The sequence below is a fragment of the Solanum pennellii genome, chromosome 4 (assembly GCF_001406875.1).
Source record: "Solanum pennellii chromosome 4, SPENNV200".
Taxonomy (NCBI): domain Eukaryota; kingdom Viridiplantae; phylum Streptophyta; class Magnoliopsida; order Solanales; family Solanaceae; genus Solanum; species Solanum pennellii.
The window spans coordinates 9,294,227-9,366,315 of record NC_028640.1 but is presented as its reverse complement, the minus strand read 5'-3'; the positions used below and the strand labels follow the sequence as shown (position 1 = coordinate 9,366,315).

The 72,089-nt window shown below is 36.1% G+C and overlaps 1 protein-coding gene across 2 annotated transcripts; it reads right to left on the bottom strand.

Moving 5' to 3' along the window:
- Positions 1-52,750: 52,750 nt before the first annotated feature.
- LOC114076796 lies at positions 52,751-56,152 on the bottom strand. 2 transcript variants are annotated; one of them, XM_027916307.1, is made up of 3 exons: positions 55,975-56,152; positions 54,998-55,108; positions 52,751-53,388 (listed from the first exon to the last, which is right to left on the bottom strand). In XM_027916307.1, the coding sequence occupies exons 1-3, from the start codon at positions 56,095-56,097 to the stop codon at positions 53,320-53,322; spliced, it is 303 nt and encodes a 100-aa protein (XP_027772108.1). In that variant the 5' UTR covers positions 56,098-56,152; the 3' UTR covers positions 52,751-53,319. The 2 variants fall into 2 exon arrangements, with proteins under 2 accessions (XP_027772108.1, XP_027772107.1); XM_027916306.1 differs by lacking the exon at positions 52,751-53,388 and having other exon boundaries at positions 53,395-55,108.
- Positions 56,153-72,089: the final 15,937 nt, after the last annotated feature.

Sequence of the window (72,089 nt, the reverse complement as noted above, 5' to 3'; positions counted from 1 at the left end):
TTACATATTTATCAACAAAAGAAGATCACTATGATTGAAATAATATATGAATATAAATAAATGAATTATTAAGGATTCTTACAATTACAGATTGGTAATTGAAACTTTACAAAGGATGCATACCAGCAATCTCCTCGAGAGTGCATTCCCCGTAAGATCCTCCAGCAATTGTATATAGCACAACCTTTCCATTGTCATCCTGTCCATTGAAGAAGTAATATTTCAATGAATCATCATCTATGTGGTGGTTGGGCACTGATATACCGTGGTTTCACGGTATTTTTAATGCTTTTCCTTAAGTTTAGTGTGTGTCCAAAAGCATTTTTGTATTGATTTTTATGTAAGTTTCTCCTTATTTGCAGGAAATTTGTCCAAAGATGAAAGCGGAAGTTTTTGAGCGAAGAAATGCAGAAGAGACCACCTACAGAGCTTATGACGATCCGTCGAGCCTGTGACGGACAGTAGGTGGCATCGTAGTGAAGCTGCTGAAGGAAGATGAGAAAGTTTGACTTAGTATGGAATTACGGAAGTCCAAGATGGACCGTCATAGCCACGACGGTTCGTCCTGCTGGTTTGTCTCAATGATTAGAGAGTAGTTCCAGTACCCAAATTCCAAGAAGTTTAAGTATTATGGAACGGAGACCCTCGATGGACCATCGTGCTTGGAATGGTCCGTCATACCTGCCGTTGAGGGTAATGAAGAAAGCAGCAGGAGAAATTGTGAAGTATGAGACGACGGAGGCCATGACGGCCCATCCTGACTCGCGAGGCTTGTCGACTCAGACGCGTTTTGACAAATTTTCATTAATTAGAAACCTTCTTTTATTAGGTTTTTGTTTTTATTATAAATAGTTCAAAAAATCTCGTTTTGGGGTTAGACTCTTTGATAATAGACTCTTTGATATTAGACATTTTGATAGTTAGACTTTTGGATAATCTTTAGTTCTCTCGTTCAAGTATTGAAGGATTAATTTCAGCAATTGTTACACTTTTTCTGAAATTGATTGTTGGTGCTTTTGTTGATTAATCAAGTAAATTTCTGGATTTTATTCTTTCTCATCAAATTAAGTGCATGAATTCTTATATTAAATATATAAATAGCGTGATTATGACCATGGGTAACTAAACTCCATAACTGGGGTTGTGGGAACCATGGGTGAATAATGAGGTAAAAACTAACTAAAATAGCAATTCTAGAATAGTGTCTTGCATGTATTGATAATTCATTCGTTTAGAAGTTTTTTTTACGGATGACCAACGTTAGAACTCGCCTTAATGCTACTTGCCGGACCAAGGAGGTAGATAATAGGAAAAGATTATCAACATAGATTTAGTGTATACTATCTAATAGGATAGTGTCGATTGGTAAGAGGCAATAACTTAGTCAAATATCGAATACAATGCTTAATATGAGGTAAAGGTAAGGGTTAGTATAGCAACACACGTAGCCGAACCAAGGTGCGGAGTGAAATTCTCTAGATGCCAGACCAAGGATTTAGAGTTACATAACTTATCACTTTATATGCAAGATACTAGGAAAGAATTGTTATAGTTAGAATTATCAAGTTAGGAACCTGTGGGAACACTTAAAGCCTAGTTACTTTTATTAAATTAATTAAGCTCTAAGATTTGAATCTGCTAGTTATTTACTTTAATCTAGTTAATTACTTTCATTAATTTAGAAATAAAACCCCCCCTTTACTGTCTTTTGTTTTCTAGGAAAATAATTGACTAAATAATAGTAATAATAGAATAAAGTTAAGTCTGAACTATTTTCCTCGTAGGAACGATCCCAACCTCATTAGTTGGGTTCTTTACTTGATACGACCGCTTTACTTCTTATTTGAGAAGTAAGTTTGAGTGTATCAAATTTCGGTGCCGTTGCCGGGGAAAGTAGCTTTTAGAATAACTCAAAATTATTACTAAAGTTTAGTTAATATTTTCTTAATTTCACTTTTGTTTTGTATTTGATTCTTGCAGAACTATCTTCGTTGCATGCCAAATACACGGAAAGGAAGAGAACCCTTGTTTCCCTACGATCACGAATTAGAGCGTACACTACGCAACATGAATCGAAACTTGGGGTATTAACGATGTGATCCAAACCAGAACATTCCAGCTCCAGTTGGTGTTAATGGTCAGTTATTACCCGATGATCCTGGTGAAAATCAACAAAGGGGACAAAATCCCGCTCCACGTCCTCAAGAATACTATAGAGGCTATGATGATATTGCAAACTCTGATAGGCCACTTGTCTTGCCCCCTCTACCACAAGGCCATACCTTTGTGGTAACTAGTAGTCTGATGCAAATTCTCAGTGCTAGCTAGAGGTTTGTTTTCAGGGCTACCTTCTGAGGACCCACATGCCCATATAGCTATGGTAAGGGTAGTGTGTAAAAGTTGTGTAGGGAGGCCTGATTTGGATTGGGATGTAATAGGGCTAAGAGTATTTTCTCTCTTAGTGACGAGAGAGGCTGCTATTTGGTTCACTAAGCTCCCTTATAACTCAATTTTCACTTGGAACCAACTAAGGGACGTTTTCTTAGCACGTTACTACCCGTTCTCCAAAAAACTAAATCACAAAGACAGAGTGAACAACTTTGTGGAACTACCAGAAGAGTCAGTTAGCATTTCTTGGGATAGATTCACTTCATTTTTGAAAAGTGTCCCCAATCACTACATAGATGATGAGTCACTGAAAGAATACTTCTATCGGGGACAGGATGATAATAATAAAGCGGTATTGGATACTATAGCGGGTGGTTCTTATGGGGAGTGTCCTTATGTTAAGATTGCCAAAAAGTTAGAGAAAATCTCCCAAAATAATAAAGCTTGGAGTAGTAGGAAGTCATATACTGGAGGAAATACCTTCGCAGTGCAATCCACACACAACCAAGCCACAGATGAGATTCGTGAAGAGATGACTCAGATGAGATTTGAGCTTGGGTTGGTATTAAAACATGTCACTGGGGTGCAGAAAAGATAAATGCAGTTAACTACTTGCCTAAAACACCACCACCAAATGATGAATGTTATTATGAGGAGGATTCCTATGCGGTAAATGAGCAGACGGGGGGTTTTCGACCGAGTGCCCAAGGCTCAAATCAGGAGAATTGGCGCCAAGGTCAAGGAAACCAAGGTCGGATCTATGGTAACTACAACCGTAAGGGTCATTATGTCCGAGATGGAAATTACAACCGCGACAACAACTTCAACAGGGGTAACTATTGTAACAGAAATGATAGGAATATGCCCTATGTTTCTCCTCAAAATCGTGAAGTTACTTTAAGGATGGTGGAGGTAGTATGACGCGAGTTGAGGATATGTTGCACAAAATGATGAGGAGGTTTGATGCTAGTGATGAGCACATTAAAGAGTTAAGGAGTGATTTAGCGGGTATTGGGCAGAAATTCGATACACATGCAATATCTATTATGCAGCTTGAGTTGCAAATGGCCCAATTATCTACGACCGCGAACACACGGCAACCGGGCACTCTTCCTAGAAACAGTGTCAAAAATCTGAAAAATGTTGGACACTGTATGGAAATCACTACTCGGGGTGGTAAGTAAACCATTGACTCACCTATGCCGTCTAATGAGGAAAAGGTGATAAAAGATAATGATAAAGTCGTAGAGGTTAGTGATGAAGTAGAAGATAACACTGGAAAAGATGCTGAAGTGCCCACAAAGGTAACTCCCATGCCTAGACCACCACCCCCTTTCCTCAAAGATTAGTGAAAAAGATCGAGGATGGTAAATATTGGCGTTTTATAACAATGTTGAAGCAGCTTTCTATCAATGTCCCTTTGGTAGAAGCTCTAGAACAAATGCCTGGTTATGCCAAGTTTATGAAAGATCTGGTTATAAAGAAAAGATCGGTCACTTTTGAGGATGATGATAGAATGAAACATTGTAGTGCTATTGCTACAAGATCTCTAGTACAAAAGATAGAAGATCCGGGTGTGTTCACTATTCCTTGTTACATTTTGCGAAAGCATTATGTGATCTGGGGGCAAGCATAAATCTCATGCCCCTCTCGATTTACAAGAAGTTGGGTTTGGGTGATCCAAAGCCCACTGCGATGCGGCTACTGATGGCCGATCGAACAGTAAAAAGGCATATAGGGATACTCCACGATGTGCTAGTAAAAGTGGAGTCGTTTATATTTTCGACAGATTTTGTTAGTCTTGATTGTGAAGTCGATTTTGAAGTGCCTATTATTCTTTGGAGGCCATTCCTCGCTACGGGTAGAGCCTTAGTTGATATGGAAAAGGGGCAGATGAAATTTTGGTTGAACAATGAAGAAGTGACCTTCAACATTTATAGGTCCATGAGGCAGAGTGGTGAGCTCCAATCGGTATCTGTTATATCCTACAAAGAAAAAATGAAGAATTACCATGACCTAAAATTGAAACAGGAGAGTTTATGGTTGGGAATTTGGTTCTTTTATACAGTTCTAGGTTGCGTTTGTTTCCGATCAAGATCAAGTCCAAATGGACTGGCCCTTACTTGATTACCCAACTATTCCCTCATGGAGCAGTTGAGTTAGATACCAAGGAGGGTGTGCGGTTTAAGATGAATGGACAATGAATTAAAATCTATTGGGCATGCTGAATCGGGGAATGAAGTGATCTCGGCATACCATCTTGATGTAGTTTGAGTAATCAAGTGTCTTCAGTCGTGCCGCGACGTTAAATCAGGCACTGGTTAGGAGGCAACACAATACTTATAGTTTTCTTTCTAGTAATGGTAGCATTTTCTATTTATGGATTTTAAATTTGCAGGTAGCACATCACCAGGAAATTCTGCAGAAAATCACTCTGCAACAGTCACTAACGGATACATCGACGGACCGTCATGCATGCGACGGACCGTCGCATGAATCCGTCGTTCCAGGTACGTCTTTCATTTATTTTCAAAATTAGGGCACACGCGACGGAACACATGACGGACCATCGCATCCGCAACGGACCGTCGTCAAGGACTCGTTACGTTATTCACCAAACATACCTGACCCGACCTGGCTGGGGAATTTTAAAATTTGTCAACATTTATAACCCCTCACCCTTCATTTCAACCATTTTCTTCCCTTTTTCTCCCATTTCCCCCCCTTTCAAACTTCCAACTTCCTACCTCTCTTCTCTATCAATTGATCACTTTCCCAAAATCCTCAATTTCGAAAATCTCCTTTCTACTGGTCAGAGTCTGCTGTGGTTCTGCTCTTGATAACCAAGTTCCTCATTTTCTTGTTTTTCTCCTCTTTTCAGGTATGTGTCTATGATCTTTACCCATTTACATTGCATTTTTGTTTTCTAATTACTATTAGCCTATTTATTTTTGGTGGGTCTTCATTCTTTGATCCAATTTTGTCTGACCTAGGTTGAGAATCCTCGAGTTGACTTGTTAAAACTTGAGAAATTGGTGCTTTAGCATTGCTAGTTTTCTAGGTATTTGGGTTAGAAACATGTAGGTTAACACTAAGTATTCCGTTTGAGTCATAAGGGGATGATTGTGGCATCCTCAGTTCTATCACTGAATGACAGAATGAGACCCTGATGACAGACCGTCGTATCCATGACGGAACGTCATAGGGTCTATTCCAACACCCCACTATTCGTTTTCTCTAAGTGTCCACCAACGGACACATGCGAAGGACCGTTGTTCCCACGATGGTCCGTCCTGCCCAACCGTCATGGTTGTCAGAGACCCTTGTCCTAAGGGTCTCCAACTTTTTCTAAGTGTCTTCTCACGGACATCTACGATGGACCATCATACCCTCGACGGTCCATCCTGCACAACCAATCTGTTTGTCAGAGACCCTATTCCTAAGGGTTTCCATTATTTAAGTGTCCTCTGACGGACATCTACGACGGACCGTCATACCCTCAACGGTCCGTCCTGCACAACTGTTATGGTTGTTAGAGACCCTATTCCTAAAGGTCTCCACCTTTTTCTAAGTGTTCACCAACGGACACATGCGACGGACCGTCGTTCCCTCGACGGTCCGTGCTGCACAACCGTCATGACGGTCAGAGACCCCTCTCGTAAGGGTCTCCATACTTTTTCTAAGTGCACCACGACGGACCATCATTATAACGGTCTGTCCTTCTTATTCGTCATAACTGTCAGAGACTTTCCTTCAGGCGTCTCCACATACACATAGTTGAAGTAAGACATGACGGACCCCATGACGGTCGGTTATACTCACAACGAGCCGTCACCTGGTCCGTCGTGTTTCACTGTTACTACAGAGATGTCATTACAACTTTGCTCTTATGCTTATTTTGTGTCGTTTTTGCTTGTCTTGTTTACTCCTTCTAGTACTAATAATGATTCTTTACATGTACTATCTCTAATGGCACCGAAACAAGATCTAGTTTACGCACGTGGGCGTTCAAAGTATGTCGCCCCATCTGGCCGACTGGTTATAGGATTTGATGATGAACATGATCCCGAGTACGTGCCCCTAGGAACTTCCACTCCAGCACGAGCTGCACGTGCAACCAGAGCTACGCCCAAAAAGGTGGCATCCGGCGTAGTCACTCCTTTCAGTCTGATGAGGAGCGCACACTGACCGACACAACTTCTGCGTCAGCTACATATGAAGAAGAAGCGTCTGGTTCCTTAGTAGTTTCGTGGTCGGAGGAAGCCTCCGGGTCCGCAGAAGTCCCTGCTCCCGCTACAATTGCACAGTCTTCCTCTTTTGATGAGGTTGATAGTCCCGATTCCACTCCAGGCTCACCGACTGGTGCTCTCACCCTGGTTGCCAACCAGCCCAACTGGTGGTGTGTAGACGGGCAATACCAAGTGTATTTAGATGCCAAGCTTCTAAATGATAAAGGCGTCAAGACACGAACCGTTACACTGGAGAGGCGGGTCCTTACGAGAAGTCTCCCACCATGCCAGATATCCACAATCTCTTCACCAGACATCGACTAGAGTGGAAAGTTCGTTCTTTAGGTCGCTACAGTGAGGAGTTGGTCCGAGAGTTTTACGCCTCTCATGTGGATACTCACTGATCACAGATAGATAGGCGGGCTGCCCCTGCCAAACAAGCCCCACTCGAGCACATCAGAGTACGCGGCATACAGGTCGACATTTCCCTGCCAGCCATCCAGCGGTATCTGTATGGCGAGGATGTTGATGCCAACAGGACCCCTCTCACCGTCGAGTTCGACTACCGATGGCAAATTGTAAAAGATGGCCAATTTTTGCGTGAGCCATCGTTGAGAGAGACCACCAAGAGGTGGATGGACCTGCACTTGTCTATAGATGGAGAGGGTGCCTACTGGGTAACGGAGCCGAAGGGAGCCATCAGGAAGGCTAACTTGACCTTCACGGCTAAGTTTTTATGTTTGATTGTCCGCCACTGCCTTTCCCCCACGGCTGTTGATAATATAGTTACATGGGATCGCGCAGTTCTGATGGCGGCGATGATAGCGGAGTTTGAGGTGGACTTCGCTTGGCTTCTACAGGCGGTCATGTACGAGAGGGATTTCAAAGTCATCACTACTTACCCTTTTTCGTGCATGATATTTTCCTTATGCAGGTCCGCAGGTGTGCCCATCTGTCACATTGATCAGCTCAAGAATCCGCTGGGCACTGTTGATATCGGCCTCATCAGCGATGAGGCCAATGAGTTGGCTCCTAGCAGAGGGCCCCGTCTAGAGTTGCCTCCACTTGGCGAAAATCTGGCTGATACGGTAGCACATGCTCGAACGGCTATGCAGGCTGCTTCCAAAACCACTGACACTACCCTAGTCGAGTCTATCTCGGGTAGTAGCACTGCCCCTACCTCCTCTCGCTCAGCCCCTTTCCCCGCTCTGGTCCCGCTTGCTAGGGTCCAGAAACTAGAGGCTCAGATGACCTCAATTCTTCATCACATCCAACCCTGGATGCAGAGGTCTATTTCTGAGGCGGAGGAGCGCTTGAGTTGCGGGTGCTAGCCCGGCCAGCCCCTCCGGTGGACATGTCGACCCTTCAGGCTACGGCTGATAGTTTGCGCGCCAATCTTGATATGATCCTAGAGGCTAGGGTGCCTGAGTCTGAGGCCCTTTTTGGAGCCTACTCAGGACATGATCTTGGCTGCTTTATTTGCCACTTCTGAGATTCCTCCACCTCCCCCTCGAGATCATGCCAAGAAGCGCAGGGGTCGAGAGGGATGTGGCTAGGGCGAGGAAGAAGGACCGCCATGAGATGGAGGCTGCGAGGAGAGCCTCAATTGCTGATGAGGAGGCGCGTCAGATCAGGGCTGTAGAGTGAGATGCTGGAGCATCTAGCTCCAAAGATGTGGAGACAGCGTGAGGCACTCCAGATAGTGCTTTTGCTGATGAGGACACTACTGAGGTTATCCAGACTACATAGGTAGTGGGTTTTGGGGAACCAGACCCACCAGTTTGCTGATCTCCGGCGCTTTGCGCCCCAGGTTTGCTTCACCTACCACTCTCGCATTTCAGTTTTTTATGTATTAGGGACAATTTCATATCTTTTTGTTGGGGGTGGGGTAAATGGAAAGTGAGTGCTAGGGTGAAGTCTGAGTATCCCAATTCACGATCCTCTTTTGGGGTTTTCTTGCATGTGTTCTTTTTCCCCAAGAGACTGATTATTTTTATTATTGAACTGACATGTCTATATCCTTTGTACATAGTATAACTCTGAAGCATGATGGATAAAACAAAAATTATATCCCAATGTAATGAAAATGATGCATGGCTAGGCACAGTAATTGATAAATGTGTGGCTCTAAGCATGACATAGAGATACACCACTGCATGACCCTAAGTCTAAGACTCGAACTAGGTGTCTGATAATCTGGTAGAGTAATGAGATGTCAAGTGAGTGTGAGGAAAATTTGAATAGTCCACTATATGTATTGAGCTAGAACATGCCTTGTTAGTCTGCTAAATGTAAGCTGTAATAGACAATTAGGAAAGGATCATAGGCCCTTGTTCAATATAGCCAATTTTTAGCCTAAATAAAAAAAACCGAATGAAATTAATCCCTCTTTGATCCAAATGATTTGATCTTAAAATAGACCCTTCTTTTTCACCCCAACAGATCTTTTCTGGGAATAATGTGTTGGCCCTGGTCCCTCCTTGGACATCTGCACCTCAGCTTATGCGAAAAGCATAAGTTGAGGGTGGCTAATGCAGTAAACAACCTTTTTGTGGCCATGACCCAACTTTGGGTATTATGTACTTTGACTCATGACAAAGCCATGAGTTGAGGGTTGCTATTATGAGAAATGCTCTGGCAAGTGGGGTTGAAAGAACAAAGAGAGAGAAAGAACAAAAGTAAAGTGACTCAAGAACCAGTTGAAAGAAAAGTGAAATAAAAAAAATATAATAAATACAAGCAAGAAAAGAAAAGAGTCACTTACACAAATGAAGAAAGAAGGTAAAGTAGCAAGGTGAAAGAATATGAGAAATTGGGCTAAACAAAACGATAAAAAGTGGTACGCTTAGCCGATAAGTCAAGGAGGGCAAAAAGTCACTAAAGTATACCTAAATATACCCCACATGACCCTGAGCCTATGATACAAGCTAAGAANGAAAGTCCTATCGTGATCCTAAGGGTTGTATAGCGAACTTAAAGCAGTGAAAATAAGGGCAACTTATGACAATATGTATGAATGAGTGTGAATTCGNATGAGTTGTGAATTTGTTCTGAGAGTGAGTGTTGAAAAGTAATCCTTATACTCAAACTAAAATTATGGTGTCAAAAATGAGGATTTGTTTTGAAGTGAGAACACTAATTGCAATACCAGAAATATTAGCACCTCGGTGAGAAATTAAAGAATATAGGTGTCATTGCATGGTGAGTCTGTGTAATGGTCTGATTCCACATAATTCAAGCCTAATAGTTATAACATGCATAAACATGATGAGACTGATCAGGATTGATAGCCAAATGATTGCGAAAGCTAAAAAATATGGATACTATTGTACAAAGATTTTGTAGTGAGTCATAGTGCGTCGCTTGAGGACAAACAACGAATTTAAGTTGAGGGTGTTGATATACCGTGGTTTCACGGTATTTTTAATGCTTTTTCCTTATGTTTAATGTGTGTCCAAAAACCTTTTTTTTTATTGATTTTTATGTAAGTTTCTCCTTATTTGCAGGGAATCTGTCCAAAGATGAACGCGGATGTTTTTGAGCGAAGAAATGCAGAAGAGACCACCTAAGGAGCTTATGACGCTCCGTCAGGGCCTGTGACGGACCGTAGGTGGCATCGTAGTGAAACTACTAAAGAAAGATGGGGAAGTCTGACTTAGTGTAGGATTACGGAAGTCCACGATGGACCGTCATAGCCACGACGGTCCGTCTTGCTGGTTCGTCTCAATGATCAGAGAGTAGTCCCAGTATCCAAATTCCATGAAGTTTAAGTATTATGGAATGGAGACCCTCGATGGACCGTCGTTCTTGGAACGATCCGTCATACCTGCCGTTGAGGGTAATGACGAAAGCAACAGAAGAAATTGTGAAGTATGAGACGACGGAGGCCATGACGGCCCGTCCTGACTACGACGGTCCGTCGCGAGGCTTGTTGACTCGGACGCGTTTTGACATATTTTCAATAATTAGAATCCTTCTTTTATTAGGTTTTTGTTTTTATTATAAATAGCTTAAAAAATCTCATTTTTGGGGTTAGACTCTTTGATAATAGACTTTTTGATATTAGAATTTTTAATAGTTAGACTTTTGAATAATCTTTAGTTCTCTTGTTCAAGTATTGAAGGATTAATTTAAGCAATTGTTACACTTTTTCAGAAATTGATTGTTGGTGCTTTTGTTGATTAATCAAGTAAATTTCTGGATTTTATTCTTTCTCATCAAAGTAAGTGTATGAATTCTTATATTAAATATATGAATAGTGTGATTATGACCATGGGTAACTAAACTCCATAACTAGGGTTGTGGGAACCATGGGTGCATAATGAGTAAAAACTAACTAAAATAGCAATTCTAGAATAGTCTCTTGCATGTATTGATAATTCTTTCATTTAGAAGTCTTTTTAATGGATGACCAACGTTAGAACTCGCCTTAATGCTACTTGCCGAACCAAGGAGGTAGATAATAGGAAAAGTATTATCAACATAGATTTAGTGTATACTATCTAATAGGCTAGTGTCGATTGGTACGAGATAATAACTTAGTCAAATATCGAATACAATGCTTAATATGAGGTAAAGGTAAAGGTTAGTATAACAACACACATAGCTGGACCAAGGTGCGGAGTGAACTTTTCTAGATGCCAGACCAAGGATTTAGAGATACATAACTTATCACTTTACATGCAAGATACTAGGAAAGAATTGTTATAGATAGAATTATCAAGTTAGGAACCTGTGGTGAACACTTGAGCCCTAGTTATTTTTATTAATTAATTAAGTTCTAAGATTTGAATCTGTTAGTTGTTTACTTTAATCTAGTTAATTACTTTCATTAATTTAGAAATAAAAACCCCCCTTTACTGTCTTTTGTTTTCTAGGAAAATAATCGACTAAATAATATTAATAATAGAATAAAGTTAAGTCTGAACTATATTCCTTGTGGGAATGATCCCAACCTCATAAATCCAGTGAACCTATCCCAAGAACTACTCACCGACTCTCTGGGCAGTGCCATGAATCTATTCGATTTATCCTTAAGATTTAACTTCCTGGAAACCGAAATATATCTCACCATGAACACCTTGGTAAGTTGGTTCCATACATATATATTGAATTGTATGGCAGCTTATAAAACCACACAACAAAATCTCGTGTTAGTGAGAGCGGGAATACTCTCAAACCCATTATGTCTGGTCATCCCAGACTATTCATACAAACACTCATCAATCTAGTCATGTGAGCATATGGATGATCTTCTGAAGGTAACCCAGCAAACAACCCTTGTGTTGTAAGCATTTGCATAAGACTAATGTTCACCACAAAAGAATGTCCTTTAGGTAGTGGAGGGAGAACGATAACACCGGTTGACTCTATTGAATTGTAGTCAATCATGTAGTTATCACGACCCTCTCGATGTCTTCTGGTTATGCACTCTTTCCACTAACTAGATGACCACCGTGACCATGAAATGACACATTCACAACTCCATGAGGCTGCACATCAGCTCTATCTCTTTGACCATCTCCAATTGGATTATTTTGTACCCCATAATTTGCGTTCTTCTCAAAGTTCTTCTTAACTCAGGATCGTAATAGGTCAAGCGTTCGCCTTGACTCCGTATACTTGACATACATAAGAGGTAATACATGTGGAAACAAAAACGTAAAATCAGGAAATACTTGACTAAAGTTCAATAACGAAATTATTCTAATCTAAAAACCACATTCCTCGGCAGCAGTGCCAAAATTTAATACACTCAACTTACACCTTCCAAAATAAGTATAAGTGATCTTATCAAGTAAAGAATCTAAATTTGAGGTTAGGGTCAATCCCACAAAGAATATGGTTTATACTTAGGCTAAGTTACAATTATCTATGATTAGTCAAACTATTTCCTAGAAAAGTAACAATTGGGGGTGGGGAGTTTATATAAAATAACAGTTTGTTAATTTATATTACTTCGTAACAAATAAACAGAATTTGCAGTTTGAAATATCAATATGAGATGAGAACTAGGGCATATGTGTTCCCTACAAGCTCTTGGTGCAGTAATCCTAATATAGTAACTCTATCATAGTGCTAGCATGCAAGATTGATAAGTTAGATATCTCTTAGTGATTGAACCTCCAAGTAGGAAATTTAACCGCGCAACTTGATCCTTCTATAGGTGTGTGCTTTTCTAATCCTTACCTTTGACCCCGAGTTAGTCATCGCATCACAAATGATTAAGGTCAAGCTATTATATAGAAGCTAAACTTAACTAAACCTCCATTGTGCAATCATTTTCTGAATCATTACCTCCTTGGTCCAGCAAGTAGGAATGATGCAAGCTCTAACGTTATGCACCACTACAAAGCATTCTAAACGAAAGGATTAATAATACATGCATACAACTATTCTAGAATTACTTACTTATTTTCATACTTTGTTTATTTCTCATGGTTCCCACAACCCTAGTTATGGATTTAGCTACTCATGTTTAAGGATTCACAATTCATATCATGGTTAATAAGATAAATTATAAGAATAAATGAACACTGAAATCTTTAATTTAAAATCGAAAGAAAATTTCATAAACAAACTTCACGAATGAGATTGCCAAATTGTTTGCAACATAACTCAAAAAGCTAAAAAAAAAATAGTCTCCAAAAAGGTCTAACCCCTAAAATCGTGACTTACAACATGTATTTATAATACATAAGTCCTAAACAAAATAGGAAAAGCAAATAAGAAAAATTCTGATTTTGACATTTTCGACTGAGGGTGGCTAACGATAGACCATGAATCAGCCAACGGTCCGTGGGTCACCTCCGTAATTCAGTAATTGGATGGACGCTACCTACAATCCATAGGTCCACTCACGATCTGTCCTGCACATCTGTGCTTTAAGTACTAAATTAAAACTCATATTCTGAATCAAACAACGACTTTCATTGATGAACCGTCACGCGAGCTACGGGCATAGGTTGCCTATGTGGTTTCACACTTAGTTAGAATTCCTTATAGCACTGACCCATGGTTCCCACCTATGGATCGTCAGCAGACTGATGACTCATGGGTGAGCTTGTGGGTTGCCAACATCCTGTTGTTTCAGCTCTTTTCAATGTCAACTGCTTTAAATCGATTTTCCTGCAAAATGTGATCAAACACCATTAAATCTAATAACAGAAATGCCCACACAAACTTCAAGTATAATGCATCAAAAATACCATAAACTCACAGTACATCACCGACAACCATTATTATAAGCTTCGTGATGATACAATGTCTCACGAACGCTGCTGGAAATGTCTTGTACCTTGTTAGGGTATAGAACATAATTAACTCATGGATCCATCTAATAAGCCTCTCAAAGGCAATAAGAGTTGCCCTGATATTGGAACGATCCTATCCCACATTGACTATGTGGTTATGGGGAATTTGAGTTGTCTAAACTATTCTCCATATCGGTGTCCAATACTACTCCCATAACATATAATTCAATGTTAAATTAAAAATGATCTCTCTAGGTTGATATAAATTCTCAAAAGGGCCTCTTTATATCATTTGAAATATAATACTCTATTTTCAACATAAACATAATACATTTAGGAATCATTTAGTTCCCTTAAACTCTTCTCAAAAAAGTTTATATTTTAACTTGCTCTTTTAACTCATGCTAGCTTCCCAAAAATATATTTAAGGAAAAATACTTGTTCTAAATATTCTACAACAGAACTCATAAATTAGGGTTTATGTGGGATTATTAACATGAATCATAACTAAAAGATTTCAAAGAGTAATATAGTGCTCTGTTCAACATAATATAGTTCCCTTAAACTCTTCTCAAAATAGAAGTTTATACTCTCATGCTAACTTCTCAAAAATCAAAAGGGAAAATCCTCGTTTAAAAGATTCTCAATCAAAACTCAGAAATTTGGACTCATGTGGGATTGTCAACATGAATAATAAATCAAAGATATCAAAGCATAATATAGTTCAGCTCATAATCAAGAATTTAGAATTCATAAACAATAACTCGACTCCACAAGAGATTCTTGAAACTAAGGATATAACCCTGCATTTAACTTTTATTGACTGAATTAAGATGTAGAACGTGAGAACGAATTTAGTCCATCACTATGAATAGTCTTACATACCTAGAAAAACGAAGTTCTTGGCGAAGCCGGAAGAATACTTGAAAACCCTATCTTTCTCCTCTTCGATCCTTGCTCTTAGATTTAGAAGCGCTAATGAGAGTAAAAGGGTTGATTAATATTATTTAGAAACTTATTCAGGTTTAATAATGCCGGAGTTTAGGCTTACAACGGATGGGAAAAGACCATAAAACCTTCACTTAAAACTGTCGGAGTGACCTACGGTCCTTAGGACTTTTAACGAACCATCCTAATCAACCGTATAATAACTTATTAGGACCTAAAAATTCATACAATTTTCCACGAAACCATCCTATAGTTCGTCATTCACTATATATTTCGTAGAGACTTCCGTAAAACCCAACTTTGAGTCCAAATTTCACTAAGTCTAGATCAACTCTAGGAACCTACCTACCAAATATTTTAAAAATGATAAATACATAGCAATCATTTGGTTTAATGCTATAAAACTTTGCTAAGACAACGAATCAACAAGTGAACTATAGTTAATATTATCAAAATAGTATAATGGATTTTGTATTTGAAAATCGTTTAAAAATAGTATCATTATTTAAGGAAACACACTCTACTAATCAAAGAAACAAATTGAAGAAGAAAAAAAGAGACGATAAAATTTTTGAGAAAAATTGTGACCTTTGTTTGTAAAAGTGTTTTTTTGGCAACAAACTGTGAACTATTTACCATACACACAATCTAATACACCTAATGTGCATCCATATCTCATACACCTAGATTAGCTTCCAAAAAAGATAGACCTCCAGTATACTAATTACAAAGTTGCTAAATACTAATAAACCTACCCTCTCCTTGATAACATACTTTACCTGTTGAATAGCGAAATTGCAGGTTATAGTGACTCCTCTATATGCTTGACGTATATAGTATATTACTGCTTCGTACGCAGCTGCAATCACTTCCTTCCTGAATCTAGACCAGTGCTTCTGGTTGATCTATTTGAGCATGAGTGCACACCTTGAGCATGCATTCTAATCCCATTCCATATATGCATTGCGTTCCAAACCTCTATGCTCCTGGCTCCATATACACTATGTGAATAAGAGGTCTGCATTTTCTGCCACATCACTATTACAAAGAACACATTTAAGTTGGCATTGTCTAATCCCATATGTTGGAGTCTGTTAAGAATTCATTACCAACTTAATTATTTATTTAAAATAGGTTAAGAGAAATCTAGAATTTTTCGGAATTGTAGAGAATTGAAGGAATATCTCTAGAATGAGTATTTTAGAGGTAGAAGTCTAGAAATGCTCTAGAAAAGATAAGAAGAAAAATAGTTAGGAATATTCTAGATGAGAGTAGTATGTATCTCTCTAGATTCTTCTATCACCTCCTATAAATAAAGGTGGTTCATTTGATATGTAACCAAGTACTAAGTAAGAACCCAAGCAATAAACAACTCAAGTAACCAAGTAAGAAAGTAAGAGAGCAAACAAGAGTGAGTGCTCAAGTAAAGGATGTTGCTGAAGCAAGCAACAAGTGTGATCAAGATTGAAAGACTGAAGCGCGTTCTTACATTGATATAAAAAAATTCAAGTTGTTCGAAATCGATAGTGTTCGTCTCCACACCCAAGAAAATATATTAAAAAAGTGGTATCAGCTTGGTGGATAAAGAAAGGTAGCAACTCAAAGAAAGGATATCCTACAAGCTATTATCGGAGGCTACAAGTTGCGAGACACTTATTAATGACAGACTTTAAAGCACTCTCAATAGTGTTGAGAATCTCAACACAAACAACTACAGATCATGGAGCACGAGAATGCAATATTGCTTTCTCGGTCAAGAATTATGGGATATCATCGGTGTATCAGACACCACACCACTAACAGATGCTGAAGTAGAAAAAAGGTGGAAGGTCAAAGCTGAAAAGACCATGTATGCTCTCATTGTAACCATCGAGTATGAGTTCCTACAACGAATTAAGAATGCCATTTTGGGACACCTTAGCGACGATTTTTACAAAAAGAGAATGATGCGAGATTACAAAGACTTGAAAATGAGATTTTTTCAATCTCTCAACGGAATATGACAATCAATCAATGCTTCTTTATCTGATGAAATATTAAATTAGATCCTGAGAATGCTATCACGGAGACAAGAATGAGGAGAATTATTATTCATGGTCTAAGGCTGGAGTACAAAGGCATAATCACAGCCACACGAGGGTGGGCCACAGAACCAACTTTATTTGAGTTGGAAAATCTGTTGGCAAATGAAGAAGATTGGAAGAAGCCATTATCAAGTCTTACTATAAAAGATGAAGATAAGACGCTTTTCAGCAAAAGACAAGCCTATCGAAAAACAGAAGTGGAGAGAAGCTCACTGTCAGGGTGTACCAAGAGATCAAAAATCAAAGAACTTAATAAGAAAACAAGCAGGCGAAATGCTTCAACAACCGGCAAATGCAGAAGTGGTACAATTGTGGAAAGAAAGGACATTATGCGAGAGACTGCTGGTACAAGAAAGCTAAAGGTACTGTAGCAAATTCTACTCAAAATAATCAAGATGAAGAAGAAGTTTTGAATTTTGCGACCTCTTATGCAGTTGAAGAAACTAATCAACAAAAGGAGCTTGTTACTTGTCACTCTAACAAAGAAGAGGAGATTGCACTTGCAACTGTGAGTGACAAATTGGTCGATTATGAATATGATTGGATCGTTGATTTAGGATGTTCCAATAACATGACTAGTGATGAAAAAAATCCCATTAACATGAATTAATATAAAGGCGGTCGATTTGTGGTGACTACAAATATTTCGGAAATGCCAATAACTCATATTCGCAAGACGGTGTTTGTGCCTCATCACAACTCAAGACAAGTGGAACTTCAAAATGTCTACCATGTTCCAGGTATGAAGAAAAACTTATTATCTGTATCACAACTAACAGATTATGGTAACTATGTCTTGTTTGGTCCAAATGACGTAAAAGTATATTGAAACTTAAAAGTTACAAGCTTTCCAATCATGGAAGGGAGAAGATTAGAATCAATCTAAGTCATGACTAATGACACAACTTATGTGGTACTTGATGAAGCACCAACATTGTGGTACAATGAAGTCTCTTTGACAAATTCAAGAAAATTAGAGCAAGAGCTACAATATAAACTTGAAAAAGAAGGACAAAGAAGTTAGGCTGAACATGAACAAGAGGTATGTGAAAAATATAACTCACATACAGAGGATAAACTTTCAAAAGGATAAAATAAGAATTCATTGAAAAAAAGAGTACATGTCAATCCAAAACTATTGCAAGAAAAAGTCCAAGAAGCTCTGCAACCTCAACTAAGAAGGAAGACATGATTGAAATGTTCAAATGTCAAGTATATAGATGCAACATAAGCATAAATGGTTAACAATAAAGATGATACTATCTTTGAAGAAGCTTCAAATAGTAGGGATCTAAATAAACCGATGAAGGAGGAGATTCTCAAAGAGCATGGACATCATGATGCTTGCGAAGCTAGAATTGCTCATAATGGACGTAAAGAAAAAATTAAGTTGGTGTTGAGGGGGAGTGTTAAGAATTCATCACCAACCTAATTATTTACTTAAGATAAGTTAAGAGAAATCTAGAATATTCCGAAATTGTAGAGAATTGAAGGAATATCTCTAGAATGAGTATTCTAGAGATAGAAGTCTAGAAATATTCTAGAAAAGATAAGAAAAATGTTAGTGAGGAATATTCTAGAAGAGAGTAGTATGTATATCTCTAGATTCTTCCATCACCTCCTATAAATAGAGGTGGTTCATTTGATATATAACCAAGAACTAAGTAAGAACCCAAGAAAGAAACAAAGAATGTAACCAAGTAAGAGAGCAAACAAGAGTGATTGCTCAAGTAAAGAGTGTTGATGAAGCAAGCAACAAATGTTATCAAGATTGTAATACCGAAGCGGGTTGTTACTTTGATATATTAAAACTAAAGTTGTGAGAAATCGATAGTGCCCGTCTCCACACACAACCAAAAATACTAAACATAGTCTATCTCAAGTTAGTAATCTTCCCATCTCGGTAAGACAGAGATTGAATCTATGCTTAGGTGCTGCATGCAATTCTGTTCCATATTGGTCCTGCACTTCCATTCGTATTTGCATTGCCCATAGATGAAGGTATCGTTGTGTTATCGAGTATTGGTCATTCCCAGTCGAACAATAATGATCATTTGCATACCAATCTTGCATTATCGTCTCCAGTTCATATAATTCCCTCCAATACCAACTGCAATCCGTAGTTCATATAAATTTCAAGTATCCATTTTACCATTTCCACAGTCCCCTCTGGACTCTTCCCTTCAGAAAAACATGTCAGTCTTCATTGACTTTGATAGAGGATTTTGTTATTTTTACACAAGTCATTAGTAGTTGGTAAAAGTTAGGTGGAAAATCATATCCTTGTATCATTTCTTCAACAAATTCGCATCATATCATATCATAAGTCTTCCTCAAAACAATCTTTCATCAAACACCTTGGTGAAGTCTTCCTTTATAATGTCTCATCTATTCATGACAACTAAGAACATTATGAACTAATGATCTTCCTTTATTAATGCATCTTGTGCTCCATTTACTAATTAAGGTAGCACCTTCCTCAATCTTGCACTTAGAAGCAAATATACCCTTATAAATCACATAACAGCAAGAGATTGGTCAAAATTGACTTGCATTTTGTTGTTTCACAATCTTAGTAATTAATGAAGTCACAATAGCATTAAGTTGCCCTAACATTCTACCATTCTTCATGAATTCCAAAATCGCATCGGTGACTTCTTCCCCTATAATGTCCCTGGCATCTCTGAAAAAAACACTCGTGTACCCATTAGGTCCAGGTTCTTAGTGGTCTTAATACTGAAGAAGACATCTTTTACCTCTTTCCTTGTATTTTCAACTTATAGCTTCATCTGCTGCTCCATTAATAATGTCTTGGAATACACTCAACTGTTCCACGGGTATCTCATCTAACCATTTCGCATCCATGAAGACCCAATCAATCTTGGAATACACTTTACTATGACCCCCCTTGTCGTTCTAAGTATATGTACAGCCAGTACTTGCCATTTCCTCCAACACGCATACATCTAGCCATTTCTGAAAATAAGTCAGTTCCACTAATGTTACTGTATTGCCACCCAACCTATCTTCACTCTACAGAACAACATTAAAATCTCCAAAAATTGTCCAAAGTTTCTTCATTCCAGCCCCTATATGAGTTAAATATCTCCACAATTCTTTCTTTTCCTCCCACCCATTATAAGTATAGACGAATGTCATGTAAAATTCCTTTTGTAGAGGAATATAGTTAAGAAAACATGTCATTGCTTGTGCATTCTCACTACAAATTGTTACTTCACATATCTTCTCTCCGCATCACCCAAATCCTTCCATTATAGTGGGAAGAATGATTTGTATTATACTTCCAACCCCGAAGATATTACCTAATATAAAATCCATATTATTACTTTTTATTTTAGTCTCCAACAGACTAATGATGTTCACTTCAAGCTGATTGCAGAGGACTTTTACCTCCTTCTGCTTAGAGAGGCCATTTAAACCTCTTATATTCCAACATTATACATTAACCATCCCCCTAGGGATTGGTTTTCAAACCCACCATTTCTGAATGGTTCTGCATCCATCTCTTGCTCTTCTGCTTATTGTCAAAGTGATAGATTCCCCCTTGCAATGCATCTATCTTCCCTTGTCCACAATCAAATCGCATAAGCAAGATCCCATACTTCATCAAAACAACTTTCTTAATGCCATATCTTCCCCCAAATTCATTGGACATAGCCATTTAGTACTGCAAATGGTGGGTGTGCACCCAACACATATCATACATTCAATTCTGCCAGTAATCTACATCTGAGCTTATATCCTCTAGGTCAATTTCTCATGGACATTCTCAAGATTGATATATTCGAGTTTGAACCCAACATTCGTTAGATTTTTTATATCAAAGCTCTTCAAAATGGAACTTGTTAGTAGATTTCCAAATTATATAGTCAGCGAAGTAGTTATACATTTTAATAGGAAAACATTTAAGGACAATACACAGTTAGGAATTAAGTTTGCTTCAGGAAATTAGTTAGCAAAAAATTTAGCTCAATCTCTTTTAATTTATGTAACTATAAATACTTGTACAAGTCATTACATGTACATGAATAGATACATGTTGTTTGTCTTCAAGCATTCCTTCTCTTCCATGATTTTTGGTTATTTTATCGATTTCGATAGGATCCTGAAATAGACTTTGAATCCTCGAGTTGTAATTAACTTCTGCAATTCAACTATTAGTGGCATCAGATCCATACGATTCCTTGGCATCAATGGTGAAAGGGACAAGAGCAAGTGGAGACTCAATCAATGAACCTGCAACTTCAAAAGTAGGGGATTTGTGGGATATGATGCAGAATTTGATAATAGAGATTGAAACTTTAGCGGGTAAATTTCTTCTCTGGAGAAGTTAGATCAAACAATGATTGAGTGTTAGAGCCAATTTGCATCATCTAGAGAGAATAGAAGGGATAAAACACCATTGGGAACTGAGAAAGCACCTGATGGAAAAGTTCAATTAGAAGAAAGAATCCTAAGAAACAAGGGACGAAGGCCTAACAATTGTAATAGTTACCATTCCAACCAGTCGAATCACTCATGGTCAAAAATGGAATTCTTGAGTCTTAGTGGGGGAGGATATCAGATCATGGTTGTTCAAAATTGAACAGTTCTTTTCTATGGAGAATGTTCTTGCTGAAGAAAAAATTGGGGTAGCTGCTTTGCAATTGGAGGGGGAAGCCATTCAGTGGCATCTATCATTCATGAGATACAAGTTCTATCTTCATCCGACCACTTGGAATGATTATGTGATGGCATTACTAGAAAGGTTTGGTACTGACTTTGATGATCCATGGAGGAAATTAAAAAGGTGGAACATGTCGCAGTGCGAAGGATTATCAAGCGATCTTTGAGAGGAATTTTACTTGGTGAACTTATCTTAGGAGAATGCTATCAGTTGTTTTCTGGGAGGATTGAAACTAGAGCTGAATATTGCTGTCAAAATCACAAACCCAACAACATTATCTGAAGTTATAAAAGTGCTATCATGCAAGCAGTATTCCATTCTGCTATTAAACAACCGTATTCTTCAGTATATTAAAACTACAGTTGAAAATTCAGCAAGAAGGGAAGTAGATTAGAGGGTTCAGAATAGGCCAATCCTACCAACTCCTGGTAGAGGGGGAGCACTAATACATAAAGGGTTTCAAAGAAGGTCATTATGACCAGAGGAAATGAATGAGAAAAGAGCAAAATGTCTTTGCATCTATTGTGATGAAAAATATGTTATGGATCACAAGTGTAGAAACTTGAAGCAACTTTACATATTGGAATTAGAAGAAACGAATGGAGAGAAATATTGTGAGGAAGAAGAGAAATATGAGGAGGTGAATAAAGAATTGGAGATGCAATAGGGCATTGAAAAGATGGAGATATCCATTCATACTTTGAATGAGTCATTAGGTTATAGGTGAGGGTCACCGGCTATCACCCCAAACAACTGTTACACATTTTGGTGGAGACTGGGATTTTCACAACTTTACTGATCCATCCATCATTGGTTGAACAATTAGGGTGTCAAGTCACACAAACTACTCCTTAGTTTGTTGCTGCAGCCAATGGTACCATGAAGGTGGATAACTCGTGCAAAATTTCTTGGTTGTTGCAAGGAGTAGAGTTTGCAGCTGAACGTTAATTACTTTCACTGGATAAAAATTATGGGGTGGTACTAGGAGTTCAATGACTATTGACTCTAGGTGATATCAAGATGAATTTCAACAAACTCACTATGGAGTTTTGGTACAATGGTAGAAAACACTTACTAAAGGGTGCAGGCAAACAAATTACATCTGTTGGAGCTGGGAAGCTTGGGAAATTAAGAGCTAATCAATATCAATTATGTATGATACAAGTACTCCCTCACATGATTCTGAACTACTTGCGTTAGAACCTAAAGACATCATTGACAAGGATCCTAGAATAGTGAGTCTATTGAAAGATTATATAGAATTATTTGCTGAACCTACTGGGTTACCACCATCTAGCAGGATTTATGATCATAAAATTGTGTTACAGTCTGGAATAGAACCTATTAATAAAATACCCTATAGATATCCTTATGTTAAGAAGGACATCATTGAAGAACTTTTGCAACAAATATTAGATCAGGGCATTGTTCAGCCTAGTAGTAGTCCATTTGCTTCACCAGTGGTGTTGGTTGGCAAGAAGGATGGATCATGGAGGTTGTGTAGACTATAGGGGTCTTAACAAGCACACTATTAAGAAAAAATTCCCTATACCTCTGGTGGAATATCTTTTGGATGAACTTGGCGGTTCGGTAATTTTCTCCAAAATAGTTCTTAAGGCTGGGTACCATAAGTTGAGGATGACCAAAGAAGACATACCAAAAAAAAACATTCGGAACTCACTTAGGGCACTCTGAGTTTTCGGTAATTCCATTTGGATTATCTCATATGAAAGCAACATTTCAAGGGTTGATGAATAATGTGTTTCAAAAGTTTTTGAGGAAGTTTGACCTGGTTTTATTTGATGATATTCTGATCTATAGTCAGTATATTGAAGATCATCTGTTGCACCTGAGAAACGTGTTTGCTGCAATGAAGGATCATCACTTACTATCCAAGGAAAGCAAATGTTTCTTTGGAGTGGATCGAATTGAATACACGGGCCACTTCATTACCAGGGAAGGGGTATCCACTGATCTTGCAAAAACACTTGCTATTCAAAATTGGCCAATACCAACTACTATCAAGCAATTAAGAGGCTTCATTGGATTGCTGGTTATTACAGGAGATTTATACAAGGGTTTGGCATCATCAGTAAACCACTAACTGATCTTTTGAAGACGGATAGTTTCAAACGGTCACTAGCTATTACTGGCACGTTCGAACAACTGAAGGAAGTTTTGACTAGGACTCCTGTTCTTGCCTTACTAGATGCAAACAAAACCTTTGTGGTTGAAACATATGCTAGTGGGTATGGCATTGGAGCTGTGTTGATGCAACAAGGTCATCCTATTGCCTTTACCATCAAGAATCTTTCCCCAAGACATGCAGCCATGTCTATCTATGATAGGGAATTACTAGCTATTGTACATGTATTTTCTAAATGGTGTAAGTATTTTCTTGGGCAAAGGTTCATTATCAGAACTGGTCAGAGGGCTCTAAAGTTCTTAATGTAACAAAAATTTCACACCAATTCCCAACTTACGTGGTTGACCAAGTTAATGCCTTTTGATTATACCATTGAGTACGAAGTAAGGAATGAAAATAAGAATGCTGATGCACTTTCAAGGGATTGCTGAATAATGATTCTGAATTGTTGCAAGCTATTGAAGATAGTTGGACAACATATATTGAATTAAAAGGGACTGATTGAGAGGTTGCAATCTGCTCCACATACTCATTCACAGTTCACTTGGTATCAAAACAAATTGAGGAGGAAAGGCAGATTATTTGTTGGCAAGGTGGGAAAACTAAGGCAAGATATTATCGCCTTGTGGCATACTACACCATATGGGAGCCATTCCGGGATTGGGTCTACATTGAAGAGGTCACTCACACTCTTCTATTGAAAAGGAATGAGAAAGGATGTTAATGTGTTTGTGCAATAGTGTGATTTGTGCCAGAGAAGTAAAGATGATCTAGCAGCTTCTATTGGTCTTTTACAACCCTTACCAATCCCTTAGGTAGTGTGGTCTCAAATCAACATGAATTTCATGGATGGTTTACCAAAATCCCATGGATATGAAGTCATACTAATGGTCTTTGACAGGCTTAGCTAGTATGGCCATTTTATTCCTCTTAAACATCCCTTTACAACTCAGTCAGTAGCTAAGGTTTTCATGGATGTCATAGTCAGATTTCATGGTCTACCTGATAATATCACTAGTGACAGGGATGTTGTGTTTCTTAGTACATTTTGGCAGGAACTATTTTCATTACAAGGTGTTCAGTTGAATCTATCTTTAGCATATCATCCCAGAGTGATTGTCAAACTGAATTTCTTAATAGGTTTGCTTGGAGACCTATCTGAGATGTTTTTGTGCTGAAGATGCTAAAGGGTGGTCTGATTGCCTGCTGATCACAGAGTTTTAGTACAATACTTGCCATCACTCTTTTATTGAGTTAACTCCTTATGAAGCACTTTATGGCAGACCTCCTCCATTGCATTTACCTTACTTTCCAGGGGAGTCCTCATCTGCTGAAGTGGATAATATCCTCATTAATAGAGAACTGAAACTACAATTGTTAAGGCATCATTTGATACGCGCTCAGTTAAGGATGAAACAACTGTTGGGAAAGACAAGGCACTAACAAAGAATGCCTGAAAGGATAACAGCGGAAGAATACCCAAGTCTATACTTTCCCTTCTCGATTTGAACCAAGAGAAGACAAACAACCACAAGCAATATGATAGTTAGGCAGCAAGTAATTCAACCAAACAAATATAACAAGACAATAATAAACCAATCACACAAGACACCAAGATTTACGTGGAAAACCCTTCGTGAAGAGTAAAAAACCACGGGACCAAAAGCTCCACTATAATCACCAAGAGGTACAAAATTGTTCTCCAAAATTGGCCACAAAAAAAGTGCCAAACAACGAGCAACAACAAAATAAGATTGCACCAAATCTAGAGAATTAAAGGAGCAAAATCACCAATTTCGCAGCTACTGTTCACGACAGCAAAACTGAAGCTGCAGACCACCAAATCCAACTCTGTAAGTTCCTGATCAAAGATTGAGATGAACATAATATGCTGTCCAAAAATCAGCTCAATCGGTCAAGAAACGAAGCGGGAATCGCAATTTGAAGTTGGCTGTTAGGGCTGAATTTTGACTGCGAAAACTGCTCTCTTTCTCTCGTTTTGGCTGCTAAAAAAACCCTCTGTGTATATGAAAATAAGACCTAAATAGGCTTATATTTGCCTCATAAGAATGGGCCTATGGGCAAAAATGGGTTGGTCCAAATTGGGCTTTATTTATCCACATAGGAAGGGAAAAAGACCCATAACCCAACAACAACAAGCTGACAAACATCAAAGTGACAGGAGTTTTTCAATTGGTGATTAGGTATAGTTCAAAGTCAGGCCTTATAGACAAGTGACTATATCCGAGACTCCTCATCAAAACTCGCTGCTAAATACTATGGCCCGTTGCAGATTATTAGAAAGGTTGATCCAGTAGCAGTAGCATATACTTTGCTCTTTCCTGACTCTGTTTAGATTCATCCAACAGTACATGTGTCCCTCTTAAAGAAGTGTTATGAAGTTCCTTCCCAGGTCACCTATCCGCCAACCACTGATTTAGCAAATCTCCGTTGTTCAGACCCTGAAGCCACATTGCAGCGAAGGATGGTTAAGAATGGTAATATGCAAGTCTTGGTGAAGTGGAAAGATTTGTCGGCGAATGCTGCTACTTGGGAGTACTCGAACATCTTAAGACCAGATTCCATCTTTTGATCCTTGAGGACAAGATATCTTTGCGGGGGGAAGTACTGTAGTAGATTTCCAGCTTAGATGAGTCGGCATAGTAGTTATTCATTTTAGCAGGAAAAACATTTAAGAACAGTACACAATCAGGAATTTAGTTAGCTCCAGGAAATTTGTTAGCAACAGATTTAGCTCAATCTCTTTCAATGTATGCAACTATAAAAACCTGTACAAGTCATTGTAAATATATGAATAGATACATGTTGTTTGTCTACCTTCAATCTTCTTCAATCATTTCTTCTCTTCCATAATCTGTGGTTATTTTCTCGAAACCTCTCTGATAGGATCCTGAAATAGCCTTTGGATCCTCGAGTTGTAATTAACTCTGCAATTCAACTATCAGAACTGCTCTCAGGTTATCGACCCCTTCCTACAATCGCCGAGGAATCCTCGAGGAATCCTCTTTTCCTTCCCTTCAATTCCTGAATCACTGCTCCTATTGACAGATTTTTCGCAACTACTGTTCCATTAGTACCCATTGCAGAGCTTTTGCCTCGTATGATTTTCACGGTTCCTACTGTCTTGGTATCCTTCCCAATGTTACTCGTCACCATTTTCGCCGTTCGGATGGTGTTCTCCCATTCTGGCTCACGTTAAACTAATGTGCACTGAGGTAGCTCTTGGGAGACACTGAAACCCTAATGCCTTGAAATGATTTTTTTGTGAAAGTATTGCTTAAGATCCAAATAGAGAAAAATTATAATATGGATATATAAATCAAATTTTAGCCTGAGTTTCCTCATGAAATTTAAGTAATTTATGTGAATAGTTCCATTACTTCACATAATCTTGGGAAGGGTGCATGTGTTCACGAGTGAGATACAAAAACAAATGAATTATCCAAACAATTATGTTGCAAGTCGGCCATATTGTTTTGTTGCATTTCCATCCATGGAACCCTGCACGGATTGCATTTGTGGATTAGTTTCGACCATCGAGGGACTGTGGTTGCTGAAGCTGCATGGAAGACTGTTGAAGCTGTGACATCTGGTGGGTTGGCAATTTTGTGGTATACTGTTTCTTTGCTTGCTGCTGTTGCATTAACTTCTATTTTTGAAAAATTTGTTGCTGCATCTGCCGCTGGTGGTACTGCTGTCTTTGTTTGCTGGTTCTACAACATTTGCTGCTCGTGCTGCTGTTTTATTAACTGCTGCCTTTGAACAGGTTGCTGCTGCATTTGTCGATGGTGGTGCACCTGTATTAATTGCTGGTTCTACAATATTTGCTGCTCGTGCTTCTGTTTCATTAAATGCTGTCTTTGAAAAGGTTGCTACTGCGTTTGTCGATGGTGGTGCAACTGTCTTAATTGCTGGTTCTGCAACATTTGCTACTCGCGCTGCTTAGGGAGTGACTTCACAGGGTGTTTGAATTTTGTTGTAGGGATCCGAGATTTTCCTGTACGGGTTGCATCTATGGATTAGTTTGACCATCGAGAGATTGTGGTTGCTGAAGCTGCATGGAAGTCTGAGGATGTTGCTCCTGCACTGGAGAAGAAGTAGGCTTTCGCAGCTGATAGGGACTAAGAAAGAAATCTATGTGCTTCTCAACCAAAAGCAGTTTCTCATTGTGAGCAAGTTGAATTATCATGCTTTTTAGGGACCATGAAACATAGAATGTGTTCCGATGTCATCTTGAGCTGTACAATTTGCTCATTTGTAAGACGCTGATGAAGAGAGTCCTGCTTAAAATCGGAAACAAAATCAGTTTAGTCAGTCCTATTTCTTTCCTTTAGTAAACTTTTGAAATTCAGCTTCAAGTACCCTCCCACAGCAAAGAAAATGGAAGGAAAATTCAAGAAATGGCATAAAGAGACGAATAACATAGCTCGCAAGGTTCATGAATTGAGCAGAATATTGACTCAAGTGCTCTTCAGATGCAGATAATCAAGCCCTTGCCTGAAGAATCCGGGAGGCCTTAATCCCTTCATCGAAAGAAAGGTCAAGAACACATTCCCATGTGTTTAGGTGATAATTAGATCAACTGTACGATGCAATAAATAACAAACTACAGATACTCACAAAGAACCTTCCAGATAAAATGGTTGAAGTGAAGTAGAAGAGGAAGAATACAATTGATTAATATGTAGATGGTAAAAACACAAGTGAGGCTTGCTTCCATAATGTGATCATGGACCAGCCCAATCAAGAAGTATTAGAATATACTTTTTAAAAGTTGGGTTTGGAGATATAATACGGCTTAATGGAAATCATCATTTTCTAAAAATTTTTAACTTTACACCCTTCACAAGTGAAAAATGACAAGAATAGAGTATACAAAGAATGTTAGTGTTGCATGTTTATTCTTGAAGAAGTCAAAGTATTCCAACTTATTCCTAGCTAGTAAAGCAAATTATTGACATACTAAGAAGACTTTTATCCAGACTTACAAAAATATTTCTTCATGAATTAAGATGATGTGATCTTAGTATTCAACAACTAGTGTTCTGTAATCAATTAATTTATCAAAGAGTACTAGACTTCTCAATTTTGCCAGTGCCTGTGAAACTTGTTTTTTGTTGTTGAAAATATTGTATGTACACAAGCTTAAACAGAGCACCAATAACGGTGAGGATTTATATCACCGACCTCAACTTGTTTGGATTAAGTTGTAGTTATAGTAGTACTTCTAAATTGACAATATACCAGTTTCCAACAAGTTATCTAATAACACGCTAAATATATGTTTCCACTAAAAAATGGAATACATAAAGCAGCTTGCGGGGGAGGGGTACAACTGTGAATTTAGCTTAACACTTGGTAATATTCAGCTATTCCATATACTGTTACAACCAGCTAGTTTATCAAAATTCACATACGTAATTTCAACAGTTTTCAAAATCTTGTGCAAATGAAAATACCCTTGCAAACAATACCTTTTGGTAAACCTCTTCCTGCCAATCAACTCCATTTCCGTTTGAGCTGTAGAATATAAAGGTGCTACAAATAAAACGAATATTAAGGATAAAACAAATATTACAGAAGTTGATTGCTTACATCATAAAAATTTCTGCAAATTTTGGGTTAGTGTTAGATATTTCAAGTATATTAATACATTTTTAACTTCCCTCCGAATGTGCTTGTCAAAGATAGTTAAGTTTCCCATTTTACACTAAGGTATTGATTGGGTATTTGGTTATATACTAATATTTCAATATTTTAATCTATAATGTTAAAAAAGTACAAACCTCCCCAACAATTTTGACTACAATTCATAAGTTCACTTTGTGTAGGATAATATTGTAATTGTTAGAATAGTACTCCCTATGTCCCTATTTAGTTGTCTACTTTAGAAATGACACACATATTAAGATAACAATAATTAACATTGTGAAGTTACAATTTTACCCTTATTAATTATGACTTAAAAAGGATGAATTAAAACTTAAAAATTTTCAAGAAGTTTAAATGAGGGTATATAATAGGATTTTTTTTGTCCTTTTTTGATTTGTCAAAATGGACAAGTAAATGGGGACAACTTAAAGAGGAAATATGAACAAGTAAATAGGGACAGAGAGAGTAATAGGTATACACAATCCTACATAGAATAGAAATAGGAATAGGAATAGTATATAGTGTCCTACTTAGAAAAGGATTGTATTGTAGTGTCCTAGTTGGAAAAGGTGTCTACTGTATTGTAACACCCCGTATCCAAAAACACACCAGAAATCAACTTTTCAGAAATTTGCTGATGTAACCTACGGTCACCATCTACGGACCATAGTCTGATCTAGGGCACATGTTGTAGGTCCATAGTTAACCACTGCAACCCTTCCTCAAAATCCAGATTAGAGATTCAGCTAAGTCTCAACCAACGAACAGACCTACGATCCGTAAATCAGATCACGGTCGTGGTCTGTGTCCATCGATCCATACCCCATTACCCAGCCTCTAACATGAACCACGATTGACCAGTACGGTCCGTAGATGGACCTACGGACCGTAAGGGAAGGTTAGCAGTCAGTTAGGAGGAAATTGCTGACTGTTCAACTTCAAATAGTCATAAATCTTAGCACAAAAGGAATTTGATGTTTAATAACCTACGATATTAATAGATAATTGAAAAATCTTTCCAAAGCCACCGAGTTTGCTAAAATCTGACATCAAAGTAAAAATTTATGCCCGGTTTAGTGAAGGACTGTTGAGCAAACTTTATCGACGGACCCAACCTACGAACAGTAGATTGAACGACGGCCCGCCAATCCAATCCGTCGATCACTCCAAAAACAATTAACTTAGGGGTCTTTTGTGCTTTTCCTATATCGTTTAACCCCTAAGGTACGTCGTTTAGACCCTAAATCATGAGGTTTTAGTCTGTTTAAGCTTAGAAACATAATTAGAACTTACCTAAGTCAAATCATTAATCAAAACCTAGAAAATTAAAATCAAGAGAGGAAAAAAAGGTCAAGAACCCTAGTTTAAGAATGCAACAAGGTTCCATAAGTTCCAGCCCCGTAATCTAAAGATTTTTCCGTGGAATTCATCACCAAGTATGTGAGATTTCACTAATTGGTTCCTTTCACCTATTAGGTCCTTAGGTTTCAGTCAGTTCTTGATTCCCGTTTCATGAGTAGACTTAGGGTTTGTTGAATGTTAGAATTATTAGGTTCTTAGCTATTACAATGATCAAAATTAGATTAGTATGTGAATATTCACTTTATAGCATGAATTTCAAAACCTTGGGTATGTATTTCTTTAGTTCATGAATTACACAATATGTTAGGTCAGATATTTCAGTTATTCAGTTATAAATGCCTCATCAGTTATTAATGCATCATTTTTAGATTAATTGTTGCATTCACAGTTTGCATGTTCAGTTTGAGGTATCCAGTATTTACAAAACTCACTCATAATCAATTAACTACTTAATATATTAGGAGTAACATAATACCGAGTTGGACTAGAGTTCAACATACCCAAATAGTCCCAAAACTACTAGCCAAGTAGGTTGTAAGTCCCCTCAGTGGGCATCAGTTTAGTAATCACGCAACATGTCTTTATACTTTTGGCAGGATATATTGGGTCCTCTCATATGGGGCGCACACATCCGACTTCACATTTAGCTCATGTGGTTTTATTATCGGCTATTAGTAGCTCCACAGTTCAGTTCCATCGCATGGACCATTATTAGTATATCCAGTATTCAGTTTCATCATGTTATAAATTGGTCAATGCATTTAGTTGCCTCACCATTCAATATATCATGTTTAGATTATATCATTAATTTATTGCTTTGTTCAGTTATATATTATTTCAGCTTTAATCTATCCAGCATGCTCAATACCTTTCAAGTACTGACACATACTGCGCTACATCTTCTCGTGATGTAGGTTCAGGTTCTCAGCATCCAGATCACACCTAGATCGGTTCCCGATCTCTAGTTCAACATAATTAGTGGTGAGCCCTCATTCTCCGAGGATAATAGTCATGAGTATAGTTTCAGTATTTTTAGTCCTTTAGTTTCAGTTTTGCTAGACTAAGTTGGGGCCTTTCTTAACATTTATAGTCAGCTAGAGGCTATTTTCAGACATAGTTAGTTCATTTTGATATTGAGTTAATATATTCTTTGTATTAAACTCATCAATGTTCATATATCTCATATATGGGTATTCCCCATATTTTCATTTTATTTATGATTTAGCTTCTGCACCAATCTATTATCTTTAGTATGCTCATGATCATGTCAACTAGGTCTCGTGTCTGCATCTCGGGGTAGCTCAGGGCATGACATGTATTGTCTATACAAGGCCTCTCTGTAATACTGTAAACAACAACAATTCAATAATATTTCCCCCCTATATTCTCACATGGCATTTGAGCCTCTACGATCTTGGTAGAAAATCAAAGAGCTTCCGCTGCCGGCGGACGACTATTAATCATATATCTCGCCCGTCTGGACAATGCTTATCTTAGCAAAAGTTGGGTCACCATGTATCTTTCATGTGACTATTTTCTCATATCTAATTCGTACATTACCATGCCATTATTTCGATGATCTACTTTATCATATTGAATTTGAGTAATACCGTGTCATCTTTCTGGTGACTATTTTTTATATTTAATTTGCGTAGCACCTAGTCATCCTTCCGGTGACTACCTTTTCTTGCATATCTGATCTGCGTAGCACCATGCATTTCTCTAGAATACATTTCATATTTAATTTATGCAACACCATGGATTTTTCTAAACAATTTTCTCATATCTGAGTAGCATAGAATCATATGTGTCTTTTCAATGACTCCTTAGATATGATTTGCATAGCACTGCAAGTTTCTTTGAACTACTTTCTCATATATGAATTGCATAGCACGGTGTGTCTTTTCTGTTACTCCTCAGATTTGATTTGCATAGTTCCAATCGTCTTTCTAGGGACTCCTTAAATCTGATTTGCATAAGGTTGTGCCAACATTTCAATCCTATCTATATAATTTCTTTTTTTTAATAGGGTTGTGGCATCATTCCGACCCTACTCATATTATTTCTCTTTTTAATAGGATCGTGTAGTTAATCCGATCTTTCCTATATAATTTCTATTTTCAAGTTGGGTTATGCCATCATTCCGACCCTACCTATATAATTTTATTTCTTAGATTGTGGCCATTTTAAACTATCAATTTTAACACTCCGGCATATGAGCATGTTTTGAGCAGTTTTTGGGTGACTTTTGTGTTTAATATTGACTCGTCTATTGATTCCAACATGATCCGTACAATTTATACTTGATTATGAACACTTCCGATGACCACTACATTGTGAAGAAGTCTATATGGAGCAACCACCTATTTATGTTGCTCAGGGGAGTTTTGTAGTCTTGTAAATCGATCATGTTAGTCACTTTATGGTCTGAAATAGCTAGTGCAAGCTTGGTTTGGGAAGGTCAAAACTATAATTTAACACTCTGTGTTTTATCGGCATTGTGCATCAAATCCAATATTTCATGAGATGACTAAGGATATCGATATTGAATTTCAATTTTGTGAAGTCGAGTGATAAACATGAAGATATCTCAACAAGCTCCTATCAGTTCTTGGATTAATAATATTTGTAACAAGCTAGATACATATGATTTGTATGCCCTAGCTTGAAGGGAAGTGTTAAATAGTAATAGGTATATACAATTTTACAAATAATAGATATAGGAATAGTAATAATATATAGTGTCCTACTTAGAAAAGGATTGTATTGCAGCGTCCTAGTTGAAAAATATGTCTGTTGTAGTGTCTATAGATAGGGTCTTTGTGTAATAATGTAAACAACAACAATAATATTTTCTTCCTATATTCTGATAGTAATTAAAATTAATTTTACGAATTAATACACTTCGTTTTGAGCAGTCTATCCACCCCACAAAGGTAGGGTAAAATATGCAAGCATCTTACCTTCCTCGAATCCCACCAGTACGATAATACTAGGCATGTTGTTGTTCATTATTATTTATCCTTTTTTACAGCTGAGAAATCCTGGGGAAAATGGTGCAAATTTAGAAAATCGACTGATAATGGGTCCAAACTCTACCCTTATCCATTCACATAAATAACGACCTTAGACTATAGCAGGTTTGAACGTGTGAGGCCCCTCTAACCCATACATCATAAATTCACTCTTACATCATTTTAGAAAAATCTTTTTTATGATTAGGGAACCACAGTCTCCATCCTTAGGGTCCGACCAAACTAAACCTCATCCACATACCACACAGGAGTGATAAACAACACTAAACAACCTTGTACGACAAGCCCGATTGAGAAAGCATGCAAGAATATTTTAAGCCCGAGACTTCTCAAAGAATATGAAGTAGAAGTATTAGTGAATTATCCAAACAATTATGTTGGAAGTTCGTGATATTTTTCTCAGTAACGTTCCATGGGACCCTATATGAGTTGCACCGATGAATTAGTTTGGCCATCAAGAGATTGTGGTTGCTGAAGCTGCACATGTTAGGATCGAATCCACACACACACACTTGATGAATGAAGAACACAAGAACTTTCAAGAGAAAGAGATGAGAGATCTAGAGAGAGAAAGAGAGAAACCAATATTTGGTGGTAACACCCTGTGAGTAAACTTCCACGGCGGTGGGGTATATATATATTAATAAATCAGAGTATTTTTGGTTACAGAGAATAAATGGAGAATAAATAGTACATCAAATATTAATCAGGCTCCACAACCTAACAATTCTCCCACTTGGAGACTGATTTAGTCATCCAAAAAATACATTCTCAAAAAAAATCTCTTTATGCTCAACATCTTTACCGCACCGCAACATCTGTAGCAACAACTACAAAAGACCAATCGAGGTTTTGCATAACCCCAGTTTCCCAACATCAACACATTTCGTCAACATGTCTGCCGGGTTCTTTACACTGTCTATCTTCTCCAAGCACATATCACCATCCTCCACTGCCCTGCGAGTTAAATGGTATCTCTTTCTAATGTGCTTTGTCTTCGAATGATAGACTGGATTTTTCACCAACTTCTGAAGCCTGGACATCCAACTCTGTGTTGTTCCACCTATGGTGTAAATGTACCCGGATGTACTCTTGCTCGAGTCCACATCCCCACCAAGATCAGCATCCACAAAACCCAGTAGATTCACCTTGACTTTGCCTAAAAAAAGTAAAGTACTGGATGTACCTCTCAGATATCTCAGAAGCCACTTCACAGATTCCCAATGCTCTTTCCCCGGGTTCGCCATGTACCTGCTAACAACTCCCACTGCATGTGCTATATCAGGTCTAGTGCAGACCATAGCATACATAAAACTCCCAACAGCTGAAGCATATGGAACAAGTGCCATATGATCACGCTCCTCGGCAGTCTTGGGTGACTGCTGCTCCTTTGACAATTTAAAGTGATTTTCCAATGGAGTAGTTCTGGGTTTAGCATCATTAACCCTGAATCTGCTCAGCACCTTCTCATTTACAACTCCTGAGATAGATTTAAAGTGCCAGCAGATCTATCCCGAGAAATCTTCATCCCCAAAATCTGCTTCGCTGGACCCAAATCTTTCATCTCAAACGCTGTAGACAACCTTGCCTTCATATTGTTAATCTCCCTCATACTAGATCCTGCAATCAACATATCATCCACAAACAAGAGTAGAAAGACATATGAATCAATGTATTTCTTGAAGTAACAACAAGGATCCTTTTCAGCTTTGCAGAATCCACTCTTGGTCATGAAGGAGTAAAACTTCTTGTACCACTGCCTTGGTGCTTGCTTTAGTCCATACAAGCTCCTGGTGAGCTTGCACACTATTTGTTCCTTGCCTGGAACCACAAATCCTTCCGGTTGCTGCATATAGATCTCTTTGTCAAGATCTCCATGTAAAAATGTTGTTTTTACATCCATTTTCTCTAGATGCAAATTATCATATGCAACAATACTCAACAGAATTTGAATAGAGGTTAACTTCACAACAAGAGAAAATATTTCAGCATAATCAATACCTTTTCTTTGTGAATATCCTTTAACCACTAAACGAGCCTTGAACCTTCTTTTGCCATCTGGTTCAGTCTTGATTCTGAACACCCACTTGTTCAGCAAAACCCTCTTCCCTGCAGGTAACTCAGTCAATACCTATGTGTCGTTCTTCTCAAGTAACCTCATCTCATCATCCATGGCTTGCTCCCACTTGATCGAATCCTCCACCTGTAGGGCCTCATCAAAAGACTCTGGTTCCCCCTCATCAGTCAGCAATAGATAGTGTAATAAAGGTGAATACCTATCTGGTGCCCTGATGGTTCTGTATGATCTCCTTAACACCTGCTCAGATGTAACTTGCTCCACTTCAGATTCTTCAGTAGGAGTTGGTTAAGTATCTGCTTCGACATCTCTGGGGTTACTCTTCTCCAACTCAACCTCAACTCTCACTTGCTTTGTAATCTCTAGAACCTTCTGCTCTTTGTCCTTGTACATGAAAGACTCATCAAATGTCACATCATAATGTCTCAGGATCTTTCTGTTCTTGTCATCCCAAAACCTGTAACCAAACAAATCAGACAATAGACTATGAAGTAACACTTCACAGCCTTGGCATCAATCTTGTCTCTCTTTTCTGGATAAACATGAACATAAGCAGTGCAACCAAAAGTCCTCAAGGGTGAGTACTTGAGTTCTTTTCCTGTCCACACTTCCTCTGGAATCTTGAACCCTAAAGGAACTGATGTTCCCCTGTTGATCAAGTATGCAGTTGTGCTGACAACATCCACCCAAAATGTTTTGGGCAGCCCACAATGTATCCTCATACTCCTTGCACGCTCATTAAATGTTCTGTTCATCCTCTCAGCAATTCCATTCTGCCTTGCCTTACCAGGAACTGTTCTCATCAATCTGATTCCCTCAGCTGCACAAAATGCCTTGAACTCTGATTTGTCATACTCTCCTCCATTGTCAGACCTTAGGCATTTGACTTTCAAACTGATCTGATTCTCAACTTCAGCTTTCCACTTCTTGAAAGTTGCAAACACATCTGACTTATGCTTCATTAAGTAAACCCATACCTTCCTACTGAAATCATCAATGAAGGTAACATAGAATTTGGATCCTCCAAGTGATGATACTGGAGATGGTCCCCAAACATCTGTATGGACCATTTCCAATCGCACTTTCTTTGGCTCTCTAGGAGTCTTTGTGAAGCTTACTCTTTTCTGTTTGCCCATAACACAGCTCTCGCAAAGACCCATATCATCAGACTTAAGACCCTCTAATTCTCCTTTTGCAACCAGCATCTTCATTCCTTTAACACTCATGTGTCCGAGTTTGTTGTGCCACAGACATGAACCAAAAGCACCTTCAGAAACAGCGGCCATGTTAATACACCCTGCAGTGGTGTACAAGGTTCCAGATTTGGTGTCACGAGCTACTACCATAGCACCTTTCACAATCTTCCACGAACCTTTCCCAAACTCTGTTGCATATACCGTGCTATCCAATTGACCAACAGAGATCAGATTTTTCTTGAGCCCAGGAATATATATGATATCCTCCAATGTACATTGGTTTCTCGAGGTGGTATTTATGCAAACATACCTCTTTTCTTCAATCTCTAAGGCTTTATTGTCAGCAAGATACACCTTTCCAAAATTTCCAGATTTGAATTTTGGAAAAACTCCTTGCTTGGAGATGAATGGAAAGATGCACCAGAACCAAAATCCATGATTCAACCGGGCTGTTAACACTAAGGATTAGAGCATCCCCAATGTCCTCTGCTGAATTCACAGAATTATTGTCATCTCCAAATTTCTGATTCTGTTTCTTCTTTGGCTTTGTACAGCTTGTCCGAAAGTGCCCTTTTTCTCCACAGTTCCAACAAGTCACGTTTGATCTGTTCAGAGATTTTCCTCGATTCTTTGATTTTGATTGACCATGTTAATTTTGGCCTTTCGTCTTACTTATCCCCCTTCGGTCAACGCTGAGAGCACTACTTGATGAATCTACCACTTCTCGTTTGCGAATACTTTTGCTAAGAACAACATCACTGATTTTATCAAACTTCAGTTTCTCAGATCCACGAGAACTGGTAATCATAGCAACAACAGTATCCCAAGACTCGGGCAAAGATGAAATCAAAATCAACGCCTTAATTTTATCTTCGAAATTAATATCCACATAATTGAGTTGACTCACAATCATATTGAACTCGTTTATATGATCAGAAACAGATCCATTCTCAGACATATGTAAATTGAACAATCTACGCATCAAATATACCTTGTTCATCGCTGATGGTTTTTCATACATGTTTTACAGTGCCTTCAACAGACCGGACGTAGTCTTCTCCTTCACGATGTTGAACACCACGTTTCTTAACAAAGTCAATCGGACCAACCCTAGAGCCTGCGATCCTTGAGCTTCCACTTCTCCTCCGTCATGGATTCCGGCTTCACCATGGTCAACGGTTTGTGAATATCTTTCTAGTACAAATAATGTTCGATCTGCATCTTCCAGAAACTGAAATCGGATCCATCAAACTTCTCGATTCCAAGCTTTGAAATATCCATCTTCAGTGATTGTGTTGAATCTCTTAGCTCTGATACCAGTTGTTAGGATCGAATCCATGCACACACACTTGATGAATGAAGAACACAAGAACTTTCAAGAGAAAGAGAGAAACCAATATTTCATGGTAACACCCCGTGAGTAAACTTCCACGCCTGTGGGGTATATATATTAATAAATCAGAGTATTTTTGGTTAAGGAGAATAAATAGAGAATAAAGAAAACAGTAATATTAATCAATAATATATGACAGTACATCAACTATTAATCAGGCTCCACAACCTAACAGCACAGAAGACTGAGAAGTTGCTCCTACACTGGAGAAGTAGGCTTTTTTTATATGATTAGGACTAATAAAGAAATCTATGTGCTTCTAAACCAAAAGCATTTTCTCCTTGTAAGTAAGTTTGATATAATGTTTGTTAAGCCCCAAGAAACAGGGAATGTGTTCAATGTCATCTTGGACATGTTGAGCTTTATAATTTGCTCATTTGTAAGATGTTGATAAAGAGAGTCATGCTTAAAATTATAAAAGAAATCAGTTATTTTATGCCCTTTGCAAACTTTTCTTTGTCGTTAGAGGTACTTGAAAAGTTTTCAAAGGGCATGCAATAACTGAATTTTTGTTTCTGATTTAATCATGACTCTCTTCATCAGCTTCTTAGAAATGAGCTAACTGTACAACTCAAGATGTCGAATATGGCATTGGAACACATTTTGTGTTTCTTGAGTATTAAGAAATATCAAATTCAACTTACTCGCAAGAAGTAAATGCTTTTGGTTGAGACGCACATAGATTTTTTCTTATTCCCAATCCGAAGGAAAAGACTTCTTCTCAAGTGCAGGAGCAACTTCCTTAGTCTTTTGTGCAGCTTCATCAACCACAATGTCTTGATGGTCAAACTAATCTATCGATGAAACCCGTATTGGGGCCCATTGAAGGTGACGTGACAAAAATCTTACCAACTTCCAACATAATTGTTTTGATAATTCACTACTACTTCTACTTCATATTTGTAGAAAAGTCTTAGGTTTAAAATGTCCCTACATGCTTTCTCAATCAGGCTTGTCACAGAGGGTTGTTTAGTGCGGTTTATCTCTCCTATGTGGTATGAGGATGAGGTTTACTTTGTGTGAACCTTAAGGATAGCGAGTATAGGTTCCCTAGTCATACAAAATATTTTTTTAAAAAATGATGTAAGAGTGAATATGTGACGTATGGGTTAGAGGGGTGTTAGAAGTTCAAACTTGCTAGTATGATCACAACATTCAACTACTAATTTTTCTCTAATTAGTTAATTTATCAAATAATAATTCATTTCTCAATTATTCTAGTGCTTGTGAAACTACTTTTTTGTTGTTGACAATATTGAACCAAGACAAGCTTAAGTAGAGCATCATCTACAATGAGTTTCATATATGCAACCTCAACTTGCTTGGGATTGAGATGTAGTTGCATTACTACTCCTCAATTGACAATATACTCGTTTGTAAAAAGTCACCCATTATCATGGTCAATTTTTTATTTCCTCTTAAGAAACTAAATACGAAAAGCACCTTGCGGGCAGGAGTACGACCATGAATTTAACTAAACACTTGGTATGATTAATGTCCTCTGTTACTCTAAGATCATAGGCATTATTTAAAAAATATTCAGCTATTTGTTAAAATGTTATAACCTTCCAGTTTATCAAAATCCACATCAAATTTCCACAGTTTTCAAAATCTTGTGCAGATAAAAAATACCATTGCAAACAATACCTTTTTTTAAACTTCTTCCCATCGGTCACCTCCATTTGCAATTCCGACAATTCCAGTCTGAACTGTAAAACCTAATGTTGCTACAAACAAAACAAAAATTGAGAAAAGCACAAATATTAAAGAACTTGATTATTTGTATCATTACAATTTCAGGAAAATTTGGGACAGTGTTATATATTTTAGGTATGTCAATACATTTTAATTTCTCTCCAAATGTACTTGTCTAAGAAAGTTAAGTTTCCACTTTACATTGGGGTATTGATTGGGTATTTAGTTATATGGAAATATGTCCATCTTTTGATCTTATACTATTATGAAAGTACGAATCCAAAACAACATTTTTGGTTATCATTCAAAAGTGCACTCTGTCTTGAATAATATTGTAATTACAATTAATTTTACAAATCCATACCACTTCTTTGAGCCGACACTGCAGGCACCACTAGTAGAATTACACTAAGTATGTTGTTATACTCTTTCCATGAATAATTAATTGATAGTGGTCCAATAAAATAAAAGCATCTATGTCATTGTTGTTGTTAACTTATTTTACCCTTTTTCATATCCAAGAACCCCGTGGTCAATGGTGCAGAGTTAGAAACTCATCAGATCATAGGTCCACCCTATACCCTTGATCATTAACTTTGCTTTTTTTTTTCTATGACAAGGGAACCTTAAACACTACTCTTCTTAGGGTTGATGGAGTAAAAATTTCCAACATACCACATAGGAGAGATACTGCTCAAGACAATCCACAATGAGAAAACATGTCGCAAGATTTCAAACCCTAGCCTCTCCCATTTAATATTGACTCGTTTATTAATTCCAACATGATCCATACACTCTATACTAGATTTTTAGCACTTCTGACGACCGCTACATTTGAATAGGTCTATATGGAGCAACCACTTATTTTTGTTGCTCCGGGGAGTTTAGTAGTCTCTTATGTCGATTGTGTTAGTCACTCTATGATCTGAAATAGCCAGTGCAAACTTGATTTGGCAAGTTCAACACTGTAATTTATCACTATGTGTTTTATCGGCATTGTGTATTATATATGGTATTTCATGAGAAGAGTATGCACATTGATATTGAATGTCAATTTTGTGAAGTGGAGTGATCAAGTTGCAGAAATCTCTGCAAGCTCCTCAACAGTCCTTGGATTAATAATATTTTAACAAGTTAGATACATATGATTTGTATGCACTAGCTTAAAGGGGGAGTGTTAGAACAGTTATAGGAATATACAATCCTACTTGGAATAGAAATAGAAATAGTAATAATATATATTGTCCTACTTAGAAAAGAATTGTATTGCACTGTCCTAGTTGAAAAATATGTCTATTGTAGTGTCGATAAATAGGGTATTTATGTAATAATGTTAACAACAATTCAATAATTTTTTACCCTATATTCTCACACTAATTACAAATTAATTTTACGAATTAATACACTTCATTTGAGCGGTCCCACTACCCCACAAAGGTAGGATAAAGTATGCAAGTATGTTACACTCGTCCGAACCCCACCAGTAAGATAATACTAAGTATGTAATTGTTCATTATTCTTTACCCTTTTTTATAACTGAGAAATCCTGAGTCAAATGGCGCTGAGATAGAATATCGATTGATAATGGGTCCACGCTACCCTTTATCCACTCACTTAAATAACGACTTCAGACTATATCAAGTTTTAACATGTGACGCCCTTACCCATACGTCACAAATTCACTCTTACATAATTTTTAAAAAATATTTATTTTATGATTAAGGAACCTACACTCTCTATCCTTAGGATTCGCACAAAGTAAACCTCGTCCACTTACCACACAAGATAAATAAACCACACTAAACAACAATGTGCGACAAGCCTAATTGGGAAAACATGCAAGAACATTTTAAACCTAAGAGTTCCCTACGAATATGAAGTACAAGTAGTTGTGAATTATCCAAACAATTATATTGGAAGTTCGTGAGATTTTTGTCACATATCATTCCAAAGGCCCCTAAACGAGTTGCATCAACGGATTAGTTTGACCATTAAGAGATTGTGGTTGCTGAAGCTGCACGAAACACACAGGAAGTATCTCCTACACAGGAGTAGGCTTTTTCGTTTGATTGGGACTAAGAAAAAACTCTATGTGTTTCTCAAAAAAAAGTATTTTTTCGTTGTCAGTAAATTTGATATGATTTTTATTAAGCCCCATGAAACACAGAATGTGTTCCAATGTCATCTTGGACATGTTGAGCTTTATTGCTCATTTGTAAGATGTTGATAAAGAGTCCTGCTTTAATTATAAACAAAAATCAGTTAATTCATGCCCTTTGAAAACTTTTCTTTGTTGTGGGAGGTACTGGAAAAATGAATTTCAAACGTTTTCAAAGGGCATGAAATAACTAATTTCTGAATCTAGGTTTAAGCAAATGAGCAAATTGTAAAGATCAAGATGTCCGAGATGACATTAGAACGGATTCTGTGTTTCTTGGGGCTTAACAAATATCATATTCAACTTATTCACAAGAAGAAAATGCTTTTGGTTGAGAAGCACATAAATTTTTTTCTTAGTCCCAATCAGAAGGAAAGGCCTACTTCTCAAGTGCAAGAGCAACTTCCTCAGTCTTCCGTGCAACTTCAACAACCACAATCTCTTGATGGTCAACTAATCTATCGATGCAACCAGTACATGAGGATATTGAAGGTGATGTGACAAAAATATCACAAACGTCCAACATAATTGTTTGATTAATTCACTACTATTTCTACTTCATATTCGTAGAAAAGCCTCAGGTTTATAATGTCGCTGCATGCTTTCTCAATCGGGCTGGTCGCACAGGGTTGTTTAGTGTGGTTTATCTCTCCTATGTAATATATGGACGATGTTTTATTTTTTTTGAACCCTAAGGATAGTGAGTGCAGGCTCTCTAGTCAGAAAAAATATATTTTTTAAAATGATGTAAGAGTGAATTTGTGACGTATGGGTTAGAGGGGTGTCACAAGTTCAAACTTGCTAGTACGATCACAACATTCAACTACTAATTTTTCTTTAATTAGTTAATTTATCAAATAATAATTCACTTCTCAATTATTCTAGTGCTTGTGAAACTAGTTTTTTGTTGTTGACAATATTGAACCAAGACAAGCTTAAATAGAGCGTCGTCTACAATGAGATTCATATAGGCAACCTCCACTTGCTTGGGATTGAGATGTAGTTGCATTAATACTCCTCAATTAACAATGTACTCGTTTCTAACAAGCCACCCATTATCATGATCAATTTTTTATTTCCTCTTTAGAAACGAAATACAAAAAGCACCCTGCGGGCAAGAGTACGACCATGAATTTTACTAAACACTTGGTATGATTAATCTTCTCTGTTACTCTAAAATCATAGGCATTATTTAAAAAATATTCAAACGTTCTTTAATTTTATAACCAGCCAGTTTATCAAAATCCAAAGTTTATCAAAATCTTGTGCAGATAAAAAATACCATTGCAAAATTTACCTTTTTGTAAACTTCTTCCTGCCGGTCACCTCCATTTGCAATTCTGGTCTGAACTGTAGAATTTAAAGTTACTACAAACAAAACAAAAATTGAAGAAAGAATAAAAAAATTGATTTCTTGTATCTTTAAAATTTCAGGCGAATTCGGGACAGTGTTAAATATTTTAGGTATGTCAATACACTTTAACTTCCCTCCAAATGTACTCGTCTAAGAAAGATAAGTTTCCACTTTTCATTAGGGTATTGATTGGGTGTTTGGTTATATGTTAATAATAGTAAAAGTAAACGCGCTACATGCAAGAATTTAATATTACATAATTTATAAAATATTACTTTAAATCTATCGGTCATTAAAACAAAAACTCTATATTCTTTTACTACAAGATTATGTAGTAAGAACCATTAACAATGTAAATGAACATAAAAAATTATTAAATATTATCATTTATTTATCCTTAATAACAGAAGCATAAATTAATGACTGTAAAAATACATACCAGGAGCTGTAACAGAAGCAATTATGCTTGTTAGCCACTCACTAGGAGAAAAGTACAGTAATATTTAATTCTGAAGAAGAAGAAGAAGTTCAGGTTTTTTATTTTTCTAAAATGAGAGGAAAACTCTCTATTTGCAGACAACAAAAGATAGTGTGAAGGAATATTTATTATGCCTTATGGGAAATGTTACAACTAATTGGAAAAATTTCAACCCTTCGGTAATGTCACAACCTTTCATAAAAGTCACAACTTCTCATAAAAGCCGCAACTCTTCATTAAAATTGCAACTTTTCATAAAAGTCAAACTTTTAATTAAAGTCACAACTTTTCATAAAAGTCGCAACTTTTCATAAAAGTCGCAACGCTTCATTGATGTCACAACTTTTAATAAAAGTCATAACATTTCATAAATATCACAACTTTGCATGAAAGGCTAAGGTTGGCTTTGGAAATAAATAAATTTACAGAGAATTCTGGTTTGTGGTGGCGCCACGTAGGCGTGCCTAAGGTTCTCTTTTATATAATTACTAGGTAAATTACCGCGTTTCACGCAGTGGTTACTACGTCAATAATCTACTTTTGAACATGTAGTAATATAAATGTTTTCAAGACGGTACAACCCTATGATAAATTGTTAAGAATACTTTATCCTAAAAAGAAATGATTTTTTTAATCTTAAAACGAATAAGACTTGATTCTAAGTGTTTATGAATTTTGTTATTAATTCTTCATTTTACTCTATTTGTTCATCAACAAAGTCTTAAGAAAGATACGTAATTGTTTCATTGTCTATATTTGTATTTTTTTAAAAATCCGTACAAATATTTAATTCATTAATTGAGAGAGTTTTTATGCTATTCAAGGCTTCTATATATAAAATCTAAATATTATACATCTTATATAATTAGTTGTGTATTTGATAAGTTAATTAAAATATAAAAATGGATCCCTTGAAGTTCAACGAAATAAGTATGTCGCTCAAATAATTCAGATTAAATGATGTCTTGTCATGTCCCTTATTCAAAATCATATGCAATCATTGACACTACTTTGATAGCCAAATGACATATTTTGTTGTTTATGTTTCAATCAATATAGTTAAAACTTTATTTTTTTGGGGACTTTAAATCTACAAATTTTAAGAAGATAATTATTTCTTTAATTTTTGATTAATATAGATTCATCGTACTTTGAGGGGTAATTTATTGACTCCAACCCAACATTTGAAGCCCAAACGTTTGATTAAAGTTGAGTACAATACTTACCATCCCAGTACATTCACTTATTTTTTGGATGTAACTAATCGATTAAATGTGTCGATAAGATAGGAAGTTCAATAAATAAAACACCAAGGTAGTATGGAACCGACATATCTTTTGATAAAGTCCCTTCGTAGACATCCCATGGAACTTTTAGCCACTAAAAACTCAATTAAAATCAAACTCATTTATTTTACAACTTTAAGAATTATAATCTACATGGCACCAATAGTCTAATGACTACATCAAACTCTTGATTAACATATTTTTACTTCAACACAATGATCAAAATCATAAACATAAACAACAAAGTTTAGTACATGTACTCAAAAACAAAAGTAATAGCATAAGAATAAATTAATGATTTTATAAAACATACCAGGACCTGTAATAATAAAATGAAACATGAACAAAAAAATCGATCCCATTGATTTGACATTGTCCCTTTAAGGAAAATTTTCCATTCTAGTACCCGAGGTTTAAAGGAATAGATCTTCTCTGGACAAAACGATTCTATTCTCTTGTCTGTTAGTACAAAAATAATGATGTCAGTGAGCCACTCAGCAGGAGCAAAATACATGAATTTTCGTTGTTTTAAAATTAGAGGAAGTCCCTCTATTTATAGACTACAAAGGGTAGCTTGAATAAATATTTATTGTGTCTTATCGGAAAGAACACAACTCTTTGGACAAGTCAAAATCTTTCGTAAAAGTCATAATTTTTCATTAAAGTTGCAACCCTTCAGAAAAGTCGCAACTCTTCATTAAAGTTGCAACTCTTCATAAAAGTCGCGACTCTTCATTAAAGTTGTATCTCTTTATAAAAGTCGCAACTCTTCGTAAAAGTCACAACTTTTTTTACAAGTCACAACTTTTTATAAAAGTCACAACTTTTCATGAAAGGGAAGACTAATTTTGTGAATAAATAAGTTAAAGGGTAGTTCTGGTTTGTAGTGGCGCCACATAGACGGGCCTAAGGTTCTCTTTTATATAAATATATGATATGACTTCCATCTTTTTATTTCATACTATAATAAAAGTATAAATCTGTCTTGGATAATATTGTAATTACAATTAATTTTACAAATCTATACCACTTCTTTGAGCCGACACCACAAGCACCACTAGTAGAATTACACTAAGTATGATGTACTCTTTCTATGAATAAAGAATTGATAGTGGTCCAATCAAATATAAGCATCTATGTCACTGTTGTTGTTCACTATTTTTACCCTTTTTTATAGGCAAGAATCCTGGTCAATGGTGTAGAGCTACCCTTCATCATTTCCTTTTCTTTTTTATTTATGACAAGGGAACCCACAAGAACTACCCTTTTAGGGTTTACGGAGTGAAACTTTCCCACAAACCACATAGGAGAGATATTGCACTAGACAATCCTCGATGAGAAAACATGTAGCGAGATTTCAAACCTAAGCCTCTTTAATATAAATACGATACTTTGTCATCATTGATAGATATTATAAATTGAAGAACTTGATCTCATTATATTAAATCTATTGATGAGTGTGATGAATTAATTAAAATATGAATATAATGGTTCATGCATTAACTTGATTATCTTTTACGCACATTGATGTTTACACGATGATGATGATAATTGCCACACTAATAAAAGAATGTTGGTTGTGAAGTTGTCGCCACAGAGTTCCAGACGGGGTAAAAGAATTACAAAGGAATATTTGAAATTCACTTTCAAAGTAGTAAATCTCAATTTTCCTCCCAAAATAGTAAACTAATACTATTGCAAGATTGGACAAATACTTTAATTTTCATTATTGGCCAAAACCTTAATAATTATAATTTTGTTAAAGGAATTAGAAATAGGATAGTACAAGCAAGTAGCATCATTGTCCTTAACAAATTCAAAAGAAAAGCTTCAGATACTACCAATCTTAATTGTACGCCTTTCAAATTGATATTGATCAACAAGACCTGAAACAATGGAATTAAAAGATTTTAAACCAATCAACGAAATTGGAGTGGTGTACAAGATCATTTCTAAGCTAATCAGTGGAATATTGACAAATACATCAATATAATTACTAGGTTATGTAATTACTAGGCTGGATGTACTGCCCTAATAATGAGTAGTGACACCAATTTAAATTACCTAGTTGCTTTCCTAAACACTTCATCGATCACTATTGAAGTTTTGTTATGATGCATGAAAATAATACATTGTGATGTTCATTTAGTGTTGAAAATGAAGGAAAATTAATAGATTTAACAAACAGTTTTTATCCGTCAAAAGATGAATTATATTTTTGATTCTCTTGTTTGTTCAATGAAGAGTTTATTTTTTAAGTATAACAAATCCATGAAGCATTATTCATTGAAGCACAATCATATTAATTTTGAAGTTTTATTATTGAATTTAGGGGTTTCCAATTTAATCTAAAACTAGTCCTTGGTCAATATATTTGAATGATATGAACCACTGTCGTAGGAAATAAGGATAAGTACCAAAATATTTGATTCCTCTTTTGTTGACCATAACCTATCCATGTGGGAATTCACGTACTTTGCTGAACGTCTAATGTTCCTAGAAACTTTAACATTTTGTATCTTCACCGAATAAGTCATTTTTTGTTAATAGCCAAAAATGTCTCCACCTTTTTTTATATACGCACCTCAATTTTCTCTAATCTCTCCTCAACTATTCGTCAACATGCAAGAAAAGGCTCAAAATAGTCAACTATCTTTAGAATTAGGCTTAAAATGACCCTATTTGTCTTCCAGGAGCACTAATAATTCTTATTCTTTGTTAAAGTGGTGGACCTTCAGTGATAATCCTAACAATCATGAAACTTTTTAATAGTCATAACCATCTCACATGTTTCTCCTTATCTTTAACCTTCACTCTTCTCGTAACTCTCAATTTAGACCACATGTAGCAAAACATATGCATGTAGAACTAAAGATACACGGTAATTTTGTTTGTATCTTTTGTTGTTCTTGATATTCCCTTAAATTGTTTTCTTCCACATGATCTGCTCATGGATTTTCAATCAAATAAATCTTAGTTAACTTCTCCGAGAGTTAAGTAATGAAGGGAGATAGAAACGTTCTGGTTAAATTGCTTAGAGAACTTTTTATTGTATTAGACTTTTTCAATCTTTGGACTTCAGATGTTTATAAAAATGGTCTTCCTAGTCTTCCATAACAAGTTGAGGACTATTGGTTTCTCAACTGCACTTATTTAGTATGCAAATATATTTCTAGCTGAATGTTTCGAAGTTCATTATACCAACAAGTTTTTTTGTGTAATGAAGAAAGATATATACATTTTCTTTATATTGCCTAGAGAACTTTTTATAGTATTAAGTTTCTTTAGTCTTTGGACTTTATATGTTTATAAACATGGTCTTCCTAGTCTTCCATAATAAGTTGAGGACTATTGGTTTCTCAACTACAATTACTTAGTATGTAAATATATTCTATCTAAATGTTTCGAAGTTCACTATACCCGCAAGTCTTGTTGTTAGATGGGTAGATATTCTATTGACTACTTTGTTATCTTTTTATAAAAATGATTCTGTTTGACCTGCCATTGATAGGGTCTATAGTCGCAGGAAAAAGAGTGAAAATAAGGCCTAAATGTAACTGTTTTATTTATTAATTAGTTTGTGTATGTATTTATAGTAGTTACCGAGCAAGTTAGGTAGTTATTTTGTAATAATAATTAGTACTAGGAAGAATAAAAGACAATCATTCTTTTGGGTAGGATTTTCTCTCGCAGATTTAGAAGTTAAGGTTCCTCGAAATACCTAGGTTGTTAGGATTATTCTCTATTTGCTATTTGTATGACTTATTATGTTTGTTGGTGTTAGTAAATTGCAATGTAAGTGTTATTCTTATTTCTGTATTGCATTTGAAAGTTAACAGATTTGTTGTTAAGAGAGTCTGGGTTCCTAACAATTTTGGTATCATAGCCTTTTATGGTTTCAACCGAAATGGAGGGGAGGATTGAAGGATTAGAGAATACAATGGACGAAGTAAAAGAAGAGATTGGTAAAGCACTTGATTTTCTCGGGCAGTGACGAGTTGAATGCAAACAAAGGTCACATGATGCTGAAATTTTTCAACTTATGAAAGAAAACTCAATGGTTCAGACAGGTCCAATTAAAGAAAGAGATGTAATGGCCGAGAACAGAAACGATCACAGAGGTGATGAATTCTGTGAATTTCATCCATAATATTGTGATGAAACACGTCCTAGAAGATTGAAACAGCCCTTATTTTCCGGTGATAATCCATACGGATGGTTTAACAGAGTTGATCACTAATTTTATTTCAATGGAATTGATGACAATGATAAATTGGAGGCTTTTGTTGTTTGCCTTGAAGGTTGAGCCCTAAATTGTTTTCAATGGTGGGAGAATAGAACGACGATTGCCTCATGGGATGTGTTTCGAGTAGCCATACTCCAACGATTCACTCCATCCAAGTTAGGGAACTTGTATGAGGTTTTGATAGGATAGCAACAAATTGGAAGCGTAGCCCAATGTAGAGAAAATTTTGAATTGCTTTCAGCACCTTTGAAAGATGTCGATGATGCAGTTTTGATGGGGATTTTCATCAATGGACTGAAAGGGGAGATCAATGAAGACATGTATCTTAGAAGATTGGAAAATTTACCCAAATTATGGACCAAAGTCATCGTATTGAGAGGACTTTCTATCTAAATCAATATATCAGAGGCAGTTAATGGCCATTGTTTTTGCTGTACAAAAGTGGAGTTATTAGTTTATGGGTTCAGCATTTCTTTATATGAACAGATCACGAAGTCTCCAATTCCTCATGGGCCAGCATGCTATGGCAGAGCAGCAACAAAATTGATCACCAAGTTGATGGGATTTGATTTTGATATTCAATATAGCCTAGGTTGTGAAAATAAAGTCGCTGATGCCTTATCCCACATTTTTCATTTCATGGCTTTTTATGTTTTACGCAGCACTACAGTTAAATGATCTTTCCATAGAAATCCAACAGGATGATCAACTTCGTCAATTGACACTAGATTTGCTTCAAGATACAGCTTCACGGCGGAATTATGTTCTAAAAAATGGCTTCCTAATTTTCATGAGGTGATTTCCGGTTCGTCATTACACATTTCCATGCTCCTAAGGGAATTCCACTCCTCACCTACTGGTGGAAACTCGGGATTTTTCTAGACACAGAAGGAAATTTCTCAAGTTTTATATTAGACTGGAATCAAAAGGATGTACAGACTTTGTGGCTAGTTGTGGAGTTTGCATGCAGAACAAGTATGAAGCCTTTAGTCTCACTAGCTTGCTGCAGCCATTACCTATTCCTACTCAAGTTTGGAACGATATTTCTATGGATCTCATCAGCGGGTTACCTATTCCTATTTAAGTTTGGAACGATATTTCTATGTATTTCATCAGTGGGTTACCAAAGGCAATGGGACATGACACTATACTTGTTGCGGTAGACCGTTTTACTAAATATAGTCATTTCCTCCTCTTATCTCTCATCCATATACAACAAAGAGTGTTGCTGCACTATCTGTTCGTGAGATTATACATTTTCATCATGGTTTTCCGAAATCAATTGTGTCTGAACGAGACCGGGTTTTTGTCAGACAATTTTTGCAAGAATTGTTCAAGTTGTCTAGTACTAGCCTCAAATTGAGCTCAACTTATCACCCTCAATAGATGGTCAAACTGAGGTTGTCAATCGCTCCTTGGAGACTTATTTACGTTGTTTTGTAGGGGCACATGCAAAAAAATGGCCAAGATGGATTCCTTGGGTTGAATTTAGTGGAAGGACTTACCAGACATTCAGAAGACTTTGAGAACACTTGAGAATCCTATGCAGTCATTAATGCAGAATTTCCTCAATTTCACCTTTGAGGAAAATGTGAAACTTGAAGGGGCGGGTATTCTTAGACCTTCTATTAGTATGGTCTATAACTGCAAGAAGAAGAGTATAAATTAGGCCTAAACGTATCTTTTTATTTAGTAATTATTATGTGTATGTATTAGTATGGTCTATAGCAGTCAGTCTTTTGGGTAGGATTTTTTCTCTGGCAGATTTGGAGGTTTAGGTTCCTCGAAATACCTTGGTTGTTAAAACTATTCTCTATTATCTATTTGTAAGACTTATTCTGTTTGTTGATGTTAGTAAATTCCATTTTAAGTGTTATATTTACTTCTATATTGCATTTGAAAGTTTACAGATCTGTTTGTTAGGAGAGTCTGTGTTCCTAACAGATTCTCTAGTCCATGTGATAGCTAGTACAAGTAAAAAGTTGTAAATTGAGCTGGTTGCGATAAAATCTCCCATATCATTAATATTATACATGTCACTGTAAATCAATGCATGAATTAGTTGCAGAATGCATGCCTCTTGATCTGTTTACATGCCCAATAAAATGGACATCATTACAATTTTTAGTATATAAGCTTGTTGTTCTTGGAATCAACATTTAGTAGTTTGAATATCAAACCTAAGATCTGCAAATCATTAATAAAACTGTCTTTCCATGAATATTAGCATAAATATTGAACATTCTGGTTTTTTGATATAAGCTACTCAAGCAAGTAGAAACTGACGGTGTATATAAAATAACTATTTTAACACCTATTCCCTAGCTTACACTATTGCATCCTTTACATATCTCAAATTTGGGACTAAATCCAGTATCTAAAGTCCATGGACAAGAGCTTGCCATGGTTTCCAAGTTCTGTTCTCTCTTTCAGTTGAAGCCACTTAAAAGAACAGATCTATAAAGAAAGAACAAGAACTAAAATTTACCTGTAAATTACTTCACTTAAAATTCTACACTTGCCTCATTTATTGAAACTAGCTTCATTGAAATTTCAGGCACATTTGCAAAATTCTTGTTTTCATCCATAACAGGTAGGTTTTGTCTCTATTAAAAGATAAAACGGTTTTAAAGTTAGGATTAAAAGTTCACCCCTTTATTAAAGAAAAGGAACTACTAGTACTCCATTTAAAAGAAATAGGATCATTTGAGCCTAGTCCAAAGATAACACATTATTTTGAGACTTCATCCTCAACAAAAGATAACTTTGACTATTATCTCAAAAGAAGAAATATATTATCTCATACAAAAGATAACTTTGACTGATTATTTACTTATTACACAAATAAACAACAGTATGAAGAACTATGATCACAAGCTTTTCTTCTGTCCTTTATTTTGGATAGCTAATAAGAAAACAATAGTCAGAATGTAGAGAAAGAGAAAGGCTAGGACTCTGACCTAGAGCACAAACAATACTTATTAGGGTTAGTCACCTAAGATCTGCACAATGGTTCAAGCATCTAAAATTTCATGTACACTTAGTGGCTACAGAAAGCAAACTTTTCAACAACAGAATGAAGTAATTAGGATTATACAAAACATCCTGTCAGAAAAGATTTCCCTATTATAAATACAACACATGAGATTTGCTATGTTGTTTTTAAAGCCTGTTGCGTCAGTTTTTGTAAGAAAAATTTGAACCCACCCTGCATAGGCTAACCCTGTTTGCCAACACTATTTTGTATGTATTTTAACTTACAGTTATCAAATATTGCAACAAGATTATCTTCAACAATAATCTTTAAAGATGTTCACCTTGGAGACAAGATCTCGAAATCTTTTTCAGCCAAATCCTGCAAGTAGTTGTTTAATGAGGGTAGCAAACGCAAAAAATCAACTTTCTAGTGTTGATGATAAAGAATAGAACCTCTCAAAACCTCGACCTGAATAGTATCGTAGACGAGACTGATGATTTGATAAGAAATGTTGATTTTTGCTTCGCTCCTGCTACAGAAACCAAAACAGTGGCCGATCATCTAGCTAAATTAGCTACAAGCAAAGCCAAATTTTTTGTAAGGTAATCTGTATAGCCTTTAGATATGTGGAATGTAAAACAGTGTCGTGCATGTTTAAACATTCTCCTTATGCCTGGATTGCCTTGCGATCTCTGATGTATATACATTGCTAGGATCATAATCCTGGAGACAGAAAAACATTTGACTAAGTTATGTTTACTTTAGCATTATTCTCATTTCCCTTTTCTTCTACTGAATGTTCTGATTCGATCAAGATGTTGTAAGAATCGTGCTTGGAGGGCTCTCCAAGTCATATTGTAAGTATGAGATACTTGGAGCGGGTGAAGGACCAAAACGTGGTAGTTAATTGTGTATTGAAGGAAAAATGGTCTGAAACTCGTGGAAGGCCACCAAGACTGTCATGAGGAAGCGCGAAAGGCTGAATGCCTGTGTATGTTGTGAATTTGTGCAGAAATTTGATGGGGTTAGAACTCACGGGCAATCTTCTTCAGCTTTAAATGATGGAATTCCCACCGAAAGGAAGGCCTTAGTAGTGCTAAAATGAGTTTGCGTATTAGCAATGATTCAGGGGAAGCACATACCAAAATGAGTTTGCGTATAGTGTTGGCAAACAGGGTTAGCCTCTGCAGGGTGGGTTCAAATTTTTTTTTTACAAAACCGATGCAACAGGTTAAACAACAACGTAGCAAATTTAACCCCACAAGTGGGTCATGGGAGGGTCGAGTGTACGCAGAGTCGGTGACCATCACATGAAATAAAACATCTCACGACAACAATTTAAACAATAAAATAAATAAATTAAGTTCTTAATACTAAACTTCCTTAGGCATGCAAAGTGCAAACAACAACATACTGAATCTGGGGAGGATAGAGTATACGCAGACCTTAAACCTACCGTGTGGCGGTTCCTTGGGTGTGGAAAGACATTAAAATTAAATATGATTACTTTTGTGTAGTGGTCAGTTTCAAAAATTAGTGTTAAAAGACTGTGAATCTATGTTGGTTACTCAAATATGACATTATTTAATTTAATTCCATATAGCTTGACTATTTCCATTTTGTGTTGACAAATATATAATGAGTGATATTGGGGAATTATAATTAATATGCTATAATATTTACGTGTGAGAAAAATATGACAATATGCAAAATTAACCCTGTTTTTTTGGTCTTATCATAACGTAATAGGTATTTTACATAAATAAATTATGAATTGATAAAATTTATTGATCTCATCCTTAAGATGTCTGATATATAGTATCACATTCTTCCATATTCGTGCAATAAGAACAATCATGAGAGCAAATATAAGCACATCCATTTTTTTTTCATTTTTTAAAATGACAACAATGTCTTGGTAAAAGTGCTAAAATAGTGATTAATATGTTTTGTTTAAAAGTGTTAAATTTAACATAAACATAATGTTACAGGAGGGAGATTGAAATCTTTGCAGGTTTGCCTCGCAAACACATTGTATTTCTCCACTCGCCATCCGTTATACAATGCGTCTAGATGACGGGAAAGACCAATGCAAGTTATAAAAGCTGAAATAACATCAATAAAGTGGAGAACAAATTGCATCATTCATCTTGAAGAATCCCACATCGGATAAAAAAGGGATGGGTGGTTTCAAGGAGAACAAATGCATCAAGAGTCCCACATCAGATGAAAAAGGGATAGGTGGTTTCCTCATAAGGTATTGGAAATTATCCCCGCCTTCATGAGCTAGCTTTAAAATTCGAACAAATAGAAACAAGTTTAGAGTACATGCCTGACTTTTAGCAGCAGAATATATCTTTTCTTCAAAAGTTATGACAATTTTCTTAAGCTCCTGTACTCTTTCTAGCCCAGAGACAGAACATGCCTCTTTAAGGTCTCCATTCTATACAACCATATCAAAAAAAGGTCACCATAAACTCTTGATAGGAGCACAATCTCGATAAATACATCTCAAATATAATAAAAATAACTCGATACACCTCTGCTATAAAAGACTAAAAGTTGTTTCCTCTAAACAAATATTAGTAGTTATAATACAATTAGCTCTAGCAACAACCTGTCATTTCCACATATCAAGAACAAAGTATTGATAAGATCACAATCTAGATAAATGCTTCTCAAATATATTAAAATAATTCGACATAACAGTTACACTGCTCCTAAAGGCAAACTTATTTCCTCTTAACAAATATCAGTAGTTATAATCCAATTATATTGAACACGAACCTACTATTTCGACATATCTAAAGCAAAACATATAGCACTGTGAGTAAAACTAGGTTTTCCCACTTAAACTAGTCCGTTGACTGATACCACCACAACACCCTTAGCCCCACTCCCAACAACAACAACATACCTAGTATAATCCCAAAAGTATAATTCCACGAGTGGAGCCTGAGTGTACAGATATGTTACCCCTCGATTGATTACAAAAATTGGAAATATCCAGGGCATAAACTTCCATTTAACTCACTCGGTACCAGTAACAAAAAAACCCCCAAAATTCACCTGATAAACTGAGTTCCTATAAAATAGAAAGAGTATGAAAAAACACGTATCAGATTGATTAATCAAAACTTGAGAAAACGAAGAAACACACCCACACACACAAAAAGGAAACCTAAAATTCAAAATTCCAAAATCCTTTAACAAAGTAAAGAACAAGTCACAAAAACAAAAATAAAAAAATTTGCATCATGTTGCCAATCCTTTGATGCAAATTAGGCAAAAGTTGAGTCTGCCAATCACCTTAATCCATAGCTCCGGCAGCAATTTTCCTACCTTCACCACCTCTTGACTCAACAGCCCTCCAATTATTCCAATTCCTATCAATTCCAGACGAAAATTGCTTAATCCACAATAGAAAATCATAATTTTTTTCTTCAATATTTCGCTAACTACTCGGTTTCAACATTGTCAAATTTCTCAAAACTCATTCCGAATGTATATAAATACAACTGTCAAAATGGGTCTGGTCCACTATATATACCGGCCCATCCTAACCCTTAAATTAAGTGGGGTTGGGCCAATTTTGTTGGCTCATTTAAGAATAAGGTTTTTCAGCTCAGTCTCATTTGGCCCACGAGCCTCATAGACCCAACCCGCAAGTCTTAGATGTCAGCCCGTGAGTTATGAATAATTTTAAAATACTGTATACATACAGTAAAACCTCTATAAATTAATACTCGGTAAATTAATAATCTCTCTAAAATAATATTTTTCTCTAGTCCCAATTTGGGCCAATGGAAAAAATCATCAATTTCGATAAGATAATAAGATAATATATCTCTAGAAGACCCCTATATAGATATATGGTCCCATTAATATCATACACTAATAATTCTTTAAAAGTACAAATATTTCTAAGAAAATTTAGTAAAATGTGATTATATTGTGTTCTGTTTTTCTTTAAATTTAAATCTACTTGAAGCTCATCTCTAACTTTTCTTATTGCATCTAAGAGCTTCGATGTTGTCATTTCAAACCGTGCCATAAATTGTGAAGAGTTTTAAATGTGATAAGTGTTTCCTTACGCATAACTGGTTCAAACGTATAGTACCTTCTTAAACTTCATCATCAATTTTATTTTTTCGGTGGTATCCACAATTTCTTCTATGTTTTGGACCTCTTAACATGTTTCACTTTCACCCATATAATCCAACAGGTTATTGACATCCATTTTATTGTGGTAACCGAGATAATATCAATGACCTCAAGTTCATTAATGACGTTTCACAAGTAGGTTTATTCAAGTTCTCTTAGATTGCATCCTCCGAACGAATTTTACAGTGTCGAATACAATTGCTATTATCTCTTGCCGAACCTTTTTGTCCAAACATTTATTGCAAAATTGATAGCATCCAAAACATTAATCTTTAATGGATCAGTTTGTCCCACTTTATAATTTTCTATATCCTATAATAAAATCTGTTCGATAATATATCTTGAAAACTCTTATTATTCCAATATCACAAGGTTGGAAGTAGTAAGATACAATGTTTTTGATGTATTTATTGTACTTTATATAATAATTTTTATGTGAAATCAATAAATATGATACATAAATTAGTAAGATACAATGAATTTGATATATTCAAAATTAACCTTTGTTAAATCTCAAAAATCATTCTTTAAATTAATAAATATTAATTTATCGATTAAATAATATCTCCATAAAATAATAAAATGTCATGGGCCCAACTGTATTAATTTATAGAGGTGTTACTGTATATGTATTTTAGTTCTGTTTTATTTGTAAAGTTTTTATCAATAAATATTCGTAAAAATAAAAAATCAAGTCATTTAAACTAGCTTGTTTTTTGTGGGATGAATGGTGGCATGATCAATATTTTTCGCTAAATCTTACGTTGACTAGTATGCATTTTTGTAAGAATTTACCAAAGTGTTTGATTTATAAATGTATTTTTGTAAGTATTCACCGAAGTATGTCATTCGTAAATAAAAATTTGTATGCGTTGATTTCGTTTTCATAGACATCTGTCACGCCTCGAGCTACCCCCGAGACGCGTACACGGAACCTAGGACCACAAGTGATCCCAAGCTAACCCTGCTGGCATGATCATGAGCATAATAAAGATAATAGACTGTTGCGGAAGCTAATACCGAGTTAACTATATAATCCATGGGAGTAGCATAATATCGAGTTGGACTAGGGTTCAACATACCCAATCAGTCCCTGAACTACTAGCCAAGGCGGTTGTAAGACCCTTCTGTGGGTAATCAGTTTAGTGATCACACCAACATGCCTTTATACCTTTGGCAGGGTATATTGGGTCCTCTAGATGGGGCGTACACATCGGACTCCACATTTAGCTCATGTGGTTTTATTATCGGTTATTAGTAGCTCCCACAGTTCAGTTGTAAAGACACAAAATGTCATTTTGGAAATTTGAATTATTCGTTTAACTTGAGTTAATTAATTGATAAATCATTGTAGATAATTGACTCGATTAATAGTTAATGGGATAAAGTGATCATTTATTTAAACATATGCCATGAGGCCCATGTATTAGAAATAAGTTAGTGAATTTTGTTCGTTTTAATAAACAAGAAATCTGGAAAAGAAATAGAAAGAGAAAGGAGGAACAGGTGGCAGCGACGACATCAAATTTCGACAAAGTTTCAGGTGAGTTTCATTGTTTGTGTTGGTTGCATACATGAATAATAGTATTATAATATTGTTGGGTTAAAATAAAGAAGTGATCAATTGCTAGAAATTGAATGAATTTTCCCGTGCTTTTGAGGCTTAGGATGACTAAAATAAATAGTGGAAAATAAAATTATTCCTAATCATTAGAAAATGATTTGAAGTGATTATGGAATGAGTTTCATCAACATTGGCAGTGATAGTGAAATAAAAGTTATTATGAGTTAAATTATTGTTACGTTATAAAAGGTTATAAATTTTCAATTAAAGTAGGAGTTGCAAATTTCTTCATAGTCATAATATTATGTCCCATGTTCAAACGTATTGGTATATATATAGTGATGTACTTGAAAGGTTAAGTATACTATATTATATGAATATTATTAGATTTATGTAATTTTGAGAAATTAAGACTTAATCTTAGAGTTGAATTTGAGAAATTTTAGAGTGAAAATATTAGTGGCATCAAAATTAGCAACTTGAGTATATATTTGACTGAGTTTCTGAGTCTAGACTAGACACATAGTAATGTGGGTGTTGTTAGTCTTAAAATCTTAGTATGATGATTATGTGAATAGATTGCATTGATATGGAAACCTAACGAAAGAGGAAAACGCAAATTCTGAGGTGATTGTTCGGCTATTTGAGGCAAGTGTTTTCTAAACTCTTGTGAAGTGTATGAAATGCATGTATTTCCTTGTAGTATATGTTTGGGAGTAACGGGATTGGTGATGGGTTGACTTGTCCACATTGATTAATTCTAATGAAGAAAAAAAAGGGATAACAAAAGGCAATGTGATTAATTGTTTATGTCTGATGTGTTGAGAAAGGGTTGAAGGCTTGTTGAATCATTGTTGATGTGATTTCATGTTTGTGTGGTTGTGAACTCTGCAATGTTATGTAAATCGTCATCTCCTCCTTATTTGTGTGAACTTTTCATCTGCATTATTATGAGGCATTGGTTGTGACAAGTGTAATGTGCATTGAGAAAGAATGAGTACTTAAGATGATGTACCATTTCGAGGGACGTATCGCGCGCCGTGATGGATACTATATTTCGAGGGACGTATCGCGCGCCGTGATGGATACTATATTTCGAGGGACGTATCGCGCGCCGCGATAGATATTATATTTCGAGGGACGTATCGCACGCCGCAATGGTTACTATTATCGAGGGTCGTGTCGTGCACCGCGACAGATGCATGGACAAATATGTCCTTCATGGGTCCCGGACTGAGAGACAGCGGGTGTGTATCACTAGGTGAGACATGCATCATTGTACTTGACATTGCATTCCATTGCATTTCACATACTTATCATTAGTGAACTTGATATCGTGTTTTGCTGATCTTCTGATTGCCTTTCTGTGAAACTTGTGATTGATCAATATTGAGCTTGTTATTGAGGATATGTAATTTCTTGAAGTATTGTTGTTGAGGATATGTAATTTGTTAAATTGTTGTTGTTGAGGATATGTTACTTGTCTAAGTGTTGTTGTTGAGCTACGTGCTATGTAAATTGTAAGCTGTTAGGTTGAGTTGATGTTAATGCAGGTTGTAGTTGTGGAGGTTCGGTTGGGGGTGGTAGGAGTACCCGTATTTTCATCCCCTTAGCTTGTGTTTAGAGGTTTACTTGCTGAGTACCGTGTGGTTTTGTACTCACCCCTTGCTTCTATAAATTTTTGTAGGTTATGATCCTGGGTTTTTGTTGTACTTGTCATTCTCTTCTTTTCCGAGGCTTCTTGGATATTTGTGAGGTAGCTGTTTCCATCTCACCAGACTTTCTTCTCCTTAATTATGATCTTGTTCTATACTAGAAACAAGTTCATTTGAGACTTGAGTTTTTCTTTTGAATCAATTATAATACTTTAGGGGCTTGTACACGTGACTACCAGGTTTTGGGTTTTTTATTAAGTTACTTATATTTTATTTCCGCACTTTATTGTAATGGTTGAGTTATAGGCTGACTTGTCTTGGTGGGATAAGACGAGTTCCATCACATCCATTTTTGGGTCGTGACATTAGTCAAACTCTCTTGCATTGGCCATTTATCAGTATACTCAGTATCCAGTTTCAGCATGTTATAAATTGGTCATTGTATTCAGCTAGCTCAGAAATTCAGTATATCCTGTTTAGATTATTATACTTGCTTTTGTGCTTGTTCAATTATTTTATTTAAGCTTTATTCTATCCTACATGCTCAGTACCTTTCAAGTACTGGCGCATACGTGCGATACATCTTCTCGTGATGTAGGTTCAGGTTCTCAGCATCCAGATCACGCGTAGATCGATTTTTGATCTTCAGTTCAGTAGATTCAGTGGTGAGTCCTCATTCTCCAAGGACAACAGTTATGAGTTTTATTTCAGTCTTTAGTCATTTAGTTTCAGTTTTTGCTAGATTTAGCTGGGGCTTGTCCTAGTATTTCTAGTCCAGTTTAGAGGATTATTTCTAACATACTTACTTTTATCTTAGTGTTGATTTAGTAACTTCATTGTATTAAACTCATAGTCTTCATATTATATCAGTTTTAGCCTATGGGTATTCCCCATATTTTCATTATAAATTATGATTTAGCTTCCACATTAGCTTATTTATCTTTAGTATGCTCATGGTCATGCCAGCAGGGTTAGCTTGGGATCACTTGTGGTCTTAGGTTCCGCGTCTGTGTCTCGGGGGTAGCTCGGGGCTTGACAAAAGTTGTTATCAGAGCACTAGGTTCAAGAGTCCTAGGATGTCTGAAAAGTCACACTTAGTAGAGTCCTTTTCATGGGTGTGAAGTGCACCACATATAATGAGAGGGATTCTACAAAGTGTTTTCAGGAAAACTTCACTTTCTTGTTACTCTTATCATGCGTAAGGTATGATCTGATTCCATTCTAACTCGACGTTGTGTGCTTGTGATCATTCCTTCTCGTAGAGCTTAGGCACGCATTGTTAATGCAGTTCCTCTAGTACCAGATAAGGAAGCTCTAATGTAGAGTTTCAGAACGCCAATTTAGTCTTTGGCTCAGAGTATGACCAACCAGAACAATCAGCAGGTTTGAGTTCCTATTAATAGAAATGATCGATTAGTGGCAGCCAGAGTTTGTGATTTTGTTAGTATGAATCCGCCTAAGTTTTTAGGGTCACAAGTGTGTAAGGACCCATGAAGTTCATTGCTAAGGTCAATAAAATATTTGGTGTGATACAAGTAACTGGTAGTGATAGGTGAAATTGGCATCCTACAAGCTTAGGGATGTGACTCACATATGGTTGAATTCAGTAAGTGGAAAGACTTTATAACTCAATATAGTAGTCCTATTTAGTGTCAGTCCAGAAACTCTCTCAGAACCTGTGTCAGTCTCTACTCTAGTCGGTGACCCAGTTATAACTAGACGGGTATAATAAATTTCCCTGTCACAGTATCTCAGAAAGTCACCTCAGAAGATCTTGTAGAGTTAGAAATGGTAGACTTTGATGTCATTCTAGGCATGGATTGGTTACATTCATTTTATGTCTTAGTTGATTGTAAAACTAAGATTGTTCGTTTTCAGTTTCCAGAAGAACCAATCTTAGAATCGAAGGATAGTAGCTTATCCCCTATGGGTCGATTTATTTCTTACCTTAAGGCCAGAAAGATGATATCTAAGGGTTATCTCTATCATCTAGTTTGGGTTAAGGATTCTACCCTTGAAACCCCAACTCTTGAGTCAGTTCCAGTAGTCTGTGAATTTCAAGAAGTATTTCCAGAAGATCTTCCCAGAGTCCCTCCCGATAGGGGAATCGACTTTGGAATTGATCTCTTTCCAAATAACCAACCAATTTCTATTCCTTCTTATAGAATGGATCCAACAGAGCTTAAGGAATTGAAAGAGCAGTTGAAAGACCTTTTGGATAAGGGCTTCATCAGACCTAGTATTTCACCATGGGATGCACTAGTGTTGTTCGTAAAGAAGAAAGATGGTTCTCTCAGAATGTGCATTGACTAAAGATAGTTGAACAAGGTCACAATAAAAAATAAGTATCCCATCCCAAGGATTAATGACTTGTTTGACCAACTTCAGGGTGCTAGTCACTTCTTAAAGATAGACCACAGATCGGGTTATCATCAACTTAGAGTCAGATATAGTGACATTCTGAAAACAACCTTTAGAACTTGGTATAGTCATTATGAATTTTGTAGTTATGTCGTTTGGACTAACTAATGCTCCTGCAGCTTTCATGGATTTAATGAATAGAGTGTTCAAACAGTACTTGTACTTGTTCGTTATCGTATTTATTATTGATATCCTCATTTACTCTTGGAGTGAGGAAGAACATGCAAGTCATTTGAGAGTTGTTCTGCAGACTCTCAAGGATCGCCAATTATTCGTTAAGTTTAGTAAATGTGAGTTCTGGTTTCAATCCATTGCTTTTCTTAGTCATATTGTATCGAGCGAGGGGATCCGAGTGGATTTGCAAAATATTGAAGAAGTGAAACAATGGCCCAGACCTACCTATGCTACAAATAATAAAATTTTCTTCGGTCTAGAGGGTTATTACAGAAGGTTCGTGGAAGGACTTTCATCCATAGCCTCGCCATTGACTAGGTTGACTCAGAAGATGGTCAAGTTCCAATGGTCAGATGATTGTGAGAAAAGCTTTGCAGAATTGAAAACTGAATTTGACTACATCTTCTGTCTTGACTCTACCAGACGGTTCAAATGGTTATGTGATCTATTGTGATGCATACAGAATTGGCCTAGGTTGTGTGTTGATGCAGCGAGGTAAGGTGATAGCTTATGCCTCTAGACAACTTAAGGTTCATAAGAAGAACTATCCAACTCATGACCTCGAGATTGCAGCAGTGGTATTTGCACTCAAGATCTGGAGATACTATTTTTATGTTGTTCACGTAGATGTGCTCACTGACCATAAGAGACTTCAATATGTGTTCAGCCAGAAAGAGTTGAATCTTCGCCAAAGGAGATGGCTTGAATTCCTTAAGGATTATGATATGAGTGTGCATTATCATCACAGTAAGGTGAATGTAGTAGAAGATTACCTTAGACGATTATCTATGGGTAGTGTAGCCCATGTTGAGGAAGAAAGGAAGGAGCTAGTGAAGGATGTTCACACGCTTGCTCGCTTAGGAGTTCGCCTCATGAGCATATCAGACAATGGTGTAACAATTCAGAAAGGGGAAGAATCTTCTTTGGTAGTGGAGGTTATGGAAAACCAAGACAGTGATCCAATCTTACTTGAACTTAAGGGTGCAGTCTATAATCAGAGAGTGGAGGTTTTCTCCCAAGGGGGAGATGTTGTAATTCGCTACCAGGGTAGATTGTGTGTTTCTGATTATGTGGGCGAGCTGAGACAACATATTCTTGCAGAAGCCGATAAATCTAGGTATTCTATTTATGCAGATGCCACTAAGATGTACCGCAATCTGCGGGAAGTCTATTTGTGGAATGACATGAAGAGTGATAAAGCAGACTTTGTGAGTAAGTGCCCCAATTGCCAGCAAGTCAAGGTAGAACCTCAGAAACCAGGAGGTATGACTCAAGAGATCGACATTCCTACTTGGAAGTGGGAAGTGATCATTATGGATTTCATCACAGGGTTAACATGTACTCGCAGACAACATGACTCCATTTGGGTGATAGTTGATAGGATGACTAAGTCTTCTCCCTTTCTAGCGGGCAAGACTACAGATTTGGCAGAGGACTATACCAAGCTTTACATTAATGAGATTGTGAGTTTGCATAGGGTTCCTTTGTCTATCATCTCAGATAGAGGTCTCAGTTTACCTCTCATTTCTGGAAGTCATATCAGAAGGGTCTTGGTACTCAAGTTAACCTTAGTATAACATTTCATCCAGAGATGGATGGGCAGGAAGAGCGTGGCATTAAGACCTTAGAAGATATGTTGAGAGCTTGTGTGATCGATTTCAAAGGTAGTTAAGATGATCACCTTCCTCTTATTGAGTTCGCCTATAACATTAGCTACCATTCCAGTATTCAGATGGCCCCTTATAAGGCTTTATATGGGCGTAGAAGTAGATCTCCTGTTGGTTGGTTTGAAGTAGGTGAAGCAGCTTTGATAGGGCCAGATTTAGTCCTTTATGTAATGGATAAAGTGATACTCATTAGCGATAGACTTAAGACAACCCAAAGTTGTCACAAATCTTATGCAGATGTAAGGAGAAGGGAACTAGAGTTCCAAGTTGATGATTGAGTTTTTCTGAAAGTCTCACCTATGAAAGGGGTGATAAGATTCGGAAAGAAAGGGAAGCTCAGTCCTATATATGTAGTCCCTTACAAGTTCTTGAAAAGGGTTTGCAAGGTGGCATATGAGTTAGAGTTGCCAGTAGATTTAGCAGCAGTGCATCCGGTCTTGCACATCTCACTCTTGAAGAAGTGTGTGGGTGATCCAGCCTCTGTAGTGCCAATACAGAGTGTGGCGATGAAAGAAGTATTTCTTATGAGGATGTACCAGTTGAGATTCTTGACCGTCAGGTTATAAGGTTGAGAAATAAAGAAGTCTCTTCAGTCAAGGTTTTGTGGAGGAGTCGGTCCGTAGAGGGAGCTACTTGGAAGAGAAAGCAGCCATGAAAGCTAAGTATCCTCACCTCTTTCCTTTTGATTCCACTCCAGCTTGAGGTAATAGTTCCTCTTCAGTTTTCCAGTCATTCATGCATCAATTTAGTCTTGAAATCATGTTCCCTCGGTTCGTACTTGCATTTTCAGCATATTTGCATGTTCTCGGAACTCAATTCAGTCAGAAACTCAGTTCTTAGTGTTTAGTAGTTGGGTTTGTAGCTCTTTCCCTCTATTTCATCTAGTTTAATCTTCATTCAAAGACGAACGTTACCAAGCGGGAGATAATGTAACACCCCGTAGCCAAAACAAACCAAAAATTAGTTTTCCAGAAAAATCTGCGGGTGCAACTTAGGTGACCATTGACGGACCGTAGCCTGACCCACGGTCTGTCCTGCACAACCGTGAATGGGATCAGAAACTCCCAAAAATATCAGACAAGGAAAATTGGTTAAGTGTTGGTCGATGGACGGACTTACGGTCCATAGGTCAGACTACAGTCTGTAGGCCATGACCATTGATCGATACCCCCTTCATCCACTCTCTGACAAGAGCCACGGATGACCAGCACGGTCCGTAGGTGGACCTATGGACCCTAGGTGGGAATTAGCAGACAGTTAAGGGGGAAATACAGTTGGGTCAACTTCAAATAGTCATAAATATTAGCACAAAATGAACTAGGTGTTCCTTGACCTACCCACAGATAGGTAATTGAATTAGCTTTCCATTGCCACCAACCTTGCTAAAATTAGACTTCCGAGTAAAAAGTTATGCCCGTTTTAGTAAAGGCTTGTTCAGGTCATCGTTTGGTACGACAACAACTTACCCAGGGTCTTTTGGTGCTTTCCCATTTTATTTAAGCCTTAAGATACGTCATTTTGACCCTAAATCCTCATATTTTAGTCACTTTAAGCCTATAAACATAACAAGAAATTACCTAAGTAAAAATCATAAATCAAAAGTTAGAAAATTAGAAGCAAGAAAGGAGAAAAAGTCAAGAATCGTAGTTCAAGAACGCAGCAAAAATCCCTTTGTTCTAGCCTCGAAATCTGAATATTTTTCTGTGGATTTCATCACCAGGTATGTGGGATTTAACTAGTGGGTTCCTTTCACCCATTGGGTCCCTAGGTTTCAGTCAGATTCTTGATTCTCTTATCATGAGTAAACCTAGGGTTTCTAGAACTTCGATATAACTTCATGATTTAGTTAAAATATATGTTCCTAATCAGATAATCATGGTATTACTCAGATTATCACATGAGTTTTAGAACCCTAGCTTTGTATTTCTTTAGTTCTTGAATTACACATCCTAGGTCATATATTTCGTTTATGCAGTTATACATGCTTCAATTTTTAATACATCATTGTCAGATTAAATGTTGCATTCCCAGTTTGCATGTTCAACCTCGAGGTATCCAGTATTTACAAAAAATTCAGACATAATCATATACATAAATCCATGGGAGTAGCATAATACCGAGTTTGACTATGGTTTAGCATACCAATTAGTCCCAAAACTAATAGCCAAGTTAAGTCCCCTATGTGGGCAATTAGTTTAGTGATCACGCCATCATGCCTTTATACCTTTGGCAGGGTATATTGGGTCCTCTCGATGGAGCGTATACATCAGAGTCCACATTTATCTCATGTAATTTTATTATTGGTTATTAGTAGCTCCCACAGTTCAGTCTGACTCTCTTGTATTGACCATTTATCAGTATACTCAGTATCTAGTTTCAACATGTTATAAATTGGTAATTACATTCATCTAGCTCAGAAATTTAATCTACCATGTTCAGATTATTATACTTGATTTTGTGCTTGTTCAGTTATGTTGTTTCAGCTTTATTCTATCCTACATGCTCAGTACCGTTCAACTACTGACGCATACGTGTGCTACATCTTCTCGTGATGTAGGTTTAGGTTCTCAGCATCAAGATCACGCATAGATCGATTTCCGATCTTCAATTCAGCAGATTTAGTGGTGATTCCTCATTCTTCGAGGACAACAGTCATGAGTTTCATTTCAGTCTTTAGTCATTTAGTTTCAGTTTTTGCTAGATTTAGCTGGGGCTTGTACCAGTATATATAGTCCAGTTTAATGGCTTATTTCAAACATAGTTAGTTTCAGCTTAGTGGTTAGTTAGTAACATCATTGTATTAAACTGATCAGTCTTCATATTATATTAGTTTTAGCGTATGGTTATTTCCCATCTTTTCATTATAAATTTTGATTTAGCTTCCTCATCAGTTTATTTATCTTTAGTATGCTCATGATCATGCTAGCAGGGTTAGCTTGGGATCACTTGTGGTCCTAGGTTCCGTGTCCGTGTCTTGGGGATCACTCGGGGCATGACAAGCACTAATCTTCCTTAAATGAATTGGTCAACTAATCATTTGTTCATTGTATCAAGGCTACGATAGAAATATTGCAAGAACTAGTTATCTGAGACACCATGTGTCAAACATTGCAACAATAACTTTTCAAATCGCAATTAAGTTTTAAGATAGGTTGACCATCCATTCTCTTGAAATTTTGGATGCTATCTCTAAGTTTCACCATCGTTAAAAGAGGAAAAAATCTTTTGAGAAACACATATGTTAGTTCTTCCCACGAAGCTATTGACTTTCGTAATAGTTCAGTCAACCACTTGTTGCTTATCCCGTTAATTAAAAGGAAACCAACCTTAAACAAATGGATTCTTGAGAAATATTCTTGAAAGAAAGGTCCACAAGCATCCACAAAGTTTCTAAGATGTTCATGTGGTATTCATGAGCAAGACCTCCGAATATCCCTAACATTTGAATCAATTGCAATATCGTTTTGGTTACATGACATGTCGTCGTCTTTATCTCCAATGTTATTGATTTTCCCATAGTGGCTAGCATCGTCACTTCCATTTATGCTCATATTTCCACCAGCAAAGGGGACACAACAACAACACCAAATAAAAATGTACACTACTACAAACAAATAAGTTTAAAAAATTAACTTCAAAAATTGAATTCATAGCTACCACTCGCGCCACAATATTTGATAATTCTCAAATTACTCACAAAAAAAACAATGAAATGACCAAGCAATTTCCAACAACACAAATACCCAACAATAGAGTCGGAGTCGAAATTCACAGGAAGTGCTCTAAAAAGTAAGAATTCAATGAGGAAATCAAAAATTCAAATTAATTCTTGATTGGGTGAACCTTTCACATTAGTAAATCACTGATGACACCTTGTTCGCCAATTCTAGCCTTTAAATTTGTCTAGTCTTTTGTCACTTTAGGCGATGACTTTTACTTTACCCAATTGTTTTGGTGAATTGTCATTTGTGCCTTACTTTTCTGACGTGCATTAAATATTATTGTTACGCCTTGAAAAACTAATAGGTGAAACTAGAGCTTAATGAGTCTGTTGTTGAGTTTGACATGGGGTTTTAAGTTTCAAAATGAGTTCCTGGGTTTACGTTGAGGGGTTAAATGTCAAGGTACGACTCCACAAGGATCAAATAAGGGTCCTTGTGGAGGAACCTAAAGCCAAACTCCAAGGATAAAAAAGTTATCAAAATTATAGGACCTACGGATGTGACCTACACCCAGTAGGTCCATCCACGCCGCGTAGGGATTGGTCGTAGGTCAATATCTTTTGATGAGGAGTCTTTGAAACAAACCAAAACTTGCCAGTTGGATCATGGACCCACCCACAGTCCGTGAGTGGGGTTTCATGAGTCATACCTTTGAGTTTGTCCAATCTCGGCCAAGTGAGGTACTAAGTGGTAAATTGTTGGAATTTGGTGAGATTTTTCTCATATAACCTTCCATGGGACCCTACACGAGTTTCATTGATGAATTAGTTTGACTATCAAGAGATTGTGGTTGCTGAAGCTGCACAGAAGACCGAAGAAGTTGCTCCTACACTGGAGAAGTAGGATTTTCTGTATAATTAGGACTAATAAAGAAATCTATGTGCTTCTTAACCAAAAGACTTTTTTCCTTGTAAGTAAGTTTTATATAATGTTTATTAATCCCCAAGAAACACGTAAAAAATATGTTCAATGTCATCTTAAACATGTTGAGCTTTACCATTTGCTCATCTATAAGTTGTTGATAAAGAGAGTCATGCTTAAAATTTTAAACAAAAATCAGTTATTTCATGCACTTTGCTCATTTCATGTTAGAGTGGATTTGTGACATATGGGTTAGAGAGGTGTCACAGGTTCAAACTTGCTAATACGATCACAACATTCAATAATAAATTTTCTGTAATCAATTCATTTATCAAATAATACTTCACTTCTCAATTATTCCAATGTTTCTGAAACTATTCTTTTGTTGTTGACAATATTGAACCAAGACATGCTTAAATAGAGTGTCGTCTACAATGAAATTCATATAGGAAACCTAAACTTGTTTGCGATTGAGATATAGTTGCATTAGTACTCCTTAATTTATAATATACTCAATTCTAAGAAGTTACCTATTATCATGCTCATTTTTTATTTCCTCTTAAGAAACAGAATACATAAAGCACCTTGCGGGGAGGGGTATGACCATGAATCTAACTAAACACTTGGTATGGTAAATCTCTTTTGTTACTCTAAAACCATAGGCAATATTTCAAATACATTCAACTATTTCTTTAATTCTATAACCAACCACCCAATTTATCCAAATCAACATCAATTTCCAAAAAAAAAAAAAAAAAAAAAAAAAAAAAAAAAAAAAAAAAAAAAAAAAAAAAAAAAAAAAAAAAAAAAAAAAAAAAAAAAAAAAAAAAAAAAAAAAAAAAAAAAAAAAAAAAAAAAAAAAAAAAAAAAAAAAAAAAAAAAAAAAAAAAAAAAAAAAAAAAAAAAAAAAAAAAAAAAAAAAAAAAAAAAAAAAAAAAAAAAAAAAAAAAAAAAAAAAAAAAAAAAAAAAAAAAAAAAAAAAAAAAAAAAAAAAAAAAAAAAAAAAAAAAAAAAAAAAAAAAAAAAAAAAAAAAAAAAAAAAAAAAAAAAAAAAAAAAAAAAAAAAAAAAAAAAAAAAAAAAAAAAAAAAAAAAAAAAAAAAAAAAAAAAAAAAAAAAAAAAAAAAAAAAAAAAAAAAAAAAAAAAAAAAAAAAAAAAAAAAAAAAAAAAAAAAAAAAAAAAAAAAAAAAAAAAAAAAAAAAAAAAAAAAAAAAAAAAAAAAAAAAAAAAAAAAAAAAAAAAAAAAAAAAAAAAAAAAAAAAAAAAAAAAAAAAAAAAAAAAAAAAAACAATTTCCACACTTAGTCAAAATATTGTGCAGATAAAAAATACCATTGCAAACTATACCTTTTTGTAAATTTCTTCCGGATGGTCACCTCCATTTGCAATTCTGGTCTGAACTGTAGAACGTAAAGTTGCTACAAAGAAAAAAAAATTGAGGAAATCACAAATACTAAAAAAATTGATTTCTTGTATCATTAAAATTTCAGGCTAATTCAAGACAGTGTTAAATATTTTAGGTATGTTAATACATTTTAACTTCCCTCCAAATGTACTTGTCAAAGAAAGTTAAGTTTCCACTTTACACTAGGGTGTTGATTGGGTATTTGGTTATATGTTAATATTTCCATACTTATATTTCATACTATTGTAAAAGTGTAATCTGCAACACAATATGGTTTGTTGCCATTCAGAAGTGCAATCTGTGTTGGATAATATTGTAATTACAATTAATTTTACAAATCTACACCACTTCTATGAGCCGACACCGCAAGCACCAGTAGTAGAATTACACTAAGTAGGTTGTACTCTTTCTACGCATAAAGAATTGATAGTGGTCCAATCATATAAAAGCATCTATGTCATTGTTGTTGTTCAGTATTTTTACCCTTTCTATAGGCAAGAATCCTGGTCAATGGCGCAGAGTACCCTTCATCATTTCCTTTTATTTTTTATTTATGACAAGGGAACCCACAAATACTATTCTTCTTACGGTTTACAGAGTGAAACTTTCCCACAAACCACATAGGAGAGATATTACACTAGACAATCCTCGATGAGAAAACATGTTGCAAGATTTCAAACCTAGGACTCTCCCATTTAATATAAATACGATACTCTGCCATCATTGATAAATATTATGAATCGAAGAACATGATATCATTATCTTAAATCTACGGATGAGTGTAATGAATTCATTAAAATATGAATATGATGGTTGATGCATAACTTGATTATCTTTTATGCAAGTTGATTTTTACACAATGATGATGATGATAATTTCCACACTAATAAAAGAATGTTGGTTGCGAAGTTGTCACCACACATTTCTAGACGGGGTAAAAGAATTACAAAGGAACATTTTAAATTTACTTACAAAGTAGTAAATCTTAGTTTTCCTCCGAAAATAATAAACTGATACTATTGCAAGATTGGACAAAATACTTTAATTTGTTGTTATTGGCTAAAACATTAATAATTATAATTTTGTTAAAGGAATTAGAAACGGTGGAGTACAACCAAGTAGCATCATTGTCCTTAACAAATTCAAAAGAAAAGCTTCAGGTACTACAATCTTAATTTGTACGCCTTTCAAATTGATATTGGTCAACAGGACTTGACACAATGTAATTAAAAGATTTTAAACCAATCAACTGAATTGGAGTGGTGTACAAGATCATTTCTAAGTTAAACAGTGGAAGATTGACAAATAAATCAATGAAACTACTAGGTTATGTAATTACTAGGCTGGATGTACTACCCTTATAATGAGTAATGACACCAATTTTAATTACCTAGTGGATTTCCAAATAGACCCTAAGTGTTCATATTTATTAATCATATTTTTTGAATATTTAATTAATTCATCAAATGTTGTGAATTAATGGTTAAGGCATCAAAATTAGGTTCACCTGGTTGGTGGTTTGTGTTGGGTGCCAATCATGTCTAGGTTTAGTTTATTACGTTACATAAACCTAAAATTCTCTCCCATAAGTAGTGAACACTTTGCAACAAATTCCCTAAGTAGTAAGAATCTGATATCTACTCCTGAAGGAGTAGAACTTTGAACTTTACTCCTGGAATAATAGAATTTCAAAATTTACTCCGAAAGTGGTAAAATTTTGAACTTACATTCTTCAAATAGTAAAACTCCAAAATTCTTTCAATCAAAAAAAGTAAATATAAAAATGACTGTA

Excerpts from the sequence above, each read along its gene's own strand:
- LOC114076796 (XM_027916306.1), bottom strand. The coding sequence starts at position 56,097 with ATGATTTTCTATTGTGGATTAAGCAATTTTCGTCTGGAATTGATAGGA. Across the intron at positions 55,109-55,974 it reads TGCCGGAGCTATGGATTAAG|AATGGAGACCTTAAAGAGGC; the intron begins GTGATTGGCAGA and ends ATGGTTGTATAG.